Here is a 72,089-nt window from a genome sequence, read left to right as displayed (position 1 = left end):
GGGTAGCACAAGGAAGCCCTGTGTGGATACAACAGTTCAGTATCTTGATCATATTGATGATTACAGGAAGCTATACACGGGATAAAACTGCACAGAAAGAAACACACACACACACACACACACACACACACACACACACACAAGTGCATGGGATGGATCTTCCTGTACATTTTTTTACAGCTTCTGGTGAATCTATAATTATTTCAAAATAAAAAGTAAAAAAAAAAAAAAGCAAAAAAAAAGCAGTCATATCTAAATTGGCATCCAAAACCTCTAAGGGATTTTCCCCTCCTCCTGCTGGCAATAAAAAATTCATATAGGCTGGGCGTGGTGGCTCACGCCTGTAATCCTACAACTTTGGGAGGCCAAGGCAGGAGGATCGCTCGAGGTCAGGAGTTCGAGACCAGCCTGAACAAGAACAAGACCCTGTCTCTACTAAAAAAAATAGAAATAAATGATCTGGACAGCTAAAAATATATATAGAAAAAAATTAGCTGGGCATAGTGGTGCATGCCTGTGGTCTCAGCTACTCGGGAGGCTGAGGCAGAAGGATTGCTTGAGCCCAGGAGTTTGAGGTTGCTGTGAGCTAGGCTGACACCACTGTCCTCTAGCCTAGGCAACAGAGTGAGACTCTGTCTCAAGGAAAAAAAAAAAAAAAATTCATATATATCCCCACAACTGCAACTTAAAAGAATTTATATAAGGATGAAAATGGCTCCTATCCCTCTGGTTTCCCATAAGTTAGTGAGGCATGAAATAGCCCAGCACATCCCAAGTAACTTCCCTCAAACATGTTAGATGAGACATTCCCAACCATTGCCCCATAAGATATAAAGTGACAAGACAAATCCCAGGTCACTGTGTAGAGGTACTTCCTTAATCTCCTATAATTATAATTACAGGATGAGTTTTTACATTACTACAGCATAATAAAATACTAAATGTCTAATATTCCACTTGCTTTATTCTTGCCTCTACGTTAAATCTTATCCAAGTTTTAAGAGTTTCTCTATGAGAAATTTGCAAAATATACCTCAGGTATATAAAGTCAATTAACTGTGAATAGATGCCAGCCTAAAACTCTAAATCGGGGTTTGAGAATAGTTGATCTTGAACTTTTGTTTTGGCGGGCGGGGGGGTGGGGGGGGAGGACTACAGGCACATGCCAACATGCCCAGCTAATTGTTTTTCCTATTTTTTGTAGAGACAAAGTCTCATCTTGCTCAGGCTGGTCTTGAACTCCTGAGCTCAAGCGATCCTCCCACCTTGGCCTCCCAGAATGCTAGGATTACAGGTGTGAGCCACCGCCTGAATCATTCTTATTACAATAATTAGATTATCAGGAACATTCATCTGTGAAGATTACATGACAATAAAATCTTATCTGTAGTAGAAACATAGACTGCTTGTCTAGTCTCAGTAAGAAAGGGACAGGATCTAGCTTGTCCAGAAACAGTGTCAAGTCATTACAAGTCCTGTTCTAACAGGAGTCCTTCTTACTGACCTCCAGCCTCAGAGAAGTATTAAAAGGCAGGTTCTGCCTGGACATCCTAAGAGAATGAAGGAGTACAATATTAAGCTTGGACATTTACCAGTTCCTATCCCCAGTTAAAAGCCAAGAAATTACCACCATAAGCTATATGCAATATGAAATTCTCTCCTGCTTCCTCATCCCTGAGGCTACTAACCTTCCTTTATAATCTCCCACAGCACTACAATTGCTAGTACAGTGGTCCAGGAACCAGTTTCATGGAAAACAATTTTTCCATGCATGGGGGCTGGGGAAGTGAAGGGGAACGGGGGAGGAGGTGGTGGGATGGTTTCGGGATGACTCAAGCACATTACATTTATTGTGCACTTTATTTCTATTATTATACTGCAATATATAATGAAATAATTATACAACTCACCATAATGCAGAATCTAATGCCGATCTGACAGGAGTCAGAGCTCAGGCAATGACGCAAGTGATGGGGAGTGGCTGTAAATACAGATGAAGCTTCCCTAGCTTGCCTGCCGCTTACCTCCTGCTGTGCAGCCTGGTTCCTAACAGGCCATGGACTGGTACCAGTCCATGGCCCAGGGATTGGGGACAATAGCACTAGTACAAAATATATTTGAATATTATATATCCAACACTGTAATATGTATGAGAACAAGTAATGATGGAGTAACAAGAACAATGTACAAGAAACAATAAAAAAACAATATATTTTACACCACATAATTGAGCATTCCTTGTACATAAGTTTAGAAAATCTCAGGAAAATGTTCAGAGTAGCAGAAGGATGAATGGAAAAGCAGGACTCAAACCAGGGTCGAGAGACATACAGAATCTGGATAGGCAGAGGACATTCCAGGTGGGGGATGAAAAATAACAGGTTCATAAAAGCAAGAATTTGCAGTGGCAAGTCCAAAAGATAATAAGGCAACTGACCTAACTGGACGGGGATGATGGAAAAAAATGGTTAAGGAGTTGGGTGTGTTTATGTAATAACTATGCAAGGGAACAGGGACTTCTAGATGAAGGTAGCAGGAATATCTGCGTGGTTTGGTAGGTTAGAAGACAGGAGGAGCAGAGGATTGGGTGGGGCCTGAGGAATTCTACAGTTCAAGGGTAGGAGGGAAAAGGCAACTGGCACAGGACAAGTCACAGGAAGTGTTTAAAAAAAAAAAAAAACCTAGTAAAACTCCTTAAAAAGCAAGTAAACATACTCAAAACTGTTAATAAAGCAGTAATGCCTGGGAGAGTGGGAGTGTGAGGGTGGGAGAGTGGCTTCTTTTATTTTAATCATATCTTTTAGTTGATTTTTTGAGTAAGCAGACTTTTCTTGTATTAAAAAAGAAAAAAGTGTGAAAGTTAAGGGAAGGAAGAATTTCAAGAAATAGGTGGTCACCAGCATTAAATACTGAAGTGGTCAAGAATAGGAAGAGTGAAAATATCACTGAATTAGGTAAGAAGTTAATGGTAAATGTAACCCATGAGTAAAAAGGCTCAATTACCATTTTTGGTAAACAGTTTTGTTCTCAATAGCATGAAGTCATCACGCTAAATACTGCTTACTGAATATTATGCTAAGTACCTATCAACTGTATACTCAATGTAGCTCCTTCTAATGAAATAAAATTTTACCCAAATATAATTAAGGAAATTATCAAGCTTTCAGAGTTGGGAGGGCCCTTGGAAAGCAGAGTCTCCTACTTCCATGTTTACAGGAAGCAAGTTTCTGACAGGTTAAGCCCCAAGTTATCCAGGCATAGACAAAAGAACCTACATCTCCTGACACCCACTCTGTATTATTCTCCCCACGAAACACCATTTATTAGGTTCATTTTGTAATTATGCATTTTTGTATAGGCTTTCCCTTTAGATTGGGTTTTTGAAGTTACAGCCACAGTTTTGTATATTTCCCTTTGTGCTATTAAATCATGCATTAAAAGCAATTTGCTAGGGTCAACACATTTGGGAAGTCTCAGTGACTAAAAGATGGTCTTACTCACAGCTCTGGTGATTTAAACATTCAGATAAGTATCCTGTATCTTTCTCCATTTCAGTTTCACTGCCTTTTCTGAAAATTCAACTCTTCCTTAATATTAACAGTCATTATATTAAATACTAATTCTCTATCATTTATCTTTACAGTCTACTACTTCAAACTTTTTTATAAAAAACTTTTTAATGTTTGTCATTAATTATAAGACTCTACCCTCAAAATTATATGAATTTATAAATTAATGAACTTACTATTAAAAACCTTGTAGTTATAGTAAGGTTCAAATAAAAACATCTGTCAGTTTGAAGAAATAGATTAGGTTTCCCTTGCCTTAGGCAAATATTTATTTACAAAGGTTCAAAGACATAATTTGCTGACATTATGGATCTTCTTCAAGGAAAAAATAGAACATTTCGATTTAGCACATATCAATTTTCACACTGAAATAATGAAAAGAGCATCAACATAAGAAATTGCTTCTAAGTGATTTATTTCTTGGTACTTTCAGAATAACATTATTTAAAATGTAATATACTGAAATCACTGGTGAATCCTAAAACTGCTTGCCTGAAGAATGACCATAATCCCAGTACTGTGCAGCCATAAGGACATTCAACTGATACCACAGACACAATGGTGAGCTTGTTGCAGGGAGAAAATTAATATATTTAGGTCATTGCACCAGCTTGTTAGCAAGCAATTAGGTTACCAAATGTCAATTCTCCCCTTAAAACAAAAACTCCCTCAAAAAAAAAAATATATAAGCATCAGGTCAGATCTAAGGATAGAATAAATTGAAAAACTGATTGCATACATTTAGGACTCTAGTAACTCCTTACATTGAATTCTTAACTGAGTATTTCTTCTTTAGCTCTGGAAGGGTGCATGGTAGTTAGGGGATGCTTAAGTTTTGACAAAATTCAGGTCATATCTGAATGGCAGGTAAAGCTATATAATTACATCTCCTCCTGTGTGTGGGCAGGCTCCACTCTCTACCCCATCGGTGTTCAGTTCTGTTACAGCAAACCCCATGGAGCCTCAGAGATTTGAAAAAAAAAAAAAAAATCTTAGGAGTGAAAAGAACCTCAGAGGTAATCCAATTCAACTTCCTAGGACTCTAAGAATTTCCTAAGCACATACACACTGTCTGGTTTTTAGTTTCAGAGAAGTCTTCCTTTCTCTTTTGGGATCTTTGAGAATCTGCTAAGATTCGTGGGTCCAGAATAATGTACCCAAACATATAAATGTACAACATTTTGAATATAATTTCACAGGGCATCTTTTTGTAGTTCAGAAGCATGATGCCTGGGTTTTCACACCCCTGTGTGAGATGTGCCTCCCTCAAACTTTGGTAAGACGTCAGCACATTACTCATCTGACGTGGAAAAAAATTTTTTTCACAGGATTTGCAGGTCTGTTGTTAAAACACCTCCTCTTCTGATTATGGGTTTCTCCATTACAGTTATCTCCTTCTTGGAGCTCTGCAATTCTACTTAGTTTTTAAAAATGAAACATCTAAAGTAAAACAACCAACCTAAAGGCAGTTTGAGTTAAGGCAAAGAAGACCCTGCCAACTGCCCCAGAGTGGATGACAGCTTTTACTGACTTCATATATAACTTCCTTGGGACTTTCCAGGTAACTCTTGTAATATAATGTGATTGTGAAGAGATAAGACATTATTAAAACAGATAAAGCAAGGACAAAAAGGTAATCATTAAAGTGAAAGGTAATAATGAAAAAAGATGTTTAAAACTCCATATTAAAGAAGGCATTCTTGTAATAAGCTTCCCATAAATAAATGGATTTCATGAAGAGACATTATTCTTTCCCCATTTCTCCTTTTGAATGACAGAGAACAAACAGGAATAGTCTAACAATCTTTTCAAGGCAAATTCATCTTCCCTGCTGTGTCCAAGTATAACATCTACCACCAAAATTTCTGGTAGTGTTCTTTTTTTCTGGCAATAAGGAAGGAATCTGGTTTCGTTCTATTCCGAAGATATGGAACTACAGTTTATTAAACTATAAGGTAATGAGAAATTTTACTTTAGCTTTGCCACTTTTGATTAGAAAGAATAAAAGCAACTTAAAATATGAGATTTCATGGGTAACAAACCAATACAGATGATGTCTTCTGAGCTGCAAGAATGCTTCAGATGAATATTCTGTTCTGAAGAGTTCTACTACTCATTCATGTAGAAACATTTTAGCTTTAATGCAGACAAATATAGCTGATAAAAATCCTGTGAGAGCTGACAAGAAGAGCAGAAGGAAGGACTTCTGGGTAGAAGTAACAGCTTGTGCAAAGGAACAGTGGCAGGAGGGAACCCCTGATGCCTGGTAAGAAATTAAAGGTAGAGGCTGGGCGAAGTGGCTCACCCCTATAATCTTAGCTGAGGCAGGAGGATCACTTGAGCTCAGGAGTCGGAGGTTGCAGTGAGCTAGATGAGGCCACTGCACTCTAGCCCGGAACACAGAGTAAGATGCTGCCTCAAAAATAAATAAATAAACAAAAAATAAAAAAAATAAAGGTGGCTGGTGTGGAACTATCTAGAGGGTGGCTGAAAAGTGACAGGACCAGACCCTCTTGGGTTCCATAGGCTATATTATCACTTGCCTCCAAGTAATTTTCCAGTCACCCCCAGATACGGTCATTTTGGTGGCTATAAACCAGTGCCAGGTTTCTGTTTCCTATTCAATAAAAGTAGGTCATCTGAGTGCCTAAGAATTTAAGTTCTGATCATTTGAGTTGTAAGAATTTAAGTTCTTCCCAAGGAAACCAATGAGCTATTTTTTTTTTTGCTTGGGATGGTTAAAAAACAAAACCGGCCAGACACGGTGGCTCACCCCCGTAACCCTGGCACTTTGGGAGGCCAAGGCAGGAGGATCACTTGAGGCCAGGGGTTCAAGATCAGCCTGAACAACATAACTAGACCTCATTTATACAAAATATAGAAAAATCAGCTGGGCATGATGGCGCCTTCCTGTAGTCCCTGCTACTCCTCCGGACACTGAGGCAGGAGGATGGCTTAAGCCCAGAAGTCTGAGATTGTGGTGAGCTACAATGATGCTACTGCACTCTAGCCTGAGCAACAGAGTGAGACCCTGTCTCAAAAAATAAATTAAATAAATAAATGACACAAGACCCATAAACATTCTAAGCATTCTGATTTTTCCCAAACTGGTCCTCTTGTAGAAAATGCTGCTTATCACTGGTTGAAACAGTATAACAATAGTAGCTCAACACGAATGTAAACAGAATTATAATTTAAATGTCAAAGACGCTTTGATATTTCCTCTAAAAGGTATACGGCACTTGAATTGCTTAAACTGAAACTCAAAGAAATGGAAAGAGAAGCATAGCATGCCTTGGTTATGCTATCCACACAAAGAGCTGTCCTTCTGACTTTCTACCTGGAACACACATCTTGCTCACTCAGAAATAATTCTTTTCCAATGAATACAAAACTTCTGAAAGACAATTTACTGGATATACACACACATCTCAAAGCCATGCGTGATATCGGAAGCGCTTGTCCAAGTTAAACTGTTTCCATGGGCTCGCAACAGGAAAACCGCAAGAGCCAGAGAAAGATAAACAGAAAGTACTAAATACAGCCTAAATACAGGCACTTGGGGTGATAATGCAGAGTTTCAGCGGGGAGAAGAGAGGAAGGTAGTTACTGAGGATGAGCGAAAGAAGTCTAAGTGGCCGATGTGGGGCTCCTCCGACGCATTTCCTGGACCCGCCTAACTTGCTCGCTGGCCCTAGTCGTCTTCGGGGACTCTGGTGGGGAAAGACCAGGGGACAGGGGGCCGCACGGCGGAAGCGGGGTGGGGAGGGCGGAAGGTAACGCCCCCTGCCCCAGGCGGAGACGGAGGGGACGGGGGATGTGGAAACGGTCGCTTACTGAACCACCAGGCTGAGAAGAGGCCGCTCGGCAGCCTCCCAAGCCCGCAGGCCGACGGCGCCCGGGCAGACTCTCCTCCCCAGCCCGGGCTCGCCCTCCCGGGCCGCGGACTCACCAGCTGCAAGCCTTTGAGAACTCGCCGGTACCAAGGGAGCCGGCCCAGGAAGAAGTAGGCAGCGAGGCCGCCCCGGGGGCCTCTCACGGGGCCCGGGGCCGCCTCCGTGGTGGCTCTGTACACCTCTCCGTTCTCCATCGCCCAGGGCCGGGGAACGCGACGGCCGCAGCAGCAGCGTCACTGACTTCGCGGACTTCACGAACTCCAGAAATCCCCGGGAGCGCAGAAAGCCGTCACTTCCGGGGCCCCCTCCCCAGCTTCCTGCCGGCCCCGCCCTCGCCCCGCCCTCCCTCGCCGCGTCCCCTCCCCCGCCCTCCCGCGTTCACCGCCCCCCCCCCGCCCCGCCCTCCCTCGCCGCGTCCCCTCCCCCGCCCTCCCGCGTTCCACCCCCCCCCCGCCCGCCCCGCTCTCCCTACCCACCTCCCCTCCCAGCCCTCCTTCGCCCCCGACCTTAACCCCTCCTCAAACTTGTCTGTTAACTCTTGGGATTCTGGCTTTTGCCCAAGATTTGAGTTCTTTCTGTGGGCTTTTGATTTATTTCTCATCTCCCTCAATCTTCCATCTTCCAGATATTCATTCAATCAATGTTTTTGAGCACTTACAGTGTGCAAGAACCGTGTTCTAGGTGCTGGGATTACAGACACGTAAGCCAAGGACACAGGGCACCTGCCCTCTCCGTGCTACCTCCTAGTAGGAGAGACAGACAATAAACAAGTTAACAGATTAATAATTTCAGATAGTGATAAGTGACATGAAAATAATGTGATGTGATGGAGAGCTGGGTGCCGAACAGGCCACTGTGTAGTTAGGAAAGGCATCTCTGAGAATCTTCCTATTTGAGTTGAATGAGACTGAAGTATGAGAAGAAGACAGGCTTGTAAAGATCTGGGAAGAGATTTTCATGCAGAGGGGACAGCAAGTGCAAATGTCCTGCAGGCCAAATGACCAGTGTTGCTAGGGCAAAGTAGGAAGGAGGAGAGGAAATGAAGTTGGAGATGCAGGCAAAGGTCAGATAATGGAGAGCAGCCTTGCAGACCAAGGGAAGAATTTGGATATCATTTTATATATAATAAATTGGGAGGACTTTTGGGATTGCTCCCTCCTGCCTCTCGGAATTCCTTTTAGGCTCACTTGTCAAAATCATGTAGTTTATTTGTCTCTTTCTTGGTCACCAGATTCTATACTCACATCTGTTCTTTTTATGTGAACTTAGAAAACTCACGAAGCAATGTTATTATATTTTAGCCAACTGAAGATGATTGAGTTACACGTCAGGCTGCACACCTATTTTCTCTACAACAATGTAAAATAGATACTATTATTATCTTCATTTTGCAGATGAGAAAACTGAGGCCAAGAGGTTGAGTATCATATCCAAGGTCAAACAGCCAGGAGCAGCCAGAGTATAGGCCTGGGCAGTCTGACTCACATCTTGCTGCTGACTAACCACTAACCCAGCAAACTTCAGCCTCATTTCTTCAGTAAGGTCTCAACACCCATGGAAGAGGGGAGGGGTTACTGCTGCCACATTTATCATCTCTTTTCCATGATTCCAAACCTCCCTTTTCTTCTTCCAATAACAAGAGAAAAGCTCCCATTCAAATGAATGGAGACAAGTAGATACTATTCCGTGGGGGCTATCTATAGCCAGCCAACTATCCTTCTGACTGATTAAATGCATTCTAAACATCTTCCCGAGGCCAAGCAACCAACAAATTCTGTCCAATAAAAGGAGGCCACTGAATTTTCACCAGGGCGACAAGGATTCACTGCCCTTTTATTCTTCAGGTCACCACCATTATCCCAAACTGGACACTACTGATGTCTAAAATTTCCTTAGAAATCCACCCCCCCAAAATAAGATGGTTTGATGACTGAAAAGACAAAAGGATAGACTTGTGATAAAGCAACTGCAGTAACATGTTAATGGTAGAATCTAGGTGAAGTATATGGGTGTCCCCTGTACAATTGTTTTAATATTTCTCTATGTTTGAGCACTTTCAAAGTAAAATATTGGGGGAAGTTACAAAGAAGCAAGGACACTTTGATACAGGAGAAAAGATGAACAGACTTTCTTAACCCTCTTGGTTTGTTTAGGGTGCCCTTGGACAATTCTCTAGGGGTCTCTGCTTCTCTTTACGTTTTGAAAAGATATGAATTTAGCCTGTGATTCACAAACTCTAGGGTGCATAAGAATCATCTGGGAGGTTAATTAAAAATAAAGATTTTTGGAGATCTAGCCTCAGAGATTCTGAATTTGGATGGGGTTTGGGAATATACTTTTGTAATAAGCTCTTCAGGTGAGTCTGATAAGAAATCCATCCACTTGGAGGAACACTGTCTTATAATGTGATAAAAGTGAAAGCCAGTTATGTAGTAAAGAGCAGACATGCCATACTTCCTTTGCCCCAGTTGATTTGGGGGTGCCCAGGATTTAGAGACTAATATCCCTCCCAATTAAAGAAGCGTGCATCCCTTATGTTTCTTCATAAATCAAAAGACCAAATAAAGATTTTAGTGCTTCAAGAGCACATACTTGTAGAGGAAGCCCTTTTGACGGGCATATCCACACAGAAAATTGTCACCCTCATTAATGAATAAACAAATTGGAATAGTTTACTGAAACGAGAAACCTTGTTTATGCTGAAAAGATACACCAAAAAAAAAAAAAGAGAGAGAGAGAGAAGGTGCATTTAACTTAGGTTTTGAAGAGTATTCACTTTTCTCCTTTAATATTTAATATTTTTCAAGTGAAAGAAAGAAAACATTCAAAAGAAGAGACAGATTGTTCGGGAAAACATGATGGGATTTTAGACATTCAAAAAATAATGTGGTGCTACTTTTTCAGTTGAGAGTTTAATTTTTCAGCAGGTCCTACTCAAAACTTGTCACTTGTATCTGTGTTAGCACAGTTAGGCAATAATGTGGATACAATGTTGGATCATAGATGCTGACCTAAAATAAGGCCACAGAAATGTCAACCGAAAGGACCATGTCACAAAATAGGTCATATGTGCTATAAAAGAGATACAAATTAAATGTGTTGGGATTAAGAGCAGAGAGAAATGACTTTTGGTTAAAAGGATTAGTATGGTGGCGCTTCAAGCTGGGGTTAAACGACACTTGGGTTTGGACATGCAGAAATGGGGCAGAGGGTATTCAGGCAGAAGGGCAATATGAAGGAAGGCAAAAAAAGTGCCCCCAGGCACAGTGAATGGAGGGAGGGCTGGGTGGACAAAGAGTAGTCAAGGAAGATGAGCTTCAGGGCAAGTTTCGGAGGGCCTTAGAAATCAGGCTAAGGAACTGGACTTTTCCATTATTGTTGCCCAATGAGGAACAACCAGAGGGTTTGTGGCAGGGGAGTGAAATGATTGGAGCTTCTCTTTGGGGGTGTTTTTCTAGCATCCTTGAGCAGACTGGATTGATTACAAAGATCCAGGGAGGGGCTGTTGTGAAAGTTCAGGAGCAAGGGAATAGGGGCTTCAACTCTGACAAGTAGTCATGGGCTGGCTCCAAGAGAACCTGGGAGGTAAAATTAGTGAGATTCGGAGACTGATTTGTTTGGAGAGTAAGGGAAAATTGGGACAGGTTTCAAATCATGTAACTGGGAGATAGGGGGAGTATAAGGACACAGACAGGGAATATAAGAGGAATTAACTCTTATTGATGTCAAAGCATAAATTTCAAAAAATTAAAAAGGTGACTTTCATACAAGTATGTAGTGAGCATGCTTGAAAGATTTATCTAACTTATTAGTAATCAGAGTAATGTAAAACTGGTTCTCAGGAGGATATGAGAGACCATGGTGTGTGTGTGTGTGTGTGTGTGTGTGTGTGTGTGTGTGTGTGTGTGTGTGCGCGCGCGCATGTGTGTATTCAATAAAAGAAAAAAAGTATGCTGGGATAAGACTGCTGGGTTAGATCCAAAACTGATTAATAGTGTACAGGAGAATAAAATTGTTAGCTTTGTAATTAACTGTACCAGAGAGAAATCATTTTCACTTCTATTAGACAAAAATCATTTCCAATTTATCAGTTTTCTATAATTAATACCTTAGTTACAGGCCGGGCGCAGTGGCTCACGCCTGTAATCCTAGCACTCTGGGAGGCTGAGGCGGGAGGATTGCTTGAAGTCAGGAGTTCGAGATCAGCCTGAGCAAGAGCGAGACCCCGTCTCTACTAAAAATAGAAAGAAATGATCTGGACAGCTAAAGATATATATAGAAAAAAATTAGCTGGCTATGGTGGCGTATGCCTGTAGTCCCAGCTACTCGGGAGGCTGAGGCAGGAGGATCGCTCGAGCCCAGGAGTTTGAGGTTGCTGTGAGCTAGGCTGATGCCATGGCACTCTAGCCGGGGCAACAGAGTGAGACTCTGTTTCAAAGAAAAAAAATTCCTTAGTTACAGACTCTGGGCCCAACTCATAATAAATAGCAACTTACATAAAATTATCTTTCCCTATCATCAGATAACCCTTCGGAGGGTTTTGTAGACAGTACTGTAGTCCAGAGGTGAGCAAACTTTTTCTTTAAAGGTCCGAATAGTAAATATTTTAGGCTATGAGGGCCTCATGGTCTCTGTCACAACTGTTCAACTCAATTCTGTTGTTGTGAAATGAAAGCAGCCATAGATGATACATAAACAAATGGGTGTGTCTGCATCCCAGTAAAACTTCATAAAAACAAGGCAGTGGGCTCAATTTGGCCCACAAGCCATAGTTTGCTGACCCCTGCTCTAGTTCAGCGGTTCTCAAACTTGAGTGATCATCAGAGTCACCTGGGAGGCTTCTTTTTTTTTTTTTTTTTAAGGGAGTCTGGCTCTGTTGCCCAGGCTAGAGTGCCGTGGCGTCAGCCTAGCTCCCAGCAACCTCAAACTCCTGGGCTCTAAGTGATCCTCCTGCCTCAGCCTCCCAAGTAGCTGGGACTACAGGCACAAGCCACCATGCCTGGCTAATTTTTTTTTTCTATTTTTAGTAGAGACGAGGTCTCACTCTTGCTCAGGCTGGTCTCAAACTCCTGACCTCAAGTGATCCTCCTGCCTTGGCCTCCCAGAGTGCTAGGATTACAAGCGTGAGCTACTGTGCCTGGCTTGGAGGGTTTGTTAAACCACAGATTGCTCTGGGTCCCACCCCCAAATTTCTGACAGTAGACCTTGGGTGGAGCCTGAGAATTTGTACTTCTGACCAGTTCGCAGGTGATGCTGATGCTGCTGGTCCATGGACCACACTTTGAGAACCACTGATCTCGTATGACACTGAAAGGGCAGTCAGTAATTCTCTCACCTTATTTACAGTTTTGGGGTCATTTGTTTCAACAAAGGGAAGATGAAGAACTCAGATTCAGGGCACACTGAAATTGAGGTACCAGAGGGCACCAAGTGGAGTTTGTGGTACATAGTTTCAAACATGGATCTGGAGCATTGGAGCAAATAAACACTTGGAAAATAGTTGTAGCACTGAATAGTTAGAGCCATTAAAATGTTAAAGGGATGAACCTATAGAAAGAAAAGGATTTAGGCCAGAACTCTGGAGGGAGTGGGAGAGAAGGTGAGGAGCAGCCAGGGTAAGAAAGGGGAGGAGAACGCAGGAAGACGTGTTGTGCAGTCAAAGGCAAAGTCTTCTGTTTCATCAGTACTTCCAAACTGTAGAGTGGGCAAGGGGCCAGATAAGCCAAGTTTGGATCAGACATATTCTAGGGATGATAGCTTATCAAAGCTCCTCTCCCAACAAAACTAGACTAGAAGATAAACAAGTATCATCAGCTTCCACATTTTCTTTATACCAGCAGAGGGCCGCAAAGGCAAAGGAATGCTAATAATGTCTTTGGTTCTAAGGCACGCACGGGGCAGAGTTAATTCCTAAGTGGGATTAGGGGATAAAAGGACTGTGGGTCACTTAGCTTCCTTGCTGCCATCATCATTTGGGTACTTTAGTCCAGGACAGTTTGATCACTTGAATGAGAGCTGCGATAAAGGAAGGTGGAAGTTTCTGAGTCCCTGGGGAAGGGAGACGGTGGGGTCTAGTTTGGAATTTGGATTGTAGGGAGTATCAGGCATCACCATGCACCCTCAGTACAAGCCTTGCCTGATACTAAGTGCCATTACAGGTCATAGAATCCATCTCAGAGTTCTTTCCTCATTATTGGTTTTATTTTTTCAAAATGTTAAAACACTGATAAAAGTTCCAGAAGTAAAAACATACAAAAAAGTTTAGAGAAGTGTCGCTCAGGAAATTGGCTAAATAAACTGTGGTATAGCCACATGATAGAGTACTTCAATTTTTCTTTTAATGAAGTTGATTTCTATGAACTGATATGAAGTAACTCCCAGGATATATTGATATGTGAAACACTCAGCCCCCAACCTCTATTTTTAAAGACTTCTTTATATATTAGGAATATGAGCTCTTTATCTGTGATATGTTACATTTGCTTATGGCGCTTTTTGCCATCTTGTTTTCTAAAATTATTTTTATGTGGTTGAAATTAAAATTTTTCTCTTATTGCATGTGGATTGAATTAAAGTTAGAAAGCCTTTCCCCACTCAGGTACAACAGAATTTACCCATGTTTTCTTTTAGAACTTGTATGAAGCTAGGTGCGGTGGCTCTTGCCTGTAATCCTAGCACTTTGGGAGGCCAAGGCAGGACTGCTTGAGCTCAGGAGTTTGAGACTAGCCTGAGCAAGAGTGAGACCCTGTCTCTACCAAAAAGAAAAGAAAAAAAAAATCCAGCCAGGCGTTGGGGGTACGTGCCTGTAGTCCCAGATATCTGGGAGGCTGAGGCAGAAGGATCACTTAGAGCCCAGGAGTTAGAGGTTGCAGTGAGCTACAATGATGCCATTGTACTCTACCCAGGGCGACAGAGTGAGACTGTGTCTCAACAATAACAAAAAAACCAAGGCAACTGAGCACCCCTCCTCACAACCTCCAACCCATTAAAACAAAAAAAAAGTTAAAGTAAAGAATAAATTTAAAAAACAGAAAACAAAAACCTAACACTTGTGGCAGGGCATGGTGGCTCACACCTGTAATCCTAGCACTCTGGGAGGCTGAGGTGGAAGGATCACTTGAGGCCAGGAGTTGGAGACCAGCCCGGGCAATATAGTGTACAAGTATGGACCACCACACCTGACCTGTATTTACATTTTAGAAAAAATTCTTAACCCAAGATAAGACAGAAAGGAATTGTCACCAACTAATTCTAAAAAGATTTTGGTTATACAGTGGATCGAGGTACTATTCTACCCCAAATGTGTGTGTGCGCGCGTGTGTGTGTGTGTGTGTGTGTGTGTATTTACTCCTTCTCTCCCTTTATCTCTGTGTGTACATATATACCTCCACTTTCTCACAGTATTACTATGGTTTTCCATTCTCCAATTATTTATATCTTATTGAGAAATACTTTTAAAAATATTTTTGAGGCCAGGCGCGGTGCCTCACGCCTGTAATCCCAGCACTCTGGGAGGCCGAGGTGAGCGGATTGTTTGAGCTCAGGAGTTCGAGACCAGCCTGAGCAAGAGCGAGACCCTGTCTCTACTAAAAATAGAAAGAAATTATATGGACAGCTAAAATATATATATAGAAAAATTAGCCGGGCATGGTGGCGCATGCCTGTAGTCCCAGCTACGCCGGAGGCTGAGGCAGTAGGATTGCTTAACCCCAGGAGTTTGAGGTTGCTGTGAGCTAGGCTGATGCCATGGCACTCTAGCCAGGGCAACGGAGTGAGACTCTGTCTCAAAAAAAAAAAAAAAATTTTTTTTGAATTCCATGTATCTCTTCGCATTAATAACCACATATTTTTCATTATATCTATAGATTACAATGTAAAACAGTAAAACCAAAAGTGGGTGGTGATTTTCTCCCTATTACATATTTAAGAGAATAAAATGCCAGCTATTCCTGGCATTTCTTGGTACAGGGTGGCCAAGAACTTGCTAGGCAATGAACAAGTACACTTTCTTTTATTTTTCAAACATTGTCCCTATTTCACACAAGACTTGCCCAAATGCTTTAAATATTTCCTCATTTAAGCCATTTTTTCTACCTGTTGGTTTAAACTATAATAAATGAGGCTTCGGGGCCTGTCTAAACGTTAATATCCATGATTCTCTTCTACAAAACCAAACCAAACACATATAATCAATCAAGAGTTATATGACAGGATGTTTCCAAATAGGTATTCATATGTCTTGGCCATTTTCTAGGCCACAGCATAGCTCAAGAAAAAAGAGATAAGAATTCTAGTAAATTATCCTATACTATATATAGCTTAAGTTTCTCCCTTGGGTTTATTAAACTTTAACCTATTGGAATAAGAGGTTAACTCATTTTTCCTATAATTTCCTAAAATGATCATGATCATAGGAAAAGTCTTACACATTCAGCAAAAATTCCCTGCCATCATTGTGTACAATCCTATTTCAGCATGGGGAACACTTTTTTAGTAAGGACATTAGTAAGGTGTAACATGAAGGAAGAATTCCCATAGTCTGGAATTTTGCCAGTTTAAAAGCAAATAATTTTTATATAAATGAAAGTCCCCAAATAAGAAAACTGTAATGGATATTACCATTTGAGTCATTCTTCTGTTCCATGAAGAGCCTTAAAAATTGATATCTGATAGTTTTAAAACAACAAAATTGACAAGCATTACACCAGTCTTACATGAACTCTTTACAAAACCATGAAGAGGGAATACTTCCCAAATTGTTTTAGGAAGTCAACATAATCTTCCTATCAAGTACTGACAGAACATTATGAGAAATGAAGATTACAGGCCAGTCTTTCTCAAGAGCATAATGCAAAAATTCTCACAAAATATTAGCAAATGAAATCCAGCAATATAATAAAACTAATACATTAAGATCCAGTTAGGTTTATTCCAGGAATACAAAGTTGGCTTAATTTTTAAAAGGTAAGGTCACTCATACCATTAACAGAAAAAAAAAGAAAAGGAATAATCTCAATAGATGAAGAAAACAAGCATTTGATAAAATTCAACACCCATTCATGATAAAACTTATGCTAATAAAGTGACTAGAAGAGTACTTTCTTTGATAGAGTGTCTATAAAAAGCATGCAGCAAATACACTTAATGGTGAAATATTGAAAGTTTCACTCTTATATGGGCAAAAATTAAAGATGCTTCCTCTTACCAGTTTTATACTATTCTGTATTGGAGTGCAGGTATAATATAGCAAGATATTGGCAGATAACACAACTGTATGTAGAAAAAAATCAAAAACAAATAACAGGTGAACTATTACATTAATAACTGTATTAGGTAAGGATGCTAGATGAAATTAACATGAAGAAGATGTATTTATATATATCAGCAACAAAGTGAAATGAAATTTTAAAAGGATGGCATTTATAATAGCATCAAAAACAAATACTCTGCAAAAAAACTACGAACAGGAGATGCAAAACCACTACAAACAGGCTGGGAGCGGTGGCTCACGCCCATAATCCTAGCACTCTGAGAGGCTGAGACAGGAGGATCTCTTGACCAGGAGCTCAAGACCAGCCTGAGCAAGAGCAAGACCCTATCTCTACAAAAAACCAGAAAAATCAGCTGGGTGTGGTGGTGCACACCAGCTACTCGGGAGGCCGAGGCAGGATGATGGCTTGAGACCAGGAGTTTGAGGTGGCAATAAGCTTCGATGACACCACTCACTGCACTCTACCCGTGGCAACAGAGTGAGACTCTGTCTCCAGAAAAAAAAAAAAAAAATCAATAGTTTAAAAAAATATTTATTTATTTATTTATGTTTTGAGACAGAGTCTCACTCTGTTGCCCTGGCTAGAGTGCTGTGGCATCAGCCTAGCTCACAGCAACCTCAAACTCCTGGGCTCAAGCAATCCTACTGCTTCAGCCTCCCAAGTAGCTGGGACTACAGGCATGCGCCACCATGCCCAGCTAATTTTTCTATATATATTTTTTTAGCTGTCCATATAATTTTTTTCTATTTTTAGTAGAGATGGGGTCTCGCTCTTGCTCAGGCTGGTGTCGAACTCCTGACCTTGAGCGATCCTCCCGCCTCGGCCTCCCAGAGTGCTAGGATTACAGGTGTGAGCCACCGAGCCCAGCCTAAAAAAATTTTTTTTTAATTTTAAAAAAAGAAAAAAAACTACAAACATTGCTAAGAGAAATTGAAGACCTATATAAACACAGAAGGATAGTCCTGTTCATAGTTTTCAGATGTTGTAAAGATGACAGTTATCCCCAAATTGATCTGTAAATTCAATACAATCCTAATGAAAATGCCAGGTTTTTGTGACAAGTGACCAGTTGGTTCTAAAGTTTATATGGAAATGCAAAGGGACAAGAATAGCAAAAACAACATAAGGAAAAATAATACTAAACGGCTTAGGTGACCAAATAAAGGCTTTACAAAAAACCTACAGAAATTGAGCCTGTAGTATCCACATGAGGATAAGCAAACTGGCAATTGGAAGAGACTAGAAAGCCCAGAAATAGTTGTGTGCATAAATGGACAGTGGAATTATGACCAAGGTAGCATATGACCAAGGTAGCACTGCAGTGTTGTAAAAACGATTTTTTTCCAATAGTAGTATTGGATTAATTGAACACTCATATTTTAAGAAATTATGGATAGAACTCAATTCCACGTAGATTGTAAGAAAGTAAAACAGTAAAGCTTCTTAAAAAAAGAAATTATAGTAGAACATCTTCATGACCTTGTGGGGAGGCAAACACTTCTTAAAAATAGGTAAGAAAACCATAAAGAAAAACTGGACTAAATTAAAATCAGTAAGTTCTACTCATGAAAAGACACCAATAAGAGAGTGAAAAGGCAAACCAGAGAGCGCAAGAAGTTATTTGCAATACAGATCTGACAAGGACTAGTAAACAAGTCAGTAAGAAAAAGTCATACAGCCTTCTCCCCCAACCCCTACCCACCACAAAAAAGGACAAGACTCTTAAACAGGCATTTTACAAAAAAGGATATCCAAAAGTCCAATAAACATGAAATATGCTTAACTCTAATTAACTAACTCTTGTTATCAACAAAATACAATTAAAACCATGAGATCCTACCATCTATCGGCCAGAATATCTAAAACTAAAAACAGACAATAGCAAATGTAGACAAGGATGCTGAACAACTGGAACTCTCATGTTGCTGATAATAAGAGGAATTCTTTTAAGAAAATGGTATATTAATTCACATACCATAACATTCACCTTTTTGAAGTGCGTAAGTCAGTAGTTTTTAGTATATTCACCACCATATAATTCCGGAACATTTTCATCACCCCAAAACGAAACCCCACTTCCTATTTTCCCTTCCGCCTAGCCATTGCTAATCTACTTTCTGTCTCAACGGGTTTGTTTATTCTGGACATTTCATATAAATGGAATCCTATAATGTGGCTTTTTGTGACTGGCTCCTTTCACTTAACATAATGTTTTCAATGTTCATTCATGTTATAGCATACCTCAGTCAATAGTTCATTCCTTTTTATGGCTGACTAATTAGTGTTTCATTATGGTTTTGATTTACATATCCCCAAGCTCTAAAGATGTTAAGCATCCTTTCATGTGCTTATTTGCCATTTGTATATCTTCTTTGGAGAAACTGTCTATTCAAATCCTTGGCCAATTTTTAAATTAGGTTATTTGTCATATTATTGAATTGTAAATATTCTTTATATATTTTGAACAGGAGGCCCTTATCAGACATTTCTTGCAAATATTTTCTCCCAGGAATGGAAATCCTCATAACCACTTTGGAAAAACTATTTGGCTTTATCTACTAAAGTTGAATACATACATAGCCTACGGACCCAACAATCCACTTCTACAAATACACCGAACCGAAATGATAACATGTTTTCCACAAGACACATTCAAGAGTGTTCTTAATAGCCCTATTCATAATAGCAACTGAAAAACTGAAAACCACCCAAACATCCTGTTTGGATGTTTGCTGAACAATAAACTCCAGAAGATGTCCACATTCTAATTGCTAGAACCTGCAAATATTACCTGACTTGGCAAAGGGACTTTGCAGATATGATTAAGGATCTTGAGAGGGAGGAAATAAGACTTCCAGTTTCTGGTCCAGCACGTAAGGACTTTGGAAGTCATCATTTTATCCTAACAAGTAAAAAGCTGAACAAATGAAAAAGAATTCTTGCATCTGTCAGAGAACTGAGGTCACAGAGCAAACCACTGCCTCAAAATTGGAGACAGACAGGCAGAGAATCGCCTTACCAGGTAGACATTCATGGGTAGAGACCTCCATGGAAACCAGTACTGGGGCAGGAGAATCTGAACTGCAATTGATGAATTACTGGAGGTTCAGTGCGGACAAGCCTGGGAGTTGAGAATACCACAGGGACCCAGTTATAAGAGGGTTCTCACACTTTTGTGAGTTTTACGTCCAGCTCTACCAGGTTCTCACAGGGAAGATCAGAGAAAAATCCTCTCAAGCTTCTGGCAGGAGGAGAGAGAAAGTAACCATTCTGAAATATGCCAGGGCATTCTGTTCTCCTAACAAGGCCTGCCCTTAAGATAAACTCTTTTACCAGAGTCTATTTCCCTACCATCAGGGCAGTCATGGTCGGGAAATACTCAACTCTAGCCCCCTCTAGATATCCTGTGCCACCTCAAGGGGGTGGGGGGAACTGAGAAGCACTGGTGAAGTCTTCACAACGCAGGAGCACAGGCTCACTAAAACTGAGACCTAATCACAGGGCTACAGAACGCTTCCCCTCGCCCCACACCTCACCACATCACTAAAGGCCTATGTACTGGAGTTACTTTTACCGTACACCATGTCCTGCTATTAACAAAAAATTACACGGCATACTAAAAACACAGTTTGAAGAGACAGAGGAAGCAACAGAACCAGAATCAGACATGGCAGGGATGTTGGAATTACGAGACCATAAATATAAAACAACTATAATTAATATGCTAAGGACTCTCACAGAAAAAGGAGACAACACGCAAGAACAGATGAGTAATGTAAGCAGAAAGACAGAAATCCAAAACATATTAAAATGCAATGCTAGAGATAAAAAAAAAAAACCTAATAGAGGAATGCCTTTGATGGGCTCACTAGTAGACTGGACCGAGGCAGGAATCTCTGAGCTGGAGGATACAACAGTAGAAACTTCTGAAACTGAAACACAGAGAAAAAAGACAAAAAAGGAACAAAATATCCAAGAACTGTGGGATAACTGGGTAAACCAATAGAAGAAAGACAAAGGAACAAAAGGAGTATTTGAAGCAATGACTTGAGAATTTCCTCCAAATTAATGTCAGATACCAAACCACAGATCCAGGAAGTTCAGGGAGCATTAAGCAGGATAAATGCCCCAAAACCCCACAAAACCTCAAAAAACTACACCTAGGCATATTACATGCCAACTGCAGAAAACTTTAAAGAAAAAAAATCTTAGGCTGGGCACGGTGGCTCATGCCTATAATCCTAGCACTGTGGGTTGCTGAGGTGGGATCGCTTGAGGCCAGGAGTTCGAGACCAGCCTGAGCAACATAGTGAGACCCCCATCTCTACTAAAAATAGAAAAACTAGCCAGGTGTGGTGGCACCTGCCTGTACTCCAGGCTACTTGGGAGGCTGAGGCAGTTGGATTGATTGAGCCCAGGAGTTCGAGGTTGCAGTGAGCTACGACTGTGCTACTGTACTCCAGCCTGGACAACAGAGCAAGACCCTGTCTCAATTTAAACAAAAAGAAAAGGAAAAAGGAAGAAGTTGAAAAAAACCAGAGGGGAAAAACACCTATAGAGGAACAAAGATAAGAATTACACTTGACTTCTCTTCAGAAACCATGCAAGCAGGCCCGGCATGGTGGCTCACACCTATAATCCTAGCACTCTGGGAGGCCGAGGCGGGTGGATCGTTTGAGCTCAGGAGTTTGAGACCAGCCTGAGCAACAGCAAGACCCCATCTCTCCTAAAAAAATAGAAAGAAATTAGCTGGACAACTAAAAAAAAAAAAAAATATATATATATATATATATATATATATATATATATATATATATATATATATATAAATTAGCTGGGCATGGTGGCGCATGCCTGTAGTCCCAGTTACTTAGGAAGCTGAGGCAGTAGGATTGCTTGAGCCCAGGAGTTTGAGGTTGCTGTCAGCTAGGCTGATGCCAGGGCACTCTAGCCCCGGCAAAAGAGTGAGACTCTGTCTCAAAAAAAAAAAAAAAAAGAAACCATGCAAGCGAGTGGAGTGAAATATTTAGAGCATTGAGGGAGATTATACTGGATTATTCAGGAGGGCCCAATTTAATCACTTGGGTGAGGGAGGCAGGAAAGTCAGAATGAGGTGAGGTGATGGATGCAGAGAGAGTGAATATGCTGTGCAGCTGGCTTTGGAGAAGGGGCCAAGAGCAGAGGAATGCAGGCAGCCTCTAGAAGTTAGAAAGGAAAACAATACATGCTCCTCTGAAAGCTCCAAAAGAAACCAGCCCTGCTGACACCTTAACTTTAGCCCAGTAAGACTGATTTTGAACTCCAGAATGGTTAAGATAATAAATTTGTGGTAATCTACTACAGCAACGATAGGAAACTAATATACACTCATCAATAGTATAATATCTATATATATATATTTAAATTTTTTGTAGACACTGCAACTTGCTATGTTGCCCAGGCTGGTCTCAAACTCCTGGCCTCATGTGATCCTTCCACCCTGGCCTCCCAAAGCACTGGGATTATAGGCATAGGCACGAGCCACCTCACTGGCCCACTGGCTATATTTGCTCAAGGGAATATCATACTGCAATGAGAGTAACTATTGCTACATGCAAAAAAAAAAAAAAAAAGGTTGAACCACAGCCCTATATTGAAAGATGCCTGGCACAAAAAGAATATAAATTCTTAAGATTCCACTTACATAAAGCTTAAAAAATAAGCAAAATTTATCTATGACTTTGTGAGGCAGTGATGGTGGGTGGGGGTACTGATTTGAGGGGGCACACTGGAAGCTTCTGAGGGTGCCAGTAATCTTTCTTATTTTGGTGCTGGCTATATGTGGTCACTGTGATGTTTCGAACTGTACGCTTGTAATTTGTACACTTCTGTATTGTATATTTCAATAAAAACTTTAAGGATTTTGGGAAAAATGTATTCAAAGGAGGATTAAAAAGAAGTTAGCTTAAAAACAAAAAATGAAGTTGTAAAACAAACTTCCTTGCAAAAACTGGTACAAAAATAGGTTCAAAGTTTAAACATGGTAAACGCTAGGCTTTAGTTAAAACTAAATCCCAGATACAGTGTACAATTTACAGTAATCTTAGGTAACAACTCAATTCCAAAGATTTTTCTAGTACATGCTCAACATCACACACACAAAATGAGTTGGTTTATGCATGCAAACACCGTAGCTGATATATCAAAATGTACCACAATACACAGTCTGCATTCTTTTTTTCGTTAGTTCCACTTATTTCATCAAATACTAATTTAGAGAGAAAATCTACACTGTCCTAATTGCAAAACCCTTTCTGGATGAAATATTTTATCAATGGCATTTTTTATCTCAAATATTTTATGAAACCAAATGTTCTTACAAATTAATTTTTCTATGCCTAGGAACACCCTGTTTTTCCCACATGGAAACAATTGTTGCCCTCTCATATATTTTTGACATTAAATTATAAAGGTGTCAAATACTATTATAAAACTAAACAGATTTTATAGTTTTAATGAAAGGATTGTGCTAGAGAATAGAGGTATTATCTTCAAATACTTTAGTGAAAAAAACCTTTGGAATATATATTTTTAAAGTAGTAACAAAGACCAATTTAAAGGGCAGTAACCATTTTGGTCCCAACTATCTGAAATGACTCAATAGGTCAAATGTAGATGTATTCTCTAGGTGAACCTCAATAAAAAAACCAACTTGTTCTTATGAAGCAATGAAAGCTGAGTATTGAAAACGTGCAATTAATACCAGGTGTTACCACCGGTGAGTAGCTATGCGTTAATACATCTGCCAAGCTTTTAAAACAGCTTCTTGCCATTGAATGATGACAAACAGCTATATCTTTATCTACCAGGAATGCTGAAATAATATTTTACAGTTCAAGACATGCCTGTGGGGAAGATGTGTTGATCAAGGCAAACACCCAAATTAAAGAAACTTATGGGATAGTGAATCTTATGTACTCTTATGTCTCTTAGGAAGAAGATCAGAATGTTTAAGAATTCTAGTAAGTCAAACATTTCAAACTACAGTCCACCCTCTGTATTCATGGGTTCCACATCCGAGGATTCAACCAATTGTAGATTGAAACTATTTGGGGAAAAAACTGCATCTGTACTGAACATATACAGACATTTTTTCTTGCCATTTTCCCTTAAACAATACAGTATAACAACAATTTATATAGCATTTACACTGAATTAGGTATTATAACTAATCTAGAGATGACTTAAAGCATACAGGAGGATGTGCATAGGTTATATGCAAATATTAATTCTACACCCATTTTGTATCAGGGACTTGAACATCCATAGATTTTGGTACCCAAGGGAGGTCCTGGAACCAATTATGCACAGATACCAAGTGATGACTATACTAACAAATCTTATTAGCTGACAAATACAAATTTAAATATAAGGGAATGCAACAAGTTATTTGAACCTGAATGCAGAGAATAAATACTTTATTAACTGATTACAGATGAAAGTCACAAACAAAAAAAGGGGTATATTAAGGCAAAGCCATATATATATATGTATAGACAAATCCAAAGACTGTTACCTCTTTACATTTTAATAACCTCTGCATTTTTCTTTTACACATTCAGGCAGTGTGCTTTCTTTTCTTCTCTATTAAATAAACATCTTCGCCAATATTTCTAAATTGTATTTTGAAGACAACTTATAGGATCAGTGATTGAGACAATGACTAGTGTATCAAATGCTATCTGATAGTTTTCTCAGCATATTAACATGTGTGGTGGTACATGTATGTTGGTGTGCAAAATGTGACAATTGATCATTTTCTTCCTTTTCAGTGAAACAATTTTTTAAAAAATGATTTTAATAGTCTTAACTAAGTTTGGACTTCCAACTCAGCAAAGGCCCAAATTACATGTTTTCTGCCATTCCCTAAACCCTCCTACATGTTTTAAACAGCTGTTAGAATATGATCACATGGTTGCATTTCAGATCTATAAATTCTGAGATTTTCAAAATCCAAAATTACTCCCTTAGGCAAAATGGCAATGCAAAATTATCAATGCAATCCTACATAATGTAGAATAATTTTCTTCTGTATAGCTCCTTTTATAAAAATGGGCAACCATATACACACACAAAAAAAACATAAATTTAGTCCATCTGAAAAAGCACTCCAGCTCCCTAATTCCACTTTTGAAGGAAAAGGCAGAGGCAAGTTTATATCATCCCAGAAAACTGAATAAATGGCTTTATTTGGTATCTTCAGGAAGCTTCCCCTTCCGTAGGAGATGTAGGTGTTGTAGGAGAAACTGTAACTGGTTTTCGTGTAATTCTGTCTAGTTCTGCATGAACATCTAGAACAGGCTTCTGACCTACATTGAAGGAAAGAAAAGAAATAAGATTTAGATATAAGTCAAAGTACTCTTTGCACTAACGTCTCTTCATTTAAAAATTGTTAATGTGCCAGGTGTGGGGGCACATTCCTGTAGTCCCAGCTACTCAGGAAGCTAAAGTGGGAAGATCATTTGGAGTTCAAGACCACCTGGTCAACATAGCAAGAGTCCATCTCTAAATTAATTAATTAATTTTTTAAAAAGCTGTAAGGAAAGACACCAAAATAGGAACAGTGGACTGGGCATGGTGGCTAGCACTTGTAATTCCAGCTACTTGGGAGGCTGAGATAGGAGGATTGCTTGAGGCCAGAAGTTCAAGAACAGCCCAAAAAACATAGTGAGATCCCGTCTCCAAAAAAAAAAAAAAAAAAAAGTGGTTGCACACTTGTAGTCCCAGCTACTCAGGAAGCGAAGGTAGGAAAATTGCTGAGCCAAGGGGTTTTCAAGGTTGCAGTGAGCTATGATCCCACCACTGCACTCCAGCCTGAGACACAGAGCAAGACCCCATCTCTTTAAAAAAAAAAAAAAAGGAACAGCAGTGGTGGTTGCTTCTGTGGAAAAAAAAATGCTAACACTTCCACCAACTTTAGCATATTATGTTACATAAACATCCTTAATTTAAAAATAAATTCCCTCATTTTAAATTGTGGGATCAGTTACCAAATGGAGGTAAAACTGGCACCTATCATTTAATGCCATAAGGGCCTTTTAAAGAAAAGGTATAGGACAACAAGAATGGTAAAACAGAAAATATCAACAAAATTTCAGAATCTGGAAAGAAGATGAATGGTAACAATAGATGGACAATAACAAATGTAGTGTGGATATGGATAAACTGGAACCCTCATAACCTGATGAGGGAAATGTAAAATGGTACAGCATTTTGGAAAATATTTTGGCAGTTTTTCAAAAACTTAAGTTACCATGTGACCCAGTAACTGCACTCTTAGGTATTTGCCTAGGAGAATTAAAAACTCGTGTCCACACAAAAATGAATTTCACAGTAACATTATTCATGATAGTCAAAAAGTGGTAACAACTCAAATGTCCACTAACCAATGAATGGATAAACAATATGTGGGATATCTATACAACGAAATATTATTCAGCAATAAAAAGAAATGAAATATTGATACATCCTACAACATGGATGAACCTCAAAAACATTTTGTTAAAGACATACATTGTATGATTCTATTTATACAAAATGTCCAGAAAGGCAAATCCATAAAGACAGAAAGCAGATTAATCATTGCCTAAGCTCTGGGGGAACAGAAAGGAAGAGGGTTCAAGGTTTCTTTTTGGGGAGATAAAAATGTTCTAAAATTAGATTATGGTGATGGTCTGCATAACTCCATAAAGATATCAAAACCACTGACTTATACACTTTAAATGGTATGTAAATTATATCTCAATAAAGCTGTTTTTTAAGAAAAGTGACTTGCTCCAGGTAATTGTACCTGACTTTTTGGCAGATGGTAAACCACTGCTTCCACCTCCAGCCCCGCCTCCAGGGCTACCACCACCAACACCAGGGCCTCCTGGAGAACCAGTCTTTTTACTCAACAAGCTGTTGAAGAAATTTGCCAGGACGCCTTCACTTGTAGCTCCAGCTATAAAAAAAAACAAAAAACTTTTACTCAAAACATTAGGTTTTTCCATAAATTATTATTATATTAATCACACATAGAAAACAAATAATAAAATTTAAGAGCTATAAATTTCAAATTTAAGTCGTTTGATCTTTTGAGGCTAACTATTCTTTTCATATATAAAACAAAACGAGTAAACTTTAAAAGTATAAGATTTACCTAAAAATTAGAATGTTATTTTTAAAAGGCCAAAAGCATTTTAAACAAAAAGATGTTAGATGCTAATGTATATCTCCCCTTTGAAAGGGGTTCTTCAAAAATAGAACTGTTGAGAAATACTTGCCTGAAGTATTACAATAAGTTACCTAATCCTACATGAAAACCAGTAAAAGTTCTGACAGACAAATGGGTAAAGGATAGCAATAAACAATTCACAAAAGCGGAAAATAAATAGAAGAGAAATATTATGGGAAAAGTCCTTCTTAGTATTTAAAGAATGCTAATTAGGTTGTGGTAAAATTTCAACACTCAATGTGGATAACATGTAAAGTTGAACAATCTATTTGAAAAAGCATTATTAAAAGCCATAAAAATGTACAAACTCTTTAACCCACTAATGCCATCATGGCAATTATTCCTGCAGAAATAACTATTACACATATAGTTTTGTCATGTTAATTGCAGGTTACCTATTATAGTATAAATATGAATTTCTTCAATGATCTACCATAGGACAATGATTAAATATAACAAAACTTTCATCATGGAAATGATGATACATTAAGCATACACTGTAACATGGTTTACAATATGATTAACTATGAGATTATGTCTCTAGAGACAAAGCTTAGAAGGTATTACACAAAAATGAAAATAGTAATGGTAAAAGGTAGAATTCTAGGTAGATTTCTCTCCATTGTAAAACAAATGTACTGTGCTGTTTTCTTGGGGTGGGCAGACCGAGGAGAGGGAGGGAGATACCTTTCATGTTTGGATCAATTTTTTTTGACCCAGCAGGAATAGGTGACACACTGGCAACATTGGATGACACAGATCTGTTTGGTGTTCGAGGGGAGCCTCCTGGGACTCTTGGTGAGGCATCCTATGTAAAAATAGAAAAACCACAATTATAAAAACACTAAACTTTTACCATCACAAAAGTTATTTATTTATTTTTCTTAATTACTTTTTTTGAGACAGAGTCTCACTCTGTTGCCTGGGCTAGAGTGCCGTGGCGTCAGCCTAGCTCATAGCAACCTCAAACTCCTGGGCTCAGGTGATCCTCCTGCCTCAGCCTCCCAAGTAGCTGGGACTACAGGCATGCGCCACCATGCCCGGCTAATTTTTATATATATATATATATATATATATATATATATATATATATATATATATATTATTTTTTTTTAGTTGTCCACTAAATTTCTTTCTGTTTTTTAGTAGAGACAGGGTCTTGCTCTTGCTCAGGCTGGTCTTGAACTCCTGACCTCGAGTGATCCTCCCGCCTCGGCCTCCCAGAGTGCTAGGATTACAGGTGTGAGCCACCACACGCAGCCCACAAAAGTTATTGTTATGAAAAAAAATTACTTTACAATTATCCCCCATCTAATTTTACTGGTACTTTTACACTGCAAGCCACTGACAAAATTGTTAGTAATCCTGTCTTCATTTAGAAAATATCAGAAGCCCAGCCCATCACTTTTTTTTTTTTTTTTTTGAGACAGGGTCTCACTCCGTCGCTGGGGCTAGAGTGCAGTGTCATCATCAAAGCTCACTGCAACCTCAAACTTCTGGGCTCAAGGGCTCACGTGATCCTCCTGCCTCAGCCTCCCAAGTAGCTGGGACTACAGGCTGCATGCCACCACACCAGGATAATTTTTCTATATTTTGTAGAGATGAGGTCAGGCTCTTGTTCAGGCTGGTCTAGAACTCCTGACCTCAAGCAATTCCCCTGCCTCAGCTTCTCAAAGTGCTAGGATCACAGGCACGAGCCACTGTACCTGGCCCCCATCATACTTTAAAATACTAATTTTTCTTTTTCTTTTCGTTTCCAACTCCAACTATAAAAATACTAATTTTTCTTTCAATAGCTGGGTACAATGGCATGCACCTATAGTCCCAGGTACTCGGGAAGCTGAGGTGCAATGATTGCTTGAGTCTAGGAGTTTGAGGAAGCAATGCACTATGATCACGCCTGTGAAATGTGAACAGTCACTGCACTCTCACTGGGCAACATAGTGAGAACTCATCTCTTAAAAACATACAAATAAATTTTTAAAAAATGAATACTAATTTTTCCTTCAATGGAAAAGGAAGAACTTATTGAATAATGAGGAATAGTTATGAGTATAAGCTTGGGAGTCAGATTTGGGTTCCAATCTGGATTTGTATCCTACTAGCTGTATAACCTCAGGCAAGCCACAACATCCTCACTAAAGCCTTCATTTCTCCATCTGCAAAATGGGGGTAAGAAGAGTACCTGTCTCATACTGTTATTGTGAAGATATGTAAAATGACAACACATAAATGACTCAGTACAGTCACCAATACACAACAAACACTGCAAAATAGATCTTTATATGATATAAATATTCTAAAAGAAAGTGAAGCTTCTTTTAAAATCTCACAAATTCCAGAAGCATTCTGAATTCAAGTTTATATCAAAGCACACCCATATGAGATATATATATGATTTTTTAAAAAGAACAGTATATACTGCATTTTAATACTTTTATTAAAATCTGTAATACTGACCACAGGCCTTCCAGCTGCAGTTGGTGGTTGCTTTGCTAAAAGGGACTGAGAAGAAACAAAAGAATCCCAGTTTAGACATTCGCAGCATGTATTACTGTATTTTCAAAGAAAATATATACAAGAACAGTTTACCCATTAACCATACTAAATGTGTTTGTGATGTAATTTCATACCTGAAGCTTCATAAGAAACACTTGGTCATCTTCTGCCATAATTTCCTTCTCATGCACAAACTGAAATGAGCAATACGTAAGTGAGCAAGCTTAATATACTATGCCAATACTCTTGATAACTTACTCTCTAGATTAGACTAATTAAAAAACAATTCATGAATATAAACATTACCTATATTTATATTTACATGAGTGAACTGCCCTATCCAAGCCCTATAGTAGAGCTGTCCATTACTACCTACAATGATGTAATTGTTCTGTATATGTACTATTTAACATGGTAGCCACTAGCCACCAGTGGCTACTGAAATGTGGCTAATGTGACAGAGCAACTGATATTTTATTTTAATTTACATTTAAAAGCTGCAGGTGGCCAGTGGCTACTCTACTGAACATCACAACTCTAGAGCCATGGGCATATTAATCATGTCAACAAAATTTGCTCAACAACAGTTTAGTGTTTTAAAAGGGCCAGTAATATCTCAGTTGAGTGAAATGAAACTTGTTCCTGGTTTCCCTGAAGTAAGAATATAATGGCTCTTCTATCACCTGAATAATTAGGAAAAGGAATTGCAAGTTTCCTGCTTCTACTCTTGCTATACCACACACACTGAGTCTGTGTTCTTCCCAGGAGCCAGAGTGATCCTTTTAAAAGGTTGTCAGATTACATCATTCCTCTGCTCAAACTCTCCAATTACTTTCCATCTAACTCAGAATGAAATCCAAGGTTCTTACTGTAGCCTTAAGGTCCCACAATAACTGAACTCTGCCTCTCATCTCCTACCACTCTGGCCCTCTGCACAGCTCTTTCCAGCCTCTCTGCCTTCTTCACATGTTCCTGTCTGAGTGTGTGCACTTGCAGTTCCCTGGCCTTCAACATTCTCCCCTCTTATCAGAGACCTTCCCTCCACCTAAAACAGAATTTCTCCAGGCTCAGTCCTCTCACTCACTCTCTCCACATCCTGCTTTACTTCCATAGCACTTAATCACCACTTGGCAGATGGTCTCTGTATTGCTTCATCATTTGCATCACCCTCCTTCCTATTTAGCACCTAGCACCTAAACAGTGCTCAATAAATATTTGTGGAATGAATAAAAGAAAAAGAAAACCTAAAGAAAGCATTTTGTTGGTAAAAAGAATGGGAAACATTTTTGCTGTTTCATTTTTGTATGTGTATTTCCTTTAACAGACAACCCAACCAAATACCACATCAATTGATTTTTCATTTGATCTTATTACTACTGACCCACAAACAGAAGATGAATGCTTTATATTGTGAATGTCTGGATTCTTAAGACTCAATATATGTTAAATCAAAATTATTTTTTCCTGAAATACATGTCCAAACTAAAAGCAAGCCAGTGAGAAGTATTACAGGTTGAGTGTCCCTTATCTGAAATGCTTGGGACCAGAAGTATTTTGGATTTCAGAATATTTGCATTATACTTACCAGTTCAGCATTCCTAATCTGAAAATCCAAAATCCAAAATGCTCTAATAAGCATTTCCTTTGAGCACCACATCAAAAAGTTTTGGACTCTGGAGCATTTCAGATTTCAGATCAGGAATACTCAATCTGTATGTGGAAACGTTCATTTTTATAGAACTTTTCAGAAACATCTATATATCTAACATAGAACATCATACACTGTTTACTATGATTTAATAGTTATAGAATGACATGTTACAGTCCAGACCAAAATTGAATATAGAAAACTGGAAGCTCCTGGATAGCTGTGCACTAAAGTGGATAACTAATACCTGTAGAGAAGATCCAAGATCTGCCTCAATAGGTAGAACTAAGAAAATTATTCCAGCATTGTTTTTGTGGCTTTTGGCCAAGATCTAGGTTAGAAATTTCACAGCTTCTACCCATTCAAACTGTTTAAGATCAACATATACACTCATGCCAATCCATGATTTCCAAGGCACTAAATCAGAATATGGATTCTGTACTAATACTTGCTAATATTGTTATGCCAAAGGCTAAGATTCAGTAACTAGTTGATTTGTATTTTGCTAAAACAAATCATTATGTGAATTGTACATTAGAAAAAGCCAAATTACACTTAGAAACCACCCCCCCATAGAAAAGAGTATCCTTGTCTTTCTACCTACAATCTTAAAGTTATGGAAGTACCCTTCAGTTTAAAAGCCTACATACTGAAACTACTTAAAACTGTTACCTTTCGGACAGGAGGTTTAGTTATAATGTCTTCAAAATTATCTTCTGCTTTTAATGTTTGAAAATTTTCATGTAATATTCCTATTTTTTTATCATTATCCCACCCTGCTGGACTGGAAAGAAATGCACATGATGAATTCTCAAGCATTTATATAGCCATTTTTCATTTACCACATAATCATGTAAAAGGAACATTTTTATGATGTCAATTTGACCAATTAAGGAAAACTAATTAGCTTTTTATTATAATGTCCATGTTATGTTTTAATAATTTCTACTTAAAATGATTATAAACATTCCTGATCTTAAAAAATGTCCATTACATTTTTTTCTTGGTGTGGGAAGTAATTATTACCTCCCAATTTTATTCAGGGAACTTTTCAAAAGCATGTCTAGATTACACATTGAGTCATTTATGTATCAAAATCAATTAAAGAATAAGTAGATACAATACACTAATACATGCACCCATTAGACAGTTTAGCTATAATGGCAGAGGCCTTTCAAAAAAGGGCTCAGGCCAGCAGTAAATCTCATAGGCAATGATAAATAGATCAAGGTGGGTAATAAATACAACAGTCTAGGAATAGATTCTCATCTATTTATCATGGAAAGGTTTACTGGTCCCATCTCAAAACTGAAGATGATTAATCAAACAGCAGCAACAATACATAACAAAATAATATACTTAAGAGTATACTTACATAAATACTGCATCCTTTTCCACAACAACAGCAGGAATCTTATAGGGAAATCCATATAGTTTCTGAACAATGTATTTATATACTAAGTCTATATTTTTATTTTCTTTTACTGAAGTGTAAATAAGTGCTGCACCATCTGAATAATATCATTAAAGAAAATTCTGGGCAAATTCCATGAACAGGTACCATAAAATTCTGTGTTCTCAGCTTACCATTTACATCTATATACATATGTTTCAAAAATAACTTCCAAAGGTGTATTATACAGTAAATAAGAATTTCTAAAGTATAAACATGAGCTAAAGTATAAATTAAAAAATCTTTGCATAATCAGTTGAATTTAGGAGGGTAGAGGTCTCCTTAAACCAAGACTAAATTTAGTAATACTAACACCACTACTACCTCTATATTTAAAGCACATGAAAAGACAATTTTTTTGTTTTTGTTTTTAACCTTCCTAAACTTCATGAAAGTGGAAATTTTATCAACAACTGCTTTGTTTGTACCTTTTCAACAAAAATAATTTGCACTACTTTCTCTTGTTGTTTTTACTAATCTCAGGAATTTCTTTTACCAATCCTAGGAATTAAGACTTCATAGACAAAGCTTAGGAGACTTACTGAAGAGGGCACAAAAGACCCATTATTGAGAGAAGGTGAGCCAGACAGTATCATCAGGAGGCTTTCAGGCATGACCCAAGGCAAAAGTAGATTTCATGACCGAAACTTGAAATAACATATGAGGATGTATTAACTGAAGCAGTTTCTAACTTTCATCTTTTATCCAAAAGACATGGTGGATCAAAACAGCAAGAGGCCTGTAGAAGGGGCAATGTGACTACTGACAGATGATGTGTTCAGAGTGTCCATTAGAAATTCTACGATCACCCCTTAGGGCTGTGCTCTAGCACTGACCATTGTGTCCCCAAGAGAGATAGTGACTTAGGCTAAGAAGAAATGCTGGGAGAGTGTCTAACTGTTTGACTGGAATACTCATATTTTCTAGGCCATGGCCCGAGGCTTATAAATCTAAAAGTAATATTGCTAAATATAACTTAATTTGGTATGAAACTTTACTTGGTAGAAACAATCTTAAACAAATGTTTAATTGTGTGAACTTTGCATTAATGATCTTCTCCACAATAAGAATCAATTTATGATCATTTAGATTTCTATAACTGAAAGATTTGCATTGCAATTAAATATATATATATATTTTTTGGGGGGGTAGAAATGTGATCTTGCTGTCACCCAGGCTGGACTGCAATGTCATGGTCATAGCTCACTGTAGCCTTCAATTCCTGGGCTCAAGCGATCCTCCCACGTAGCTGGCTATAGGTGCACACCACCATACCTAGCTAATCTTTTTTATTTTTTGTAGAGACAGGGTCTCACTATGGTGCCTAAGATGGTCTCAAACTCCTGGGCTCAAGCTACCCTCTTGCTTCAGCCTCCCAAAGTGCTGGGAGCCACTATGCCTGGCTTAAACAACTTTTACATAAAGATGATTTTAAACTGTCACCTCACTCACTGATAAACACATACCTCATCTTCAAATAACAGCATTTTGTATTCTTTTTTGTATTCTTTTAAAATAAACTGGCTATAAAGGTCTCTATTTTAGTGGACAGCTTCCTTTCTGATTACATCTCTATATTTACATTTAAGTACAGCATTAAATAAATGTTTAAAGAAACTGTTCTTAAATTTTCTAATCTTCAAAGATAACAAAAAAAGGGCTATAGACAACTACTTCAATTGAAAACAAACACCTTTTGTTTTCTTTTTCTTTTTTGGGGGTGGTTTTCCAGTTTCTGGAAAACTTGCTAGACAAATGCAAAAAGAGCTGTAACACTTTTGTTTTCTTTTTAAAGACACTATGTAGACAAGTGCCCTTTAAGTCAACCCTTAACTTAGGTGACATGAGGAGAGAAAGGCCCACGAAAAGGAGAAAGAACTGAAGGAAAAGAGGGAAAGGGAAATTAGCAATAATCTTATTCAGCTCGGGTTCCTGTGAGTGAGTCTTTAAATTAAACGCTCCCTAGTGAGAATAATTTGTAAATTGCAGACACTAAAAACATGTGTGTGTTACTTACTACTATCTACTCCTAATATCATTTCATTACCTTTCAGACTCAAAAAACTTTGTATGGAGAATGTAATTGCAAGGTATTTGATCCAAAAGGGCAGGTGTACTTAAAGTGTAAGTTTTCAACTGTAAATTCTTTTAAAAGCATTCACTTACAATCTTCATTTTCTCTTTTAGTTGTACATATTATTCACTGTCTCACCTAATCCTTACAATCTAGAGAAGGTTTTCCAACCCAGTGATCATCAAAATAACCCATGTAAAGCTTTTTTTCTTTCTCTTTTTTTTTTCCCCTAAATGTCAGAGTTCTCGGTTGGACTTGAAAACACTTTTAAATAAATCCTTGACAACCTCCAAATTATTCTTGGTGATCTTGATATCCTTCTGGTGTAAGCTTTTTAAAGTACAGATTTTACAGCCTCACCTTGGAATGTTCCAATCCCATAGATATTAGATAGGCACAAGCCAGATTCTGAAACCACCATGTTAGTCTATACACAGAGAAGATAACATACTAAACAAATTAAAAATGAAAATACACAAGACTAAAGATTTATCTTGACCTATAACTTACCACCAATATATGAATACAGTTTATTAATCAGACATGTTCAAGTCAACCCATTAGAATTATCCACGTACAATCAATAATTATTTTCTTAAGCATAGTACTTAAACACAGCACATCAATGTTATGTATTTCAATGCTTGTTTTTAATCTCAAAATATCCAGATACAAATGATTTGGGAATTAAAATGGAATTTCCAACTAGAGGCAGAAGGAAAAATGTTTACAGAATAAGCCCATCAGTTTAATTCTTTTACTTTAAAAAAACAAATAAAAACAGGTAAGGCACATTGCATCAATAAATATATTAAAAGGATACACTGTAAACAAAACTTCCGGATATGTGACTGAATGAAATCAAAATGTTCATCCCTGTAGTCATGTTCTTTCTCCAAAACACTAATGGCATCACACTGTTGAATTAAAATAATACAACATTAACTTTAAAAAATCAGAACTAAATATAATAATTCAAACTTCAATTTTAGATGGAAGAACATCACAAACCCACCACCCTGATGTAGTGAGTAAGCAATAGGACTCAGAATATCAACTACTCTACAGACTTTTAAAATAATGAATAATTTTAATTTCTTTAGAAAATGTACTGACTTCTACATTATATTTAATCTGGCCAGAACACCACAGAGAAAGTTTTAGTACAGAAAGGAATAAGGAATAACAAGCCAAGCTTACCCTAAGTGGTCATACTGGCTCATACAACTACTTATATTCTAGGAAAAAGATCTAAAATGTATTATAGGCTGGTCGCAGTGGCTCATGCCTATAATCCTAGCACTCTGGGAGGTCGAGGCAGGTGGATCCTTTGAGCTCAGGAATTCGAGACCAGCCTGAGCAAGAGCGAGACCCCGTTTCTACTAAAAATAGAAAGAAATTATATGAACATCTAAAAATATATATAGAACAAAAATTAGCCTGGCATGGTGGGGCATGCCTGTAGTCCCAGCTACTCCGGAGGCTGAGGCAGGAGGATTGCTTGAGCCCAGGAGTTTGAGGTTGCTGTGAGCTAGGCTGACGCCACAGCCCTCTAGCCTGGGCAACAGAGTGAGACTCTGTCTCATTAATTAATTAATTAATTAATTAATTAATAAAATGTATTCTAGTTCTATAAAACACTTCTGTATATGCAAGGAGTCTCTACTTATTCCAATTGATCTTCATTTCTTTTCTGGTGCTTTTATTCACTCTTACTACAACCTCACCAATCACAAAATAAGGGAATCACAGGTGATTTTTGAAATGCCACCTGTACAATCAATGAAACAATTCTGAATTCTGCTTGCTACAGAAAAACGTTATGGAAAATACAAAGAAGGCATGTTCAAACATTGTGACATGCAAATAACTTCACCAAAACTGTTCCAAATTAAAGGTGTGATATATAAAAATAAACAAACATTTCATAATCTTCATTATACCTAATATTAGTTTGAGGTTAAATCTGGTATGTAATTTTTTTTGCTCCATGGATATATATATAATAGAACAGAGGCTCCTTATGTAATTATGATGAGCACTTGATTTGCCCATTTTACACAAGAATGATATTTACAAAAGAATGATGTTTCTTTTTTTTTGAGACAGAGTCTCACCCTGTTGCCCAGGCTAGAGTGCCGTGGCGTCAGCCTAGCTCACAGCAACCTCAAACTCCCGAGCTCAAACAATCCGCCCGCCTCGGCCTCCCAGAGTGCTAGGATTACGGGCGTGAGCCACTGTGCCTGGCCCTGAGAGTGATATTTCAAATGATTAAAAATTATTATACTGTTGACTTAATGGTACTTTTGGTGAAGTGTAGTTTAGTAAAGAGATTTTAACCGAAATCAGAGAATCTGGACTTAAGGCAAGAAACTTTGTTTTTCAGAATCTCCGTTTCCAGAGTCTTTAAACTGATGGAATTGAACCACCATACTTCCTCCATTAGGAGACACACATTCTCCCATGCCCCTACACATTTTAAAAGTTCATCAACTGAAGTACATCTGATTTTATGAAATATAGTAGATGGTCTCTCTGGCTTGAAAATTCTATGAATCTATGACTCATTTATACTGATTCAGGACCCTTATTTAAGCTTAACATTTTTCCTTTGGAAAATAAGGCTGCTTTTCACAAGGCAAGTTGTGGCGGTATAAAACAGGGAAACATCTGCCAATAAACAGCTCTTTGCCAGATAAAACAGAACAAACCACACAACAAGGATTCCAGTGTCAGCTTTTAAATAATTGTTTTACAGAAAAGGTATAAGTAACAATTAACTATAGCAAAGTCACCATTTGAAAAACAGACAGCAGACTTTAACTTAATTATTTTAAATCCTGCCACTACATTCCTTTGTTATTGATAATTTTTGTAACACTTAAAGTAAAACCTAAACTAGGTTTTAAATTTTTTTAACCTATTTTATTCCAATGATGAATAAATTCTGTACTCTCCTTTAATTATATGTGCAAATTTTACATATTACAAAAAATATTAGTCTTAGGTTTCGAAAAAATTTATGTTCTGTCACTTTCTTAACTATTCCATGACTTAACAACAGTAAAAACATACTACTTAGGACCAAGTGGGGAGAAAAAGAACTTGTATCTATGAATTATTTTTAAAGGAAATTTGATTTTATTATAAAATGTACACAGTGTAAGAACTAAGTTAACAGAATTTTGATATCGATCCTATCAGAACCCCTTTAATAAATAAATAAGAAATCCTTGATAACTGCACATCAACTTTACACAATGAATGCTGGAGGTGTTTTAACACATTGACTGCCACCCTAGGAAAAAAAATTTTTCCTTGGGGCCATGGTGTTTTATTATGAAAATAGAATAAAAACTTTGAAAACAAAATGATCCTTTCTAATTTAATGAAAAATTTATTTTCAATTGTTTTGTATGTATGAGTTACATGCAATGCAATCCACATTTTTAGAATTAAATTGTCAATATTAACTGTAACAATAAGAACATTAACATTTTCACAAATCAACTGCAGGGTTTTGCTTCATGAGGCTCCAGGCTTAAATCTACCGTGTGTTAAATACAACTCACATGGCAGTTAGTGTTAAAAAGTCTATTCAATTTTAAGTACATAATCTGGTATTAAGAAATTAATATATCAAAATTTAATGTTGAAAAATATTTCATTTTATAAAAATTAATAAACTATCATTTTACCTATAATTATTTCTACTGAACTGATGGTACAATGAAGTTTAATTGGATATGAAAATGAAATTCAACCACAAACAGAATATTTGATACATTTTCCTTCGAGGAAACATGATTAAGATCACAAAAGCAACATGTGAGTATCATTTGATATTTTAAACTATTATTTCTATCTGTTAACAAAAATTATCTAGGAAAACTAACATGTTAACTCCAAAAAAACCTGGAAAACAAAACAGTTATTCTTCCTTGGTGAACATAAGTAGCAGAATATCTAAGAAGCAAACTAACCTTTGTGCAAACTACTAGTACTGGAATGCCCAAGTTATGTGTAAGCGTATCCGCACCCAGAGGTAAAACTACACTGTCATCTTTGTCTTCCTGTGATGTGGTATTTCTTCTCTGTGGAGAAGCTGGGAAGTCTTCTCCTGGTTCTACATATTCTTGGAAGTCTCTAATCACTGAAAATCAAAGTAAACACAGTTTAGAAATTGCTTTATTTCAGCAGGTAGCTTTTTCTGCCATAATCTAAATATATATATTTTCTTGAGTTTATACTTAGTCTTGTGTAAAAGAAGGAAAAAGTTTGAGAAATTTGTTTCAAACAATATTCAAACACTAGACCCACATTAATAATTATCAGGCAGAATCTAGATCTGGTTCAGTCTGTGCAAAATATTTTGGGCAAGTCACAATCTGTAATAGCTTTGTCTCTACCCTCTCTAATTCACAAAGGGCACTGAAGGAATAATAAATAATAAAAAAAGGGCAAAAAAATCCCACAATTTAACGACACTCCTAGAAAACTTTCTAACACTAAATTCCTTTCTCTAAACTCTTTACTCAGGTCTTTTTACCTAGGCTCAATCTTGGGCCATATTCATTCTGTAAAACTAGTACAACTTAATGAGAAAATGCTAATGCTGATAAATTTTTAGAAGTGATTTGCAAGATTGTCAAAATCATCACTAAAAAAGAAAAAGCACATGCAACATACCAAAAGCATTAATAATGTTTATTGTGACTCAGTAATTACCCTTATAGGAATTCTCAAGGACACAATCAGGGATGTACACACAGGGATTTACACATAATACTATTTTTCATGTTTAAAAGCAAAACAACAAATCTGAAAACAAACTGTCCACAGCATAGGATTAAAATGGCATGTGAGGGAATATTATACAGAGCTATAAAATGTCAAGTTTTCAAATATTTAATGCCGTAGGAAAATAATAACATTAAGAGAGAGAGAGAAAGAAAAAAAACCAAAGTATGATTCTAGCTTAGAAATAAAAAAATACTGGGAAAAACACACCAAAGGATATTTTCAATTTTTAAAAACAAAGATGTATATTACTTAATTAGAAAAAAAGCTACTTATTTTTTTAAAAAAGTAGTTATGAGCCACTTCCTCTTTGGATCATGAAGACTGACTTGTATGAAGGAAAATTATTCTAATTTTATACATGGAGTCAAGGAAGAGAGAATCCTGAAGAGTTGAGTGCAGTTCCTCCAGGAACACAGGGGCATGTATGTATCCTCAGCAGCTCTGGTGGCTACCACCCTTAAGATTAGAGACTGAAATCTAACATTGGCTATCCTATGTTATCATGTACCAGAATCACCCAGAGGACTTGTTAAATCACAGATTACTGGCTCCACCCTCAAGAGTTTCTGATTCAGTAGTCTGTGTGGGGAGTGAAAATATGTATTTTTTGACAAGTTCCCAGCTGTGCTGATTGATAATGACGCTGCTGGTCCAGGCACCACACGTTAAGAATCACTGCTTTAGTATAAATTTAGACCACAGGCAATGGCCAGCAGGGGAAAAATTACAGAATAAAAGCATTTAGACATCTTTTTCTAATTTTTTTTTTCTTTTTTCTTTTCCCTCTCCCTCCCCTAGACATCTTTTTCAATGATTTAGGACATACATTCTCTTAAGTTTTTACTGTTTCCTTACATATAAATTCCAGTAAGTTGTCAATTTTCCCCTGAAAGTTATTACCAGCTAACAACAAAGCATTTCATCTATGTGTTTTCTTAGGCAAAGTATAACACTGGCAAAGGAAGGGCTCTCAGTGAAATGAAGAAATGTCACTGGCTTACAACCTGTTATAAATGATCCACATCATTTTCATAATTCCCATGAAACTGTCCCATTCACATGGGCATGTATAAAATATACTGTGTACTTTGTAAATCATAAAACCAGCTTATCATCTTTATATTTACATTGTTAACATCTTTTCAGGCATATTTCATTTTGACAAGATTGATAAGATTACTCTACTAATTAAGAAATGAAACTGCTGAAAATGAGCAGCTAAAGAAAGACTTAAGTTTTTTTCACCTTGAAAAACTGCTTTCCAAAATGAACACACACTGCCTTTTGGCAAGGAGAAAAGGTATCTCTACAAAAGTGTTTATGCCTATATATAGGTTTCTAATATGAAAGTATATTAAAACCTAGGGTGTCACTCAAACTGAACTTCAAAAACAATAGTCACATTAATGGTTCCTTCATTAAACATGATTCATAGTCAAAAATTCCTAGTAATTATTAGAGTCAGCCAAGACATTTTGTAAATGAAACCTGTATCAATAATTTCTAGACTACTCACGCTTTTGTTCCATTTCTTTCATTTCTTCAGGAGGGATTTTCAATTTGTCAACATGTTCTCTAACAACACTTGCCCATTTCTGTAAAGAATCCAAAGCAGTCCAAGGCTTTGACATATCAACAACAAGCATAACTAGAGTGTCCTTCAGGGAAATGGCATCCAGTGAAAATTTAAGGAGGCCTTTGTGATACGGGTCTCCATCTAAGATCCACACATTACATCTTGTTTGATCTACAACAGAAAAAGAAAGTTACCAAGGCAACAAGGTTAAGTCATTTCATCATCCAAGAAACAAAACTACCTGTTATTTTAGTTTGTCTCCGTAGGAGATGTCTGGCTTTGACAAAGTTCAACTATTTAGGTCACATCTACCAATTTAGTAAGGGCCTAAAATGACTTGACTGCCAACAAAAGTAGCAGCATCCTTTACTTTATATTTCTTAATCTGAAACCAGAAACTGGACATGTTTATAATTTTACCCTAAGCAGAGAGAGCGATGCATATGCAAGATATTATATGCAAAAATGACAGGCAAGGGATCTATACAAGAAAAAATGGCTCACCAAATGGAAAAAGCTGAAAAGATCACATTTTCATCAGAAAATGAAAAGATGAAATGGGAGTCAGCAAAAATCACTGAGAGAGGATGAACTGAAAAACAGATTCTTTAAGGACGGCAAGAAGGCTAATGTCTGCACCCTAGAATATCCTAAGATGCTTAGAATATCACTGTATGAACCCCAATCGCAAATTAATAAAAGTATGCCTAAACATAACTATTTACCAACCAGCATGATATTGTAATAAAAGATGACAAACCATGAAAAGTCAAAGACTAACGTGAGGAGCAGTGCACTTCAGAACAGACTTCAGGAAACTTATGTTACACATAATTGACACTCACCATCTCTGTCTTCATCATGCACATTTAAGTACAAATATTCCAATCCTCTTCCTTTCTTGTACTCCTCGATTCCCTGAATTTTTCTTATCAAGCTTGTTTTTCCAGCTCCATCTTCACCTAGAGACATATAAAAAAGGATATGTATGTCTTTTAATTATAATATGGATTATTGAAGGATGCTTTCTGGAGCTAAGTGAAAAACCCAACTGGAACTAGCTTCAACCAAAACGGTAATTTGATGGAAGATAACCAGGCAGTTATAGAATGGAAGATAAAGACTCCATCACTACCAGGATTCTCTCTCCCAGTAGCACTGCTCCTCTTGTTAAGTCTTATTCTATCCCATTACAGATTGCTTCCTCTGTGGGTAATTTTCAGGGGGAGGTAAAGTGAGACACCATAGTTTCAGCAAGCTCTACTCTCATGCCAACCCAGTTTAATCTATGAGGAACAAAAGACAAAAGAGGGAGCTCTTGGCTTTCAGTATGAAGAATTTTAGGTAAAGACTCTTAATTGGCCTGGTATTAAGTCATGTGCTCTCAGCCATGGGCCAATCATGGAGGATGGATGATACATCAAGACTGACCAGGACAGTGAACTGTGACCCTCACCAGAATCATGACACCATAAGAAATATGTAGCAGGAGAGAGGAGGAGAAGATGAGGATAGTAAGTTGAGCAAGAAAAAGGGTAGAGGGAATGTACAAGAGACCAAAAAAAAAAAAAAAAAAGACTTCCAAACATTAATGACAATTCATCATGTGATTTAAACTTGGCACAAGTATAAAAAATTTAAAACTAGGCTAGCTATTTGATGTTTTGGTGAAGGCCTTTTTAAACCGTGAACATGTAAATGCTACATGTTATTGTTTCATCGACTCAGTATTGCATTAATAATATTTACAGATATAAAACTGAGTTTCTTGGATCTAACAACTTATTCCTGGAGATCCATGAGTTCTCTAAGAATTTAAAAACTGTTTTCATTTTCATGTTAAGCTAAAAATATACACATATGTCTTATGTATTCTGAATGGCCATCTTTATATCTGAATGCTGCCAACTCTGACTGCAGGGTCCATCTCTGCACTGGTGTTTATAATCCTACTGGTGCCAAGTTGAGGCCAATGATATGAGCAAAACAGAGGAGAGAATGGGCACACAGGCATGCCAAACTCAAAGTTTCCCAGAGCAGTCAATACCATATTCAATTGTATTGGGCAAATTGGTTTTTTTTTTTTTTTTTTTAAAGAGACAGGGTCTTGTTATGGTGCCCAGGCTAGATTCAAACTACTGAGTGAGCTCAAGAGATCCTCCTGCCTCTGCCTCCTGAGTAGTTGAGACTATAGACACATGCCATAGCACCCGGCTACACTGGTTTTTTTATGAACCATTTTCCAATACTTCATAGCAATAAGTGTAACCTTAACAGGCAGTAAAGAATTTGACATTAAGATATCCAAAGGAAATGAAATCAGTATATTAAATAGATATCTGCACTCCTATGTTCACTGCAGCATTATTCACAATAGTCAAGATATAGAATTGGCTGGGCATGGTGGCTCACGCCTGTAATCCTAGCACTCTGGGAGGCTGAGGCGGGTGGATCATTTGAGCTCAGGAGTTCGAGACCAGCACTGAGCAAGAGTGAGACCCTGTCTCTACTAAAAATAGAAAGAAATTATATGGACAACTAAAAATATATACAGAAAAAATTAGCCGGACATAGTGGCGCATGCCTATAGTCCCAGCTACTCGGGAGGCTGAGGCAGGAGGATTGCTTGAGCCCAGGAGTTTGAGGTTGCTGTGAGCTAGGCTGACGCCACGGCACTCTAGTCCGGGCAACAGAGTGAGACTCTGTCTCAAAAAAAAAAAAAAAAAAAAAAAGATATAGAACCAACCTAAGTGTCCACTAACAGATGAATAAAGAAAATGTGGTACATATACACAATGGAATACTATTCAGGAAATCCTATCATTTTTGACAACATGGAGCAACCTGGAGGACATTAAGTGAAATAAAGCAGACACAGAAAGACACACTGCATGATCTTACTCACATGTAGAAATCTAAATAAGTTAATCTCATAGAAGTAGATAGTATAATAGCGATTACCAGGAGCTGGGGTGGTGGTTGGGGAGGGGGTTGGGGAAATGATGGTAATAGGCTATAAAATTTCAGTTAGATAGGGGGATAAGTTCAAGAGATCTACTGTATAACATGGTGACTATGGTTAACAATATATTGCATTCTTGAAAAATGCTAGAGTAGATTTTAAGTGTTCTCACCACAAAAATGAACAATGTGAGGTGATACATGTTAATTAGCTTGATTTAGTGATTCCACAATGTGTATATATATGTCAAAACATCATATTGTACATGAAAAATATATACAATTTTATCCAAAAAAAGAACTTGACATTAAATGAGTATTTTTCAGTACTAATTTTACAATACTATTAACTGGCTCATCAAAACGAGATTAGGTTAAAAACAGTAATGTCTATGATAATGACAATGAATCCCATGTTGATCATGCTTAAAATAGAAATAATAATCAGTAAAAAGTAAAATATATAAATATTTCTGTCTACTATTAAACCCAACACTGGCATTTAATTTCACCAAAACGTCAGTCTTATATTAATGTTGCTAATTTGAATTTTATCAGTTCCATAGCTTTTATGATATCTAATTTATAATTTTTGATTTTGTAGTTGTTCGGGAACTACAAGCAAAAAAAAATTATATCTACTCACCTCAGCGGCCATGGGCACTAGACTTTATAATAAAAATAATTTAGGCTGGGGTGCGGTGGCTCACACCTGTAATCCTAGCACTCTGGGAGGCCAACAAGGGAGGATTGCTTGAGGTCAGGGGTTCTAGACCAGACTGAGCAAGAGCAAGACCCTGTCTCTACCAAAACCAGAAAATATTAGCCGGGTGTGCTGGTGTGCACCTACAGTCCCAGCTACCCAGGAGGCTGAGGCAAGAGGATTGCTTGAGCCCAGGAGTTTGAGGTTGCTGTGAACTATGATAAATAATGCCACTGTACTCTGCCTGGGGCAAGAGAGTGAGACTCTGTGTGTGGGGGGATTTAAATCACCATATGAGGAGATCTATGAAAACTTTCTTTTAAAAGGAGACTGAATCTGTTCTAGAACTAGAATGAAAACAATCAAGATTTCTTGTAGTCTTTACTTTTGACAAGATATTCTCCAGAAAGAAGTCCTATATATAAGTTAAAATGATACCAACTGAACTCTGATCATCCCACAGAAACGACATTATGTATTGTAAGTAAAAACCTAGTGCCCAGCCTTATAAGTGAAGCTTTAATCAATAATACAATGTTCAATAAGTATTTTATAAAGTATATATAGATCCACTAAAATAGGCAGTAGTCAGATAAAACTATATTTAATATGACCAGGGTTTATGTTATTTCTTTAATTTCCACTTTAAATGTTAGAAATTGAAAAAATACTAGCTTGATTGAACCATTCCACAATGTATACATATTTCAAAACATCATGTTGTATACAATAAATATATACAATTTTTATTTGTCATTTTATAAAGGAAAGTAAAAAGATACCTTCATAAGGGTCAAAAAATTCAGATGAATTTATTTCAATATATATCTTAGTGTTTCCAATTACTTAAATATAAAGCTTTCTGAATAAAAAATATATACTTGTAGAAAATCTCAAGCATAAGCAAAACTTTAAAAAATCATAATATCACTTAGAAACAATCATTGCTAAGTTGGTTATCTCTGATGGTGATGTTATGGGTGATTTTTAAAGTAACAAGATTGTGTCTCTTCCTTTCAGTTTATCTAATCCATAACTTTAAAGGCTTAAGTCAGCAGACTCAGAACAGATTCTGAGCCTGCATTTAAGACATCAAAAATATTGTCAATCTTAACTACATATGCTCACTATTTTAAGTTCTTGCAGCCATCATAGAGCATGGTTATCTCCTTTTTCTAAGGACTGAATACGAGTGGAATAGTTCTCCTCTTATCATGAGACAGGAGTTGACTCCTCTCAGTGAATGCCGTCATTCATTCATTTCGTTGAACTAATTAACAGTTCTCAAACATGTATCAGAATCACCGGGGGAGCTTGTTAAAATACAGATTGCTGGGCCCCACTCCAGAGTTTCTAATTCAGTAAGTCTGGGGTGGGGCCTGAGAATCTGCATTTCTAACAAGTTCCCAGTGATGCTGAGGCTGCTGGTATAGGGAACACACTTTGAGAAGCACTGCATTACACACTTACTACACTAGGCTAAACACTAGGAAACAAAGATCTCTGTGTCAAAGTTGCTGTCCTTTAGGAGTCCATAAATTGGAGAAGGAAATTGGAGACAATTTCAAGATACTGTCATTAGGACCACACCAGAGATGAGTAACAAATTAGGAAGTCAGCCCAGAGGGAAGGAAGAGCCTGGTTTTGCTTGGAAGTCAGACGGCTTTGCAGAGAAGGTAACACTTCAGTCAAATCTTACAGGGTTAATGAACCATGGAGAGCTAGTCATTCCAGAGAGTAAGGAAAGCACGTACAGAGAGACCTGGAGGCACAGAAGTGTCCTTTTAGAAAGGACAAATAATTTGAATTCATTAAGTTTAGGATGTCAGGTGGAAAGGAAGCAGAAGGTGAAAACAAACAGAAGAGGCCAGATCATGAAGAGCGTCTTATGCCATGCTGAGGAGGTCAGACTTCATCCTGAAGATGACGGGGAGCCACTGGCAGAGTTCTGGTATCGTAGAAAGACTGCTATGGCAAAAGTGTGGAATAAGTTTAGGAGGAAGGAGCTAGACAATAGACTATTACTGGAATCCAAGCAAGAAATGAGGCAGGCCTGAACTAAAGCATAGTGGCCAGGGGAGACAGCTGTACTCAAAGACTGATTTGGTTAGGAGTTGGCAGAAGAGGAAGACACAGAAGTCAGAAAAGACTGCCTTGCCACAACATGAGTAACACCACTCTCCTACCACCTACCTCTGAGGTGGTTGGTCCTAAGTCGTCTTTGAGGCTGCTCTACTATCTCCACCCAACATTTGTGTTGCCCAGGGTTCCTACTCTTTTCTCACTCTATATGTAAATTCACAATCTGCATAATCCATGACTACAATTCCACCTAAAATCTGATGAGCTGTATAGATTTCCTTCCAGCCTTAGCCTCTCCTGAACTGCCTACTGATCATTACTACTTGGATACCTCACATTTCAATATACCCAAAGCAATATTATCTTGCCACTTCCCCCAAAACATTCACTTACATAAATATTAATATAAGATTCCAACCTTAAGGACTTTACATCCGCCATTCTCTCTACCTGGAACACACTCTCTTCAGAAATCTGCATGTTGCCTAACCTTCTTGCCTTTCCTCAAATACCATCTCCTCAGGCCTCCCTGACTACCTCACTTAAAATTACAACCTCTCAACATTCCTTATTCCTTCTTGTTTTATTTTCCTCCATTGAACTTACATAGTATGTATTCTACTTAGTCTCCCCCATCCTCAAAAGCAAGCTCCAGAAGGACAGGCAATTTTGTCTGTTTTGTTCACTGCTGCAGGCATCCCTAATTCTTAGAAAGTACCTGTGACAGATATTAACTCTGCTCCCTTCACAGCAAAATGTGTATTTATAAGCCTCCTACAGAGCAGCCAGTGACAGATCATCTCTCAAACAAAAAGTGCCATCAATTCAGTTATAGCCAAAAAATAATCTGAGTTTCACAAATTCCTGAATGAAAGATACAAATGTTGTCCCCCTATTGGGAGTATTTTAAAACTTTATTGTGTATTAATGGGTTTGAAATGCAAAAGCCTAAAAAACTAGGACAGAAGGATGGAATTTCAAGTATGTCAACGTGCTTCCATACAACAGAAGTTAAATGACTACAATTTACCTCCCTTTGCCCATACCCCAGTCAATGGCATCAGTAACAGCACACAGCAACAGAGTACCTACCATGTGCATCCTGCCAATAGTTAACTCTAGCACAACCACAATCCTAAGGGGAGATGGTTAATTCCCATTTGGCAGATGAAGATACCAGGGCTCAAACTGTTAAAATTAAGTACCTTATCCAAAATCACACAGGTAGCAAATGACAGAGCCAGGATCCAAAGTCACATGAATTTAACTGAAAAGCACACTATTCCTAATATAAAACAGTGCTGTTGTTTTTTTTTATATTATGACTTACTGAAGAAAAAAGGTATTTCTGCTTCTAGAGGTCACTGCTATTTTCAGAAGAGAAAGAAAAATGATTTAATACATTCTTCTCTATGGGCTTCCTCTGAATGATGGGTGGATATGTTCCTATTCTGAGTCTACCTCAAAGTACTGAGAGTAAAGTTTGTTTTAGTATACTGATAATTTCTTCTCTACTGGAATAAATAATGATAGCTGTGCCTCTTAACATTTAGATCTTGTAAATGTATTTTAAGATAAACTTTACAACATAAAATTTGAAAAAGAAAAGAACGTATGATCAAGTAAGTATGTTAAGCAAGGTAGTTTAAGATTTTTTCCCACCCTGTGATATCAGAATTTCTCATTTTTGGGAACAAATTAGAAGGGGTCACTTAGGAATAAAAAACATTTCATAAACACTTCCTTATAGCATTTGGAAGGAACTCTAATGAAAACTATAAGGAACTCTAATGAAATCCTCTCTTCTTACAGATGAGGAAACTGAGGCCAAAGTCACAGTCACAAAGATTAGTGGTAACATGGACTAACCCAAGCCTCCCAAAAGAATACAAATCAACCTCCTCAAGAGCTCAACTCCCCTTACCTCTTAGAGTAAACAGAATAAGAAAAAAATGGAAGAATAACTTACTTACAAGAATATCCTAACCACCTGACTCAGTGCTTGGCACAGAGAAGGTTCTCAAAATGTTTGAGTAAGTACTTCAACTTGGTGAAACAAAATCCTTGTGGGCGCAAAATTTCTATCAACTACTCTTCTCCCTCTACCATTTATGAACTTTAAACACCTGGAACTTATAGTTAGTTGAAAATTGAAAATTCGTATTCTATATACATTTTAAGCCTATTTCTTTTCATAAGTCTTAAGCCTGAATTATAATGACTATTCTCTGCAGCTCACACTTTCTCTATACCTAAACACACTCTGACAAGATCTGTCTTGATGGCAAACGTACACATCTGAAAAATAGACCTATTTCATAAAAGGTTTAAAAGGCCAACAAAGACAAAGATTCTGTAAACAAAATCTTATTTTTTACCTACTACTGCCAGGAATCTCACTTGAGGTATTTGCAAAGATGCAGTCTTGTTATACAGTTATACACATCTTCCAATCATATTATTTGTTAGACTATTTTTCTCTTTTTATGTCTTTAGGCAAAAAGCTTGTTAGCCCATGGCTTCCTCCCAGTTCTCTTCTCACTCTATAAACATACCACTTGGCTCATGGCTGTAATCCTAGCACTTTGGGAGGCCAAGGCAGGAGGACTGCTTGAGGCCAGGAGTTTGAGATCAGCCTGAGCAAGAGATAAACCCTGGCTCTACAAAAAACAGAAAAATTAACTGGATGTGGTGGCATGTGCCTGTAGTCCCAGCTACTCAGGAGGCCAAGGCAGGATTGCTTGAGCCCAGGAGTTTGAGGTTGCTGTGAGCTACGACAATGCCACTGCACTCTAGCCTGGGCAACAGAGCAAGATCCTGTCTCAAAGAAAACAAAAACAAACAAAAAAGACCCACACTACTTAAAAGTGAGCATTCACTAAGTGCATACCACCCTCCAATGCATTCCCATCCTGCAGCTAAGCGACCTTCCTGAGAAACTTCCTGAGAAACAATCTCGTTATGCCACTTTCCCTCTTAAGACCTTTCAGGGGATTCTAGTTAATGATATGCATGCTGAAGTATTTACAGGGAAGTGTACTGATATCTGCAACTTACTTTGAAATGCATTAAAAAAATGGGTCACTAAGTAGGGCACATGTGATAAAGCAAGTGTATTTAAATGTTAATGGTAGAATCTAGGCTGGGATATATGACTATTAACTGTTTAGTTCCTTCAACTTTTCTGTATGTTTGGAAATTTTATAACGTGAGAAAAAAACATTCAGGGTTTTCTTACTGTTCTTGTGGGCAAAGAGCAAAATGTAAAAGTCAACATTTCTTACAAAGGCCCCCTTACCTTTCCAGCTTAACTTTCACCATGTCCCATGCCCCACATGGTAGGTTCTAGACACCCGTAATTTCTTTCAGCAACTTTTTCTAGTGTAGCAGAGGCCTCATTCTCTCCCAACCCTAAATCTTCATATACGCTGTCACTTCTCTCTCAAATAGCCTTCTCTTCCCCTCACCTGGGAGAACCCTAGCTTATCCTTCTGGTTTTTAGGAAGCTTTCTTTTGACTCCACAAATTTAAGTACCCTCCTCTGTACTCCCAATAGCATATTGCACATCTAGGATATAGCACTGTAGAGGGTCATCTTATTTTGTGTGTTTCCTCCAATAGATTGTAAATGTATTTAAATCTGTCCCCTTCATTCAACAAATACTCTGTGGGCAGGTTCTCTTAACAGTAAGCAGGATATAAAGTCTTTGCTTTTAAGGAGATCACAGACAAGAAATTGTCCTGTTCTTCTCTAACAGGCACTGTTCCTGCTTGCTCACCAAAAATAGAAACCATGCCTTATGCATAGAAAATCCTTTATCAATGTTCATATCTTTAATCACAACCACAGGTTCCATTTTCATAATGTACCTCATCTGTAACGGCTTGTCCTGGGCCTTTACCACAATCTATTAAAATTATTCATTACTCATATCTATAAAACTCAAGTGGCCACCTCTCATCAATGACAGATTAATAGTGTAAGCTCTAAATACATTTCTCCTTCACTAAACTTAGGGAAACTTGTTCCAGTCATTGAACTGAGTTGTTGGTCCTTAGCTGCCTTACCATGACCAAACTGGATTATGTTTGAAGATATTAAAAAGTCCACCATTAACCCTTTCTCTTTATTCTACTATGCAATTAGAAGGATTAAAAAATGTTAAAATTCAGGATGGCTGTATTTTGGCATTGATGGACATTTAAAAATAATCTTTAATTGCAAATCATTCAAGAAACAAAAGCCACTAAATTATAAGTTATTTTGGGTGGAGAAAAAACCATGGAGCCTAATAGTCTGAGGAGTAAAATAAAACAAAATAAAAATAAATAATTACGGGCTGGGCGCGGTGGCTCACGTCTGTAATCCTAGCACTCTGGGTGGCCGAGGCGGGTGGATCGCTCGAGGTCAGGAGTTCAAGACCAGCCTGACCAAGAGCGAGACCCCCATCTCTACTAAAAATAGAAAGAAATTATCTGGCCAACTAAAAATATATATAGAAAAAATTAGCCGGGCATGGTGTCGCATGCCTGTAGTCCTAGCTACTCAAGAGGCTGAGGCAGAAGGATTGCTTAAGCCCAGGAGTTTGAGGTTGCTGTGAGCTAGGCTGATGCCACGGCACTCACTCTAGCCCAGGCAACAGAGCGAGACTCTGTCTCAAAAAATAATTAATTAATTAATTAATTAATTACATATGTACTTTATTCCAGACAATATACCTTCAAAGTGGCAAGTACAGCAATGGGACTTGTGTGGCTTCAAACTATGCTGAAAAAAGTCATCTGTCTATCTTCCTTTCCTTGGCCTTCAGCTGGCAGTGAAAGAGACACACCAGCTTTAAGTCTGCCAGCCAAACAGTTAATGATCTGTAAACATACACTTACACAAGCAGAGAGTTCCTGTTTAAACAGACTAGATTGAAAGCTCTTCTGTAAAGAACGCTTTAGGTGATGATGTTAAATTTATTCTCAAAATATTGTAGCTAAATATGTATTTTTACTTATTAGATTTTCTTAAAGAGGGCACATTTTAAAGGTATTTTTAAAATAAACCAAAATATTTCATTAGCTTGATACTACAATAATAAAGCTATTTTCATGTCTACATGCAGGTGCTAGGAAACTTATTCTGTAAAGGACCAGACAGTAAATATTTTAAGCTTTACCAGGCCACACAGGTCTCTGTCACATATTCATCTTTGTTTTGTTGTCCCTAACTCTTTAAAAATGTAAAAACAAAACAAAACAAAACAAAAAAAACCATTCTTAGCTTGCTGGCCACTCAAAAATAGCCAGTGGGCCAAATCTTGTCCTACTGGATAGACCAAAGGAGGAAAAGTTTGTTGATAAAGCTATAGTGAAATTCTCCACAGTAAATAAGCCTGTTTTCCAAATTATTCATCTAAATCCTGTCCAAATAAGTCACTCTCTGTCAGCCAAGTATAAGTACTTAACAGAAATTCAGTTTTACCATAAAGTGACAATGGCCATCAATTTTCACCTTATCAGCTCAAATTTGAAGACCAAATTGATTACAAAAGAAAATTTCAACTGCTCATACCAGTAATCCCAGTACTTTGGGAGGCCAGGTGGGAGGATCTCTTGAGCCCAGGAGTTTGAGACCAGCCTGGGCAGCATAATGAGACCCTGTCTCTACAAAAAATGAACAAATTGGCTGTGTGTGGTGGTGCACACTTATAGTCCTAGCTACTCAGGAGGCTGAGGTAGGAGGATTGCTTGAGCCCAGGAGTTCAAAGCTGCAGTGAGCTATGACAGTGCCACTGTACTTTAGCCTATGTGACAGAGTAAAACTCTGTCTCTTCAAACAAACAAAAAAACTCAAACACCATACAAAAATCACTGAACAGTATATGGATAAAGGTAAAGGTGTACTCATGTTACTGTTTTATCTGCCTGACAGATCTCTAATTCAACAACAGGATGAAATATCTACCAATTTTATAATAACAATTAACAAATTAAAAATGTGAAGATTTAGAGGATGTGATTTCTAACTGCAACACTGTCATCATTAGCTGCGGGCAAGTCAAGTAATTCCGTTTGTGCCCCAACTTCTAAATGGAGGGGAGTAAGATCAGACCATCTCTAGGGTGATGGATTTAAAATTCTACAACTATTATCACCCTTTACTACTATTACTTCTTTAAGTAACGGGGTGATCTATTAGGCTGCCTCAAACTCCTGGGCTCAAGGGATCCTCCTGTTTCAGCCTCCCGAGTAGCTGGTACTACAGGTGCACACTACCGAGCCTGGCTAACTTTTTAGAGATGGAGGTCTTGCCATGTTGCTCAGGCTGGTCTTGAATGCCTGGCCTCAAGCGATCCTCCCGCCTCTACCTCCCAAAGTGCTAGGGTTACAGGCATGAGTCACCCCTCCCAGCCTGCATTACTTTTATAATTTAAAACAGTGAGTTCCAATTTTGGGAAGGTGTCTTAACATAATTTCTTTTGGTGCTTTTAATCCCATGCAGTATGAAATAATCTCAGTTTACAGGTCAGGCGGTTATAATTTGCCCACAATTCCACAGTATCAAATGGCGGGAAGGGCTAACTCCAGATTTTGTGCTTCTAGGTCAAGATTCCTTCTACCATACCTGCACTACCTCGGTCCTTTTCACCAGGTTCTAGACCCTGTTCTCCTCTCAAACCTATTTAGCAAAATTTTACTCAGATACCACCTTTTCCACAAAATCTTTCATAACCTATTTAGCAATTATTTCACACCAACATATTTGATTTTGATTTTTAACATTTTTAAGTCTTTTTTTTTTTTTTTTTTAAAGAGGCAGGGGTCTCACTATGTTGCCCAGGCTGGATTCCAATTCTTGGGCTCAAAGGATCTTCCCACCTCAGCCTCCTGAGTAGCTTGGACTACATGTATGTGTCACGACACCTGGCTTACTTTAAGTTCCCCAAAGGAGTTTATAAGCTCCTGGAGGGCAGGAATCGAGTCTTAGCCCTACTTACCCCTACTTACCCCAGGTGACTTAGCAAAGTGTTTTATGCAGAGCATGCCTCTAATAAATATTTGATGAACAAAGAGGTAATCTGTGAGGTCCTTCTAACAGCCACTACATTGATTTTACTATACAAATAAAGAAAATAAGGCCCAAAAAGGTTAACCTGGGGTCACCCACTTATTAGTGACAGAGCATGCCAAATGTTGGTCTTTTCTTTTTCCTAATTCAAGGCTCCTTTCTGTCTTGCATTTTCTAAGTGCTTTTGCTGACATTTTCTCCCACATGGACTTCATACTAGTTGCATTACTGCTCTACTGCCTTACATTTGTGATTTTCCAGCTCTATTTTCTGTTTTTGACAATAGCACTGGGGGAAATATTATATGAACTCCTCTAAACAATTCTTAAACCTATGTTTAAACTATACTGCTACCTGGAATAACAATGATATTTTAAGAAAAAGCTGTTTGTCATTCATTCAATACACATTCACTAGCACCTATTGTGTGCCAACACCACATCCCACTAACCAGAAACCTCTATTAACTGGCATCTGTGATTTTATTGATAAAATTGATTCCCATAATAACCTAACACAGAGGCTCACAAACTTCAGGCTGTAGGTCAAAACTGGTCTGCTGCCTGTTTTTTGTAAATAAAGTTTTATTGAAATTCTGCCATGCTCATTCATCCTGTATTGTCTATGGCTGTTTTGGGACTGTAAGAGCAGAGTTGAGTAGTTGCAACAGAGACCATATGACTCAAACAATGCCTAAACTATTTACAATCCGGCCCTGCACAGAAAAGTTTGCAGATCCCAACCATTTTAAGATTCTAATACGCCATCTTACTCTCAAAACATTTTACATTTGGTATATTTTCAGTAGTTGTAACACATAATAAACAATTTTATGTTAATCCTTCAAAAATCACCAATTCAGTATCATATATATGGTTACATTCTATTCTTTGCATCTTATTCTCATAATCATTCATGCCAGAAGATAGCATTAAAATACTTCAACTAATTAAAATCTGTTTCCCATAAGTCATGGATCTTTAATCCCAGCTCCTCACAAGATTAACAGTTCCAAAATGAACGCTAATTATTTTTAAAATCAGCCCTCTCATAGAAAGCCCTTAGAAACACTCCCCTGACTGTTGTAAGTTACTTACTAGTTCCATTGTGTATATCTTGAGGTTTCCTACTTGCAATAACTCAAGCATAACACAGGCCAGAGTTTTGATCTTGAGTTTAAAAGAAAAAAAAAAAAAAGATCTTCACATATACTTCTTGATGATGTTTCATAGAACTTTTTTGGCTACACAGTACCCTGTATTAATGACTTCAGGAAATAAACAATATAGTGACTCTAGATTTCTTCCCTGGGTAGAATTAAATAGCCTATGTCTATGTTAATTAATTAAAACTCAGCTGCAATATGCCTTAAAACATTTCTTTAAAAATATTTAATAACTCAAAAGATTTAATAGAACAAAAAATTATACAATGTTAGATCAGATAAGACTTAGGAGATCACTAAATTCTAATAGGTTAATTTGCAGATGAGAAAGATGAGGCTTAAATGACTTGGTAACGTGTCAGCTAGTTTTTATTAATTTACACTGACAGCAAATCCTAAAGTCAGGCATTGTGCTGGGGACAAGGATTACATATATATCTTTGCTGAATTCAGTAATCTAAATCAATGAGATTTTTTGCACTGAAAAAGATACACTCAAGAGAATCAGATAAAATTCCTTAATAGCTGCTAGGTATCCTCTTACTTTTCCTATAAAGAAAGCTCTTTTCCCATAGGGGGATAGTTCAGTATACAGATTAAGAGTACTGGCTCTGGGAGCCAGACTGCACATTTTGAATCTTTATTTTGTCTCTTTCTGGCTCTGTAACCTTAGAGCAATTTACTTAACAGTTCTGAGTCTGTTTCCTGATCTTTAAGGGAATAATCAGAGTATGTAAATAATCCTTACCTGATTAGCACATGCAAGTGCTCAATGTGAGGTATTATTATTGTTATTTTCCTTAGGGAGTTTTCTTATCAAAACATGGAAAAGTAATCAAGATATGGAGAAATTGCCCTTAAAGGCAACTATTAAAATATAATTATAATCAATTATAATAAAAAGTGATTAAATATAAAGGGTAAAGAAGAAAAAATAGTTCTTAAAAGGATAATTGTAAGTTAGATGCTACTTAAAATACATGCACAAGTCCCACTTTTAATATTAAAAACAAACTTTACTGAAACCTATGTTCAAAATCTTTCAAGCACTAATGTCATAGTCTTTCTGGATTTTACTAGGAGTCTGGCCTATACAGATTAGATGATTGCCTAAACAAAAATTAAAGATTTCCTTCACAATAATTACCAGTACTTTTGTTCAAAGACAGCCTTTGAGCAGGAAAAGTTTTGTACCTGGCACTTTCTCCCTTGCAGGGACTTCTATCAAGTTGCAAAGCCATGCCAGCCAGAGTCACAGAACACAGGAATCTTACAGCTGGGTGACCTTGGAAAATTCAGTTAACAGGTCTCTAAAAATTCATTACCTCATCTATAAATTGGTACTAACATCCACATTCCAGATTGAGGAGGGGAGGTAAAATAAGTTTTCTATGAAAATGCTTTCAGAATGGCCCTTACACATACACACATTTCTAGTCCTGACCCCTTTCTCCTATTAGGAGAAGTCCTGTAGCAAGCTACGGTTAAATTGTAATTTGTGTATGTGTGTGTGTTTGGGAGGGTGGTAGTAGTGGTACATAGTCCTTTACCATCACTCCTATTCTAGGTTTCTGGAAATATAAAGCCTTATTATAGCCTCGGATTTGGTTTTTTAAGTACGGGACTCCAGAGACCACTTCAAGTCAGGAAAAACATGTTAGGGCCAAACATCCTCCTGCCTGGCACCCTCAAACTCATGACAAAGAAAACCACAATCCCTATTTGTATATTTCTTTCCTCCACCAACAAAGACTGAAATGCTGCCATAATATATAATGGTGAAATATCTTTAGAGATATTTTAGACAATTAATCTTATTTATGTAATCAGTATAAAATTTAGTTGTTAGCTTCTACCAGAGCTGAAAAGGACTTGAACAAAAATCCCAATAGTATTGAAAGAAAAATATTAAATTTTAAGCTCATAAAACCTGATACCAGATGGCACTTTATGAACTATTAAGCTCATTAAAAAAAGGAAATTTATATCACTGAAGAGCATTCAAAAAAAAAAAGGAAATTTAATCTATTTTAGTATGAAGGAGTGGTGGAATCTGGGATCTCTAAGAACACTCAGTCTCATGCACTGTTCCAGTGTCAAAAGAAAGGTTAAAAAAAAAAAAAAAAAAGCACAACCTCAGTGCAAATTAGGTACAACAAGAAATGAACAAAACTGTCACTTTTGTTTCACCACAAACAGAACCACCTATGTAACATCTAATATACAGGAATAACTGGAGGGAATTTGTAAAATGAAAATTCAAGAATCTTATCTTTATAATGGCAGTATTTGAAAAACCTTATTTAACTTAGAGTAATTAAAATATCCATTTCAATGACCTGAAATCCATTTTAGTTTAATAATTAGTAGTAAATTGTTTGAATGGGTAAATTAAAAACACTTTTTGAATTCTTTTTGCTTTTGGACCCTAACTCATCTCTGCCCTATCAATATCACTTATGTCAACACTAACTAGATTTCTACAAAGACAGTTCTGATCACAATATTTTCTAGTTAAGATAAATCCATCACAAAAAGTCACTATGCTGTTACCACTTTACAAACATTATCTTATTCAATCTTCCCCAAAACCCTAGCAGGGAGGAATTATTATTTCTATAACATCCATTTTAGAGATGAAGAAACTGAGGTTTATAGCTGTGAAGCAACTTAAGACCACAGGGCTTGTATGTGACAGGGCTATGATTTTAGGCCAATAGGCAGTAGGTACTTTCAGTCACATTAAAAAACAAAGGTAAAAACTAATTTTTCAATTAGTTCCATCTAACTTTAAAGAATGTCAAGAATCACGTATTCTAGCTTGGCTGCAGTTCGTTTAAAAAATTAATTTTTTTCTATCTAAACATTCATATTTAACCAGGGACCCTATCAAGTTACATTTGACTTCTTTGTTTCCTTTTATTTTTAGATGTACATAATAAGGTCTTGAGACACCAATATCAAAGTTTTAAAATTTAATCACCACCTTAGAAGCCAAACTTTAATATCTCCCATATAAAGAGTATGGAAGAAATCTCTCCTGTAAATGATTCAGGAGCTAAGCCTGCAAAAATCAGAACCTACTAATTGTTCTCCCTCAATCCTCTACTCCTACCCAGTCACTAAAGAAACAAAATACCCAACTTACAGAGAAACGAGGAAATACAGAACAATCAGGAGAACTGAAACATCAGACTATTTCTCCTTATTATATCCATTTGGCCAAAGGGACTGAACTACAAAGGTGTTATTCTATTGCCCTTTACAAATTGCAGAATTATAAGTGACAGTTAAAAAGGCAGCTGCAACATGAGCACACTGGATTCAAGAACGCTGAATCCAAAACATTTATCACCAGGTCTCAGTTCTAGCTTCTCTGTCAATTATACAAAGAGGCAGCTATTAAATATTAATGGCATGCCATTTGCACTAGAGCTCTTAAAAAGAGCCTTCTGCTACCAATTTTTGTTATGAAAGAAAAGATGTTTTTATTTTCTGGGTAAACCCCAGCCCACTAGAATCCCTCAGATGAGCTATCCTATTCTTTCCTTCCCAGGGGAGGCTGACAGGGCCACCTCCACATCCCGGGGAGGAGGAGGAGGGACCTGAGGGAAGGCGGGTGCCCGCAGGTCCGGGGTAGGGGTCTGGGGTGTCCCTTCTCCCTCACCGGTCAGCGACAGGTCGGTACACGGGGCGGGGCCGGGCACGGCTGTCCGCACAAAGAGCGAGCGAGCTGGCAGGCGGACCTGGACCACAGCCGGGGTGGGGACCGGACGGGGTGGGGCGAGGCGGGGGACACTTACCCAGCAGCAGCACGTTCTTCCCCGCGGGGAGCTTGGAGCGCGAGCGGGTGGAGACCTCGCTGAGGATGCAGGACCTAACCGGGAGCAAGGCGCACGCTGAGGCCGGGGGCCGGGGGCCGGAGCCGCAGCGCGGGAGGGACAGACCCGGCCTCGGCGCGCCTAGGCAGGGGCTGCCGAGAACGCGGTGGCCGGGCCCCGCGCCGAGCTCTGGCGGGCACGGGATCCCGAGGCGTCCGCAAGGCCGGGAGAGCCAGCGGGGGCTCAGGGAGGGGTGGGGTCGTTACCAAAGGTTCTGCCCGTCCTCGTCGTCGCCTGCTGCGGCGCCGCCGTTGCCCGACGCTAGTTCGTTGGCCAAGGAACCGCCCGTGTAAGTCGAGGCTAATCCCGGCGGAGAGGAACCGAAGGAGCCGACTCGCCCCATGGCCGCCATCTTGCTCGGGAATCACTCCTCTCCCGGCAAGGCTGAATGAGCGAGGCAGCGAAGACCGCGGCGGCGAAGGCGGCGGGAACCCGGATATGGGGCGTTCAGCGCACGGGAGCAGGGCGGAGCCTGCGGGGGCGGGGCCCGGGCCCTGCCGGGACTGACGAAGGGAGCGAGGCCGGACTGCGCATGCGCTGCGGGCAGCCGGCGTAGAGATGCTGCGCTTGCGCGGGCGAGGCATCGGACTGCTGTGCTGCAACCTCAGGTTCTCTGATCGCATCATGTTGAAGCGCTTTCTTCCCGCGCACCTGCAGCCGGGGGCTGCCGCGGGGAAGTGCGGGTTGAGTGTGTCAGGTGAACAGTGCCGCTCCCTTCTACTCTTGGGTCAGGTCCGGGAACCCCCCAGCCGGCGCGGAATTTCTGCACTGTCATTGCCGGCCCACCCGCTATTCAGGCTAGCACTGGTCCCCCGCCTACACCGGCGTTTCACCGGCGCCAAAACAGAACGGCCCGCCCCGCTGGTAAAGAAGCTGTTTTGCAGCCCAGGCTGGAGTATTACTGTAGTCCTGGATTTCTGGGCTTTCTTGTTTGCATTCTAAAGTAGCAATATGTTCCTCAAACTGGACCTACATCAGGAGCATGTTCTCCCACCCTCGAAGCAGCTGCGTGACAAAAAAAGTATTGACAGGGCTTGCGTTAATGGTCTTGATATTTTGTATGAGACGCAGTGTGTGAAATTTGAAAAGACCCACTACGGGAATCATCTAACCAGTCACCAGGCGTTTATTCCACACTTACGTTTATTTGCAGTTGGCACTGGGAATACACGGATAGAAAAGAAATAATCTTTAAAAGCCTCAAAATAAAAAGCCTCAAAATAACTCCCTTTCTATTAGAAATTTGCTGGTAAAATGTATTTGAATGTCTGAGCCCCACGTCCACAGTCAATGGTTTTAAGACTCTACACTAGTACACCTCATAAAAGCAGTTGCTTAAAATCTTCTGGCCTTTGTTTATTATCGCTATCATTTCACATTTGAAGGTCACTTGCTGATCAATGCTGTTACACTAGTGAGAAAGTCCACAACCAAAGACTGTATTTGGTATATATTAACACCACAGTTAAGAAGGCTTTGGAGGCTGGCAAATCTGAGTTCAGGTCTAGCTCTACCAGGTTACTAAGTATGTAACCTTAGGCAATTTACTTAACCTAAGTCTCCGTTTCTTTATCTGTAAGATGGGGATAAAAGGACCTAGAGTTGTTACGAAGATCAAATGGGATAATTCATGTAAAATGACTTAGAACAGCAACTAGCAAGTCTGTAGCACGCCCGTGTTAATTATTATTAATGACAGATTCCCCCCCCCTTTTTTTTCCTATGAGACAGGCTAGGCTAATTTTTAAAATTTTTTATAGAGACAGAGTCTTGCCATGTTACTCAGGCTGGTCTTGAACTCCCAGCCTTAAGCCATCCTCCCCATGTGCTAGGATTATAGGTGTGAGCCAAAGAGTCTTGCCCACTTTGTTGTTTATGTGGTTAGGGAAGGAACCAGAGCCCTCCCAGGCTTTCTGTGGCACCAAGCAGGACGGGGACCCTCCAGGAGAAACTAAGTATTTAGTTCACTCTTCCAAAAGAGAGCTGTATACTCCTCTTGGCACCTCTCAGAATCCATTCACTCTCTCTGTACTTTATTCTTTTAGACGTATTTTTTCCTCAGAACACTTTTCCCTCAATTTTGTTTATAAACAGAGTTGTCAGTTCCAGATCGTATTTGTCTAGTCTGAGAAGTATTCACTTTTATAATAATGTCAGTTTTTTAACACCCTGTGACTTCCAGTTGCTCAGCTACCCTCTTAAATTGAAGTCAAAGTTGTATTCCTTGTGGTTTTATAATATCCCTATCCAGCATTCTTTCATTAAGGTGGCTGACAAAAGTGGCCATTTATGGATGCATACTATGTACCAGACACTGCGTGTTGTGATTTGTAGTCCTCATACTTTGTAAAGGATCAGCTACCCCAGGTCACACAGACCAGAGGTTTATAGATAATCTGAGATTTTTGACTTTTCACTCTGTCAAATTGCCTAGGTGAAATCATGTTAAAATAAATGTCCTGGCAGCTTTAGGTGAGATTATGGTAAATGCCTTCTGTGAAAATCTCTACATTACAAGAATAGGGAACCTATGTATTGTAAGGAAATCTATAAAAGGGAATAATTGAGCAGTCCCTTGGACTTTTTGTTGCATAAGTGCTATTTACAATTGAGCTATTTTCTATACTATGATTACTTTTTCTTTATTGCCCAATTTTTTGTTACATCTAAAATTAATAACCATCTGTTTTTCATTTGCTTAGACTTCTATGTCCTTATCTCTAATTCAGTCTTAAGTTCTTGTCCCAGTTATGTAAAACTCCTTATTAGATATCCTAACAATTTCAGTTTCTTGAGGACACCTTTAAGAACCTTCTGGCCTGCTCCAACCTGAATTGGTTGTTCTGTAAACGTAATACACAGCTGTCATCCTGTGATCTTTCACCATTGTTCAGGGGATTCCCTTTACCTCAATCCTGTGTCTTCTTTCTTACTTCCTATTTTAATAGAGAACTTCCTCCAATAGTTTTATAAGAAAATGTGCATGGGTAAATTTTTGGAGTATCCGGTCAGGAACCAGCCAGGAAAAAAATTTCATCTTTAAGAGGGCACTAGATGAAAACTTAATGAAGGGACTATTTACAAAGGTACAAAGTGTTAAGTGAAAGAACTAGTAATAACAGGAACCCTTAGGCCTGAAGGGGAAAGAGGAAGGAGTGTTTACCAGACTCCAAAGAGACCTACAGCTATAGGAAAGAGTTGCTCAACAAAATTTGTAGCCTTAAGTGCAGGAACACAGCACTGACTTCTCTCTTTCTACCCCCTGGTCTCTTGCCATTATCTCATTGTGACAGGCAAGAGGACCCAGGTGAAGCAACCTACGCAGGTCTACCTCCCTGAGCACAAAGTGAGAAGTGGAGAAGGATCTGGAGGGGCAAACAGGATATCCAACACATCTTGTACATTTGAAAATGCATTTAGGCCAGGCACAGTGGCTCACACCTGTAATCCTAGCACTCTGGGAGGCCGAAGCAGGTGGATCGCTCAAGGTCAGGAGTTCAAGACCAACCTGAGCAAGAGCGAGACCCCGTCTCTACTAAAAATAGAAAGAAATTATCTGGACAGCTAAAAATATATATAGAAAAAAAAATTAGCCGGGCATGGTGGCACATGCCTGTAGTCCCAGCTACTCGGGAGGCTGAGGCAGGAGGATCGCTTGAGCCCAGGAGTTTGAGGTTGCTGAGTTAGGCTGACACCATGGCACTCTAGCCAGGGCAAAGGAGCGAGACTCTGTCTCCAAAAAAAAAAGAAAGGAAAATGCATTCAATCTACCCTCATTTAATAATAGTTTGGCTAAGTATAGAATTTTTAGGTTACAGATTATCTTCCCTTAGGTTTTTAAAGGCCTTGATCCTGTGTCTGCTAGATTCCAATGTTGCCATTAAGAAATCTGAAACCATTTTGATTCCTAATCCCTTGCTATGTGTTCTTTGTTTTTCCTCCTTGGAAGCCTTTACAACTTCCACAGATTCCCACTAACACATCTACCCGTCTTCCAATATCTGCATCTTTCATACTTTTCCTTCCTACCAAGTATCAAAAGAATAATCCATACTCTTATACTAAAGCAATCTCTATGCACTAGAGTCTATCTCCTGTCCTCAAGGACGTTGTTCCAACAATTCTCCCCACCCCACCACCTTTCTCTAAATAATCATTTTTTATTTCCACTATATCATTGCCATTAGTATAATGACATTTGTACTATACATATTTTTAATTCTATCTTTAAAAAAAAGAAATTTCTCTGAACCCTACTCCTTCACCAGCTACTGCTATATTTCTTTTCTCTCCTTAACAGCAAAGCTCTTTAAAAAGAGTTGTCTCTGGGCCGGGCGTGGTGGCTCACGCCTGTAATCCTAGCACTCTGGGAGGCCGAGGTGGGTGGATCGCTTGAGGTCAGGAGTTCAAGACCAGCCTGAGCAAGAGTGAGACCCCCGTCTCTATTAAAAATAGAAAGAAATTATCTGGCCAACTAAAAATATATAGAGAAAAAATTAGCAGGGCATGGTGGCGCATGTCTGTAGTCCCAGCTACTCGGGAGGCTGAGGCAGTAGGATCGCTTAAGCCCAAGAGTTTGAGGTTGCTGTGAGCTAGGCTGACGCCATGGCACTCACTCTAGCCAGGGCAACAAAGTGACACTCTGTCTCAAAAAAAAGAAAAGAGTTGTCTCTGTTTACTGTCTTAAATTCCTCTTCCCCCTTACCCTTATGAGCCACTTCAATCAGCTTTTTAGCCCTGTGACTCCATAGAAACTGCTCTTACCCTTGTCAATGACCTCCTTCTTGCTCAATGCAATGGTACATTCTCTATCCTTGTCTTTCTTGACCTAGCAACAGCACATGATACTGTTGCTCGTTCCTTCCGGGTATCCTTCTTCACCTGCCTTCCAGGTCACCATGTTCTCGTGTTTTTGTTTTTGTTTTTCCCTTCCTCACTAGCTCCTCCTTCTCAATCTCCTTTGCTGTTTTCTCATTTTCCTGACTGCTAATGTTGGAAGACTCCAGGGCTCAGTCTTTGTTCCTCTTCCCTATCTGTACTTACTCTCTTGGTGATGTCATCCAGTATCAGTACTTTTTTTTTCCTTTTTGCTCCCCAAGTTCCAGAATACACAGTCTCAGTACTTTAAATTCCCTCTATATGATAAAGACTTCTAAATTTATCTCTCTAGCCCGAAGCTCCATCTGGAACTCCAAATTAATACATCCAACTGCCTATTCCACATCTCCACTTGGATATCTAATAGGCATCTCAATCTCAACATGTCCCAAACTGAACTTCTGACCTTCCCTCACAAAAACTCCTCTACCTACTGCCTTCTCCAGTAGATACCAATTCCTTGTTGCTCAAGCAGAAAACCTGAGTCATTCTTGGCTTCTCTATTTCTTTCATACCCTACACCAAATCCATGAGGAATCCTGTTATCTGTACCATCAAAATATACCTACAATCCAACTTCTTATTTGTCCACTGATACCCTCTTGGTCTGAGCTATCATCTCTTGCCTGAATTACTATAAAAGGCTCTTCAACATGACATCTAGAATGATCCTTTAAAAATATGTCAAACAACATCATTCCTTTGCTCAAAACCCTACGGAGGCTCCTCAGTTTAAGCAGAGTAAAAGTCAAAGTCCTTACAATGACCCACAAGGCTATACAGGATCTGGCCCCCATTGCCTCTCTGATCTTTGCTGTTCTACTCTGCCCTGGATTTCTCCCTTCCAGATACATTAGCCCTGTTGCTGTTCCAACCTGTTGAGGCCTTCACTCTAGCTGTTCCCTTTGCCTTGGATGAGGTGAGGAGGTGTCCAAGCCAATATCTTTCCCCAGATAGCCACATGACAAACTCCCCCTCCTCTTGCAATGTGTTTGCTTGGTTCTTAGTTTTTCAATGAGGTCTATCCTGATCACTCCATTTAACACTGCAACCTGGCCCTTCACCTCTGGAATTCCAGATTCTCCTTACCTTGCTTGCCTTTTTGCTTTTTATAGGCCCTTCTAACATGGTATAGAATTTACTTATTTGTTAGAACTTAAACTCTGAGAGGACAAATATCTTTGTGTTCTTCAGTAATGTACCCCAAGCTGTTAGCACCAGGAACATAACAGGCATTCAGTAAAGATTCATTGAAGTAATGAATAACTGAATGAATCTACTCCTTGTCACTGGGGTTCTAAAATTTCAGGATGATGTGTTTGTGTGTGTGTGTTTTAAGAGAAATTCTTCATTCCAACAGCCAAAAGCAGGAGCTCATTTTACAATATTTTAATTATTTTAAAAATATAAATCTTCTAAAATGTATTATACTCTTCCCTCCCTTGCTATTTTAACAAGTTATGTAAATATAGATTACTTTTTCTTGAAGGCTCTGGGCTTCCTTAGGCTTATCAATAATAACCTGTTGTTATATTGGAGAAGTGCTCAGGTCCTACTGGGATAGCCTGGGTGTATCCAAGCTGACTTTGCTTTTTAGTTTGGTTCCAGCTGAGCCTCAAGGCCTGGAAGTGGGAAATGGAACACTAGCCAGAAGAGAGACAGCTCCATCCTCTCTCCAGCTTTCTGTCTCCCAGGAGCTATGGTGTCTCTCCTTTCTGTTTGTCTCTCTTCTGTCTTTTCTCTCTGCTGACCAGCATCCTCTGCTTACTCACCAGCTTCCTTGAGGCCTCATTAGGTATTTCTATATCTCAAGAACAGTGACCATTTGACAGGCACCAGGGCTCTGGAGAAAACTAGTTCGACGGGGAGGGGAACTTTTTGTGGGTCTGGAGGTGAGGGATACAGAACCACTTCCTCTTTCTGTTGGGGATGCCTCCCTCTGTGTTTGGGAACCTGGACAAGGCAACCACCAGTGGAGCTGCTTCCTGTTGTAGCAGCTTCCACAGGCTGTCTTGGGCACGTTTTCAAATAAGACTTGCTTCACCCACTGTGCCAAATGCTGGCAGTCACAGTTGACATAAATGCTGGCTGAAAAACCAAAACCAAAAGAAAAAAGGAAGTAAGCAAGATGAGTCGACCCTTCAAGTTTGACTCTATGAGCAACTCAAATAACAAAAGAGTGTTAAAAAGGACTTCAGAGTTTAAAGATGCCATCACCTACAGAATGTATGAATCTTTTTCTTTTTTTGGTAACATTCCTGACGTTTGAAACAAAATGGTAATGCTAGAATTGGCAGACCCAACCAAGGATCCAATTAGAGGGAAAGCAGACACCCAAAGTTGCTTATTTTTGTTTTCCTTTGAGTCATGTTTGTCTCATTCTAAGAACCTCCTTAGAATGAATGAAATGATGGGTATCTAATTCATTTTTCAGTCACCAGTCCCTCTAATTTTAGACTGAACCTCTCTCCTGCTACTCACCTAGGGATTTGTATTAGGCAAGTCCTCACAGATACTAGCACAAAGAGATGGGGAAATACCAGACAGGAGAAAGAAACAGACTTTCTTGGTAGGTTTTTTTTTCTTCATAGAAAACACTAGAAAGAGTATCTCTTCAATTTTGGGGGGTTTTTTTTGTCTAAAGTGAAATTCCCCGTTCTTTTTTTTAAAAAAATAAGTATTTGTGTGAGCATCTGTGTGTCTGGGTACAAGTATACTCTAGGATTCAATTTTACAAAGAAAAAAAATTTTATTGGCTTAGAAATGTATTGAGAAATAATCCCCTCTGAGTATTTTTCTAAATTGCAGGATAAGATTATAATTGGAATTGTCTTTCCTTTCAGACTGAGCTCCTCACCACAATATCCATGTCCGTCTTCCTGGAAAGTGGGTAATGAATGGAAGGGTAACAACCTGTAAAATCAACACATTCACAGCAGCTTGAATGGACAATCAATGAAGCGCACAGGGAAAACAAAGAGACTTATCTTTTAGACCAGAAGAATGTTTATTCTTCATGTATGTGGTTTTTGTTTTTTGGGGTTTTGTTGTTATTGTTTTTGAGACAGAGTCTCACTGTGTTGCCCAGGCTAGAGTGCAGTGGCATGGTCATAGCTCACTGTAACCTTGAACTCCTGGGTTCAAGCGATCCTTCCACCTTGGCCTCCCAAAGCCCTGGGATTATAGGCATGAGCCACCTCGCCCAGCTCATCTATGTGTTTTAACTATCTACTTACATATTTTTCAATACAGAACACGTAGGATTTTTAGGATACTTAGTTGTTATTGTTTTAATCTGTTCTTTACCGCTGAAAAGAAAAAAGGTTCACTGATTGGTATATTAACTGGACATTTATTATATATCTGTTTGGAGGATCTCATAGTCTTGTAATCAAATATTCTGACATTCAAGTCCATTACGTTTTTTTTCAGATAGTGATTTTAATGCCACTTCTTAGATTTCCAGTGTTACATTCTGCCACCTTCTTTGCTTCCTGAAGGAGAAGATTTCTGATAACTAATTATATAGCGATTTGCCAACACTAGGTCACAAGATAATTAAGCTTATCAGCTTTAGGGGCTCTGTGTTAGGCCAAATGGAAAAAATATGAAAATTTCTGGTATTTTTAGATATGTGCTATCTTTTGTAACTGTAGGTGATTTCATATTCATACCAATTTAGCCTACTTTAGTCTAGAGCTAATTATGGTTTCCTGTTGCTCTTACTAAAAGTAAGCCTAGAATTATAATCTATTATATTCTCCACCAACAAAAATATTATGTATGTTTCTTTTTTCCTCACATGGGAAAAGGATGTATGTTTCTTTTTTCCTCACAGGAAAGAGGATGCAAGTGTTGCTCAGTGGGAAATTTTTTAGAAGAAAAATGAATTATTTTACATCATATGAGATAAAAGAGTTGTTTTATTGGAAGATATTTTAAAGAGATTCTAATGATACTAAACTTTATTCTATTTTATTTGCCTCCTCAGCCCTTTTTTTCTTTTAGAGACAGGGTCTGACTATGTTATCTAGGCTAGAGTGCAGTGGCTATTCACAGTAACAATCATAGCGCACTACAGCCCCAAACTACTGGGTTTAAGCAATCCGTCCTGCCTCAGCTTCCCAAGTATTAGGTTATTAAGTATGAAATGTCCGCTTTCCGTAAATTCTAAGTTTGACAGTTGGTATCTCTGACATTTCACTTTGACACTTCTTTTTTAATTTTTATCATGAAGGTACATCTTCATTCTTTCAAATGCATGGTTTAGTTTGTGATTATTTTTGAAAGTTTTTTTTTAGAACAATTTTTGTGAAACCGTGGACAAGTCAAAAATTTGTGTTATTTTTGAATATGAGTTCCAGTGCTACACAGGCAGCTCAAAATATCAGTGAAGTGTTTGGGAAGGATGTGGCCAATGAATGCACAGTGCACCAATAGTTTGAGAAGTTCCATTCTGGTGATTTTAATCTTGAAAATGAGCCACATAGGAAACCTGAGACCAAGGTGGATAATGATGACCTGAAAGTTGTAGTGGAAGTGAATCTATCTCAACCTGTGTGTGAATTAGCAGCGAGGTTTGATGTTACTATTCCAACAATATTGGACTATTTGAAACAAATGGGCAAGGTAAAGAAGCTGAATAGATGTGTACCACATGAATTAAATGAGCATCAAAAGAGAAATCATCTCGAAGCTTGCCTTTCTTCGCTGTCACAACATAAAGGCGAACATTTCTAGACTGCATTGTTACGTGTGATGAAACATGGATTCTTTTTGACAATAGCAAGCATTTGGCACAATGGTTGGATGAAGATGAAATGCCAAAACACAGTCCAAAGCCAAATATTCATCAAAAAAAGCTAATGGTTTCTGTCTGGTGGTCCAGCGCTGGTATTATCCGCTACAGCTTCATGAAACCTAGTCAATCGATTACAGAGGATATCTACTACAACCAACTGGACAAAATGATGAGCATGCTTGTGATTAAGCAGCCTAGATTGGTCAATAGGAACAGGCAAATCTTCTTGTAAGACAATGCTCAACCACATGTTGCACAAATAATGCTGCTCAAACTACAGAGGCTGGACTTGAAAACTTTCTGTCACCCACCATATTCACCAGACTTTGCACCAGCTGACTGCCACTTCTTCCAGGCTTTGAACCACTTCTTGAAAGGAAAAATATTCAATTCTTAACAAGTATTGAATCAAACAGCGTTAATGATGGACAGCTAATTTGCATCATTTAGATGAAACAAAATATTTGGATTCAATCTTTGGAGTGAGTTGCATGGGGTAATTGGTTACAGTTCAGGTTCCAGAATCAGACGAATGTGAGTTCAAGTCCCAACTCTGCCACTTACTAGCTTCGTGATCTTGAAGTTGTTTAAACTCTGAAGCTTGTTTCCCACTGAGAAAAGAAATTGCAGAGGATGTAAACAGATGGAAAACCATACCATGCTCATGGATCAACAGAATCAATATTGTTAAAATGTTTATACTACCCAAAGTGATCTACAGATTCAATGCAATCCCCATTAAAATACCAACATCATTTTTCACAGATCTGGAAGAAATAATTCTATGCTGAGAAGACCCCATAAAGCCAAAGCAACCTTAAGCAAAAAGAACAAATTGGAAGGTATCAATCTATCAGACTTCAAGCTATACTACAAGGCTATAGTAACCAAAACAGTATGGTACTGGCACAAGTACGGAGACATAGACCAATGGATCAGGATTGAGAATCCTGGTATAAAACCATCCTCATATTGTCATTTGATCTTTGACAAGGCAGACAAAAACATACACTGGGGAGAAGAATCCCTATTCAATAAATGGTGCTGGGAAAATTAGATAGCCATATGTAGAAGACTGAAACAGGATTTGCACCTCTCACCTCTCATAAAAATCAACTCATGATGGATAACAGACTTAAACCTAAGGCATGAAACCATAAGAATTTTAGAAGAAAATGTTCGAAAAACTCTTACAGACATCGGCCTAGGCAAAGATTTATGAGGAAGACCCCAAAAACAATCACAGCAGCAACAAAAATAAATACATGGAACCTGATCAAATTTAAAAGCTTCTGCACAGCCAAGGAAATGATCACTAGAGTGAACAGACAACCTACAGAATGGGAGAAAATATTTGCATGCTACACATCCAATAAAGGGCTAATAACTAGAATCTATATAGAACTCAGGAAAATTAACAAGAAAAAATCAAACAACCCCATTAAAAGTGGGCAAAGGACATGAACAGAAACTTTTCAAAATAAGACAGGCTTATGGCCAGGCGTGGTGGCTCACGCTTGTAATCCTAGCACTCTGGGAGGCCGAGGCAGGTGGATCGCTCGAGGTCAGGAGTTCAAGACCAGCCTGAGCAAGAGTGAGACCTCGTCTCTACTAAAAAAAAAAAAAAAAATAGAAAGAAATTATCTGGCCAACTAAAAATATATAGAGAAAAAATTAGCCGGGCATGGTGGCGCATGCCTGTAGTCCCAGCTACTCGGGAGGCCGAGGCAGTAGGATTGCTTAAGCCCAGGAGTTTGAGGTTGCTGTGAGCTAGGCTGACGCCACGGCACTCACTCTAGCCCGGGCAACAGAGCGAGACTCTGTCTCAAAAAAAAAAAAAAAAAGGACAGGCTTATGGCCAAGAAACATGAAAAATTGCTCAACATCTCTAATCATCAAGGAAATGCAAATCAAAACCACAATGAGATATCACTTAACTCCAGTGAGAATGACTTTTATCAAAAAGTCCCAAAACAACAAATGTTGGCATGGATGCAAAGAGATAGTAACACTCATCCACTGCTGGTGGGACTGCAAACTAGAACAACCTCTATGGAAAGTAATATGGAGATAACTCAAAGAACTAAAAAAGTAGAACTACTGTTTGATCCAGCAATCCTACTACTGGGTATCTACCCAAAGGAAAAGAAGACATTCTATAGAATAAAGACATCTGCACTAGAATGTTTATAGCAGCACAATTCACAATTATAAAGATGTGGAAACAGGTGCCCATCAATACATGAGTGGATTAATAAAATGTGGTATATGTATACCATGGTGTACTACTCAGCCATAGAAACAATAGTGAACTAATACCTCTGGTATTATCCTGGATGGAGCTGGAGCCCATTCTTCAAAGTAAAGTATCACAAGAATGAAAAAAAAGCACCAATGTACTCACCATTAAATTGGCACTAACTGACCAACACTTATGTACACATATGGAAGTAACATTCATCAAGTGCTGGGCAGATGGGAGGGGGAAGGAAGGGATGGAGAAATTCACACCTAATGGGTGCAGTGCACACTTTCTGGGGCATAGGCACACTTGTAGCTCTGACTCAGGTGGTACAAAGTCAATATAGGTAACCTAGACATTTGTGCCCCCATAATATTCTGAAATAAAAAATAAAATAAAAATAAAATGAGGCCGGGTGCTGTGGCTCACGCCTGTAATCCTAGCACTCTGGGAGGCCGAGGCGGGTGGATCGCTCGAGGTCAGGAGTTCGAGACCAGCCTGAGCAAGAGTGAGATCCCGTCTCTACTAAAAATAGAAAGAAATTATCTGGCCAACTAAAATATATACAGAAAAAATTAGCCGGGCATGGTGGCACATGCCCCAGTAGTCCCAGCTACTGGGGAGGCTGAGGCAGGAGGATCACTTAAGCCCAGGAGTTTGAGGTTGCTGTGAGCTAGGCTGACGCCACGGCACTCACTCTAGCCTGGGCAACAGAGCGAGATTCTTTCTCAAAAAAATAAAAATAAAAATAAAATAAAATAAAATGAAGCCTGTTTCCTTAACTCTAATAGGGTCATTGTGAGGAAAAAACAAAAAATGCGACACAGAGAAGAATGAATAAATGTTAGCAGAAATGTTTATTGTTATTCTTATTTGAGATAAATTTTTAAGGCTGTTTTGTAGAGCACAGTTTCTCAATGTTTAAATGGTTTTAATGTGCACACAAATCCTGCGGGTGCTTCATTAAAATGCCTATTCTGATTCAGCAGGACTGGGCTGAGGCCTGAGATTCTTCATCTCTAACAAGCTTCCAGCTGGATATCCATGCCTCTGGACTGCAAACCAAGGTTATGCTGTAGAAAGAACACAGGCTTTGGATTTATCCATTCATGGTCTGGAATCCTGACTCCTAATATGTTAGCTATATGACCTTGGCAAGGTCAGACTACCTCATCTCCAAGATGGGGATAATAATATGTATTTCTAATTAAATCAATTTTCATTAAGCAAAAAAGTAGTGTACTCAAAGAGTACCTAGCATACTGTAGGTGCTT

General features: G+C 38.5%; 2 protein-coding genes and 2 non-coding genes across 4 annotated transcripts in view; 1 reads left to right on the top strand and 3 right to left on the bottom strand.

Annotated features, from left to right (window-relative positions):
- CMTM6 (CKLF like MARVEL transmembrane domain containing 6) overlaps positions 1-7,783 on the bottom strand; it is an 18,964-nt gene extending 11,181 nt beyond the window's left edge. Inside the window, exon 1 of the mRNA XM_045537509.1 lies at positions 7,522-7,783. Within this exon, the coding sequence (XP_045393465.1) occupies positions 7,522-7,659 (138 nt within the window). The 5' untranslated portion in view covers positions 7,660-7,783. The remainder of the gene's footprint in view (positions 1-7,521) is intronic.
- LOC123630932 lies at positions 4,772-4,875 on the top strand. The gene has a single exon (XR_006732862.1). It is a non-coding gene; the product is annotated as a small nucleolar RNA U13 (small nucleolar RNA).
- Positions 7,784-24,177: 16,394 nt separating the features above from the next.
- DYNC1LI1 (dynein cytoplasmic 1 light intermediate chain 1) lies at positions 24,178-59,399 on the bottom strand. Its single transcript, XM_045537508.1, has 13 exons — positions 59,101-59,399; positions 58,817-58,890; positions 41,891-42,007; positions 40,986-41,216; positions 38,650-38,819; positions 35,490-35,583; positions 32,515-32,650; positions 31,812-31,923; positions 29,626-29,685; positions 29,453-29,497; positions 27,680-27,800; positions 26,567-26,719; positions 24,178-25,085 (listed from the first exon to the last, which is right to left on the bottom strand). Exons 1-13 carry the CDS (start codon positions 59,244-59,246, stop codon positions 24,976-24,978), a joined length of 1,569 nt encoding a protein of 522 aa, XP_045393464.1. The 5' UTR covers positions 59,247-59,399; the 3' UTR covers positions 24,178-24,975.
- On the bottom strand, positions 34,312-34,370 carry LOC123631272. The gene has a single exon (XR_006733114.1). It is a non-coding gene; the product is annotated as a U7 small nuclear RNA (small nuclear RNA).
- Positions 59,400-72,089: the final 12,690 nt, after the last annotated feature.

This window comes from Lemur catta, chromosome 1, assembly GCF_020740605.2.
Source record: "Lemur catta isolate mLemCat1 chromosome 1, mLemCat1.pri, whole genome shotgun sequence".
Lineage (NCBI taxonomy): Eukaryota > Metazoa > Chordata > Mammalia > Primates > Lemuridae > Lemur > Lemur catta.
The sequence above is the reverse complement of the archived record's forward strand: the minus strand, read 5'-3'. Positions and strand labels throughout refer to the sequence as shown.

Bases quoted from the DNA above. Each gene is read 5' to 3' on its own strand.
- DYNC1LI1 (XM_045537508.1), bottom strand. From the start codon at position 59,246: ATGGCGGCCATGGGGCGAGTCGGCTCCTTCGGTTCCTCTCCGCCGGGA. The intron at 32,651-35,489 runs GTATCCTTTTAA...GATATTATTCAG, and splicing joins CCGGAAGTTTTGTTTACAGT to ATGGTGCAGCACTTATTTAC. The intron at 31,924-32,514 runs GTAAGTATACTC...ATTTCTTTCCAG, and splicing joins GAAAAGGATGCAGTATTTAT to TCCAGCAGGGTGGGATAATG.